Here is a 72,089-nt window from a genome sequence, read left to right as displayed (position 1 = left end):
TGGTCTGTGATGCCCTGCTCCCAGGCTGAGTGGCTCCCTGAGCGAGGCTGGGTCATTCACAGGCCTCGGTTTCCACTCCAGGAACCGTCTTAGCCAGCCTGGGTTGGCCTTTGGAGTCTCCCCTGCTTCCGCCTTCTCTCCCGAAACTTGTGCTCTCTGGCTTGAAGTGCTGGACTTATGACTTTCTAATGTACTATGTGCCATTTACTTATTTTTCTTGTTTGTCTCTCATCTCAGCAAGTTACAAAAGAGCATGCATTTTTGTACATTTTATTCTCTGGTGCCTATGAGAACCTAGAGAGTGCCTAGCAAATAGAAACTCAAATATTTGTGAAAAAGATGAACTGTGCACTCAGAATCAGACAGTACTTTCGATAGATGAAAGCGTACATGTGTAAGGTTTCTAGAACGTTTTCATAAAACCCTTGCTTTCTTCATTTGAAAAATGAGGGGTTTTTGGTCTGGATCTTTTGCAAATTGAGTAACAATTGCAGAAATTTCGTATCTTTGTTCAGCAACAGTCTGATGAGATTACTACTCTTGGGCAGTATGTTATGTTCCAACAGTTGGCAGAACTGACAGTTGGGGCTACTAAATGAAAATTGCTGGTTATAAATCCCAACAACCTCTTCCCCATGCTATAGTATTTTTCAATCCAGTATATCCCAACATGAGTTCTGTCCTCTTCATTTAGTAAAATATGTGTAAGAAAGGAAAGAGAGAAAGTTCCATGAATTTATAGTGATATAAATAGATGAAATTTGTAAACACATATATTTTAAACTACCCCTTTTTTGGTGCCTTTGGAAATTTCACTTTCTGGGATAAGGCCCAATAACATTTGGGATTCCAGAGAAAAATACCTTCTATTGAAATGTGGGAAAGGATACTTGTGAAAGGGAAGGTAGGAAAAAAGACCAGGTAAGTCACCTGCTGAGGTTTGAATGTAACCTCCCCCCCGCCCAGTTCAGATGTTGGAGCTTAAACACCCAGGTAAGGTTATTAAGAGGTGAAGCCTTTCGGGAAGCGATTAATGCTCTTGTAGAAGAGGTTGAAGGGAAGACTCCAATACCTTTTCCCTTCCATCTTTTCTGCCATGCGAGGGTGCGTTTATCTCATCCCTCTCTACTGTGTGAGGACACAACAAGAGGGCACTGCATAATGAACAAGCCCTCACTAGACACTATAGTGACCAACACTTTGATTTTGGACTTCACAACCTCCAGAACTATAAAAAATAAATTTGTGTTCTTCATAAATTATCCAGTCTGAGACATTTTTGTTATTGCAGCATGAAGGGACTACGACCATGTACATCCCAGGCAGGTTGCTTTTAGGAAAAATTGTATATGTGTGTAAGTTGAGTTGAAATGGATTCCTGAAAACTGTTAACAGCAATACACCCATTGGAAAGCTTTAAATGTATACTCCCCAGTTTGAAGATTGCTATTATAATTTTAACTCCATTCTTCTGAAACTTTGGTCCTCTTAATCATTTTGGTAAACATGGATTTAGTGGAGGAGCAAGGCTATTTATTATATAGACTTTAAATAACTGTTAGTTTGCCTAAGATTTTATTTAAACCTGAAATGATGGTAGAGCCTGAGGTTAGAAATGCTTGTGAAGTGTTCCCAGGTGTACAGCCAGTCTCTAACTAGTGAGTTGCTTTTTCTTCCCTCACAGGGTCTTTGAGATTCAAATATTCATTGTGACTGATGGAAAATTACAGCTTGCTCTAAGTGCTCTGTAACCCAGAATATGTGGAAGCTTTAAAAGAATTTTATTGTAAGCTTCTAAATCAAGGGTCCCCTTTCTTTCTGAATTTATTTGGAACTTTCCATGTGTACTTACAAAAAAATCATATTGTACTGTTCTCTGTAGATGTCCTTTTCTTGTAAGGTGATTGTATTAGCTGTTTCTTCACAATAATTTTACCAAAACTTTTTGGCTTAAAACAATAAACATTTATCATTCCACAGTTTTCTGGGGGCCAAAAAAATCAGGAGTGGCTTAGTTGATGGGTTTGGCTTTTTGTTTATTTGTTTGTTTTTGTTTTTAGAAGTGAAGTCTCAGCGTATGGCTCTTAGGTGCGGGAAGCAGTGGGAAGTTCATGGCCAAGGCTCCCAGCGCACCAACCAGAATGACCTCACCTGCTGCTCGTGGTTGCCACTCAGACCTGGACTCCAGGTCTGTGTGACCTGGCGGAGGGTTGGGGCATCGCCCTAGAAACCTTGCCGGCCTTGGGTGTGGTGACCACGGTGGCATTCATGTTTGTGCTCCTGATCCTCATCTTCAAGGTGCAGGACTCGAACCGATGGAAGATGCTCCCCACCCAGTTTCTCTTCCTGTTGGGCGTGCTGGGGGTCTTCGGCCTCACCTTCACCTTCATCATCAAACTGGACAGGGGCACAGGGCCCACGCGCTTCTTCCTCTTCGGTGTCCTCTTTGCCATCTGCTTCTCCTGCCTCTGGCTCACACCATCAACTTGACCAAGCTAGTCTACAGGCAGAAGCCCCTGTTCTGGCTGGTCATCTTGGGCCTGGCGTTGGCCTTCAGCCTGATCCAGAACATCATTGCCATTGAGTATGTCGTCCTCACCATGAACAGGACCAACGTCAACGTCTTTTCCGAGATTTCTGCTCCTCGTCGCAATGAAGACTTTGTCATGCTGCTCATCTACGTCCTCCTCTTGATGGTGTTGACCTTTCTGCTGTCCTTATTCACCTTCTGTGGCTCCTTCTCTGGCTGGAGGAGACACAGGGTCCACATCTGCCTCACCACGCTCCTCTCCATCCTCATCTGGGTGGCATGGATCATCCTGCTCTTGATTCCTGCCCTCGAGTCCAAGTGGGATGACACCATCCTCAGTACAGTCTTGGTGGCCAACGGCTGGGTTTTCCTGGTGTTTTATGTCTTACCTGAGTTTCTGCACCCCAGAAAGCAACGGAACCCCTTGGATTACCCAGTTGAAGATGCCTTTTGTAAACCTCAACTCATGAAGCAGAGCTATGGTGTGGAGAACAGAGCCTACTCGCAAGAGGACATCACTCAAGGTGTTGACAGGACCGGGGACATGTTCTATGCTCCTTATTCCACCCACTTTCAGCTACAGAATCAGGCTCCCAGAAAAGACTTCTCCATCCCCCAGGCTCAGGCTAGCCCCTACAGTGACTACAAGGGACAGAAAGAGGACAGTTAGGTCTGTTCTAAAGAGTGGAACGACCACAACCAGACAGCAGACCCAGCTGGGACTCCAAAGGGAAGTGGACTGAACCCTGGGTATGCTGAGGGGACCGTTCAGGCCATCCCAGGGACAGCCTGCCTCCCTTCCAGCTCCACCCACTGGTCTTCCATGCTGGGACTGATGCCAGCTAATAGCTCCAGTTCTTTGTAGCCTGGTGGCATTTTTCCTTTGTCCCATGCTTCGATATGTCTTGGAAGTGGGAGTCTTGGGTAACTCAGGGTCACGGTTACTCTGTCCTCTCACGTGTGACTGGTCATTTGACTGCATGCTGGCTCATTCAGCTCCACGAGCAGACTCATCTAACCAGAGTGTGTTTTGTGAGGATCGCTTGACCCAGAGGTGACCTGGAAACCTGAGGGCAGACCCAGTGATGGCCTGCCTCTCAGCCCCACCCTCAAGTCCGCACTGGAAGCCACTCTCCTTGCATGCTCCTCCCCAGCCTTCCTGCCTCCAAAGTAGAGGCTGGAGGTCAACCCACACCTCCTCACCTGGGCAGTGTTGCCTCCCATGGGGCCTCTGCAGTAGTTCACAGGCCAGCCCTCTCTTGCACCTCCCCTAAACTTCTGTCAATCCCCAGACCTGATCTTCTCCAACTGTGGATTCTTCCTCTGTAAATAGATTTATACTGTGTTCACCTCCCGAGTTGTATAAATGGGCATTGTCCCCTTGGGTGGCATTTGTTACATGGTAAGTTATTCATCTGTAAATGCAATAAAGATGTGGTGAAACTCTTTTTTTCTAGATAAAAAAAAAAAAAAGAAGCGAAGTCTCATTATTTTACAGCCAGTCTTGAACTCCTGTGTCTCTGTTGCTTGCTTGCAGCCGCAGGAGTGGCCTTTCGTTTTCCGGCCAGAGGAGCAGGAGGGCCCTGTCCCTGGTGCGCGCGGCGATGGCGAGGGTGGGCGCCCCAGCGCTGCGCCCTGGTGGCGGGGTGGTGCTGGCACAGTGCATATTCACCTCGAAGAGGAAGACAGGCTGCAAGACCAAGATCATGGACCGCGCCGCTGTAGGTCCTGCCTTCCTTGCCTGCCCGAGTGCGGAGGGGGCCGGTGGCACAGGGGGTCAGGCCGTGGTTCTGAGACTTAGGCGCACACAGCGCCGGGGACCCGCCGCCCCGCGCCCTACGATCCCGCTCAGGGAGAGGGCTGGTGGCCCGTGGTCTTTGTTAGGTCTCCAATAGGAAGAGGAAGGCGAGTTAGGTGCTTAGGAGATAAACTACTTGGTGCTGCAAAACCCGTTTCTCCAGAGATAACCTGCAGGTCCTGGGCAGGTTGCACCCTTTCTCCCCAACACCCTATCTCACCGTTGCAGCTAATCCGACTCAAATTCCCAGGAGGAGTTGTTCTTACACCGCGGCTGCCGCGAGTTACAATAAGAAAACATAGTATCTTAAGTGTTTTTAAAAATGCCAGTCAAAGCAATGGCAGTTCAGAATAGTTTGTTTTGTATGTGAGTGTCATTCCTTCTTGTTTCCCACTCCCAAGAAGTAGCCTTGTGATCTGTTTGAAATTTTCTTTGGGAATTTATTTCCAAGTTTATTAAAATAGTGTGTCTCAAGAATTCCATTTGAGGGGCATTGTAACTCTTTGTTCCGAAGTTGGGTGTGTTTAGTTTAGATTTGTTGTTTAATTAGATCCGACCTCGGCAAGACAAGTCTGGAGTGCATAACCCTAAGTAAACTCCATGTACTATGCTATACATGGAAACAGCTGGAATCAGATGTTTATGACAGAAGTAAGTTGAGAATATTACTATCTTAGGTTAGACTGTTTTGGAATAGGATCAGACTGCTGAGAGATGATTTCGTGTACATGGTGTAATATTGGGTATATTTTAAAGTGAAAAAAACTATCGTCCACATGTCTCATATTCCTAGATTTTGAATTAAATTATTTTCAGTTATTATTATAACTTATTTTCTCTCTGTATACTCTCAGTAGCAAATATTTCTGTCTCAAAAGTTTCATTTTGTTCATGTTGCAGTCCTGCCTAGAGAACTGCAAGGGCTTTCTTTTGCCCCAAGCCCAAAATTTATAATGAATATGTGAAAAAAATCAATTGCTGTCTTTCTGTATGTACTTAAGCTGTGGGTTGGTCTTTCACAACATCCTAAGGAACAATTTGCTTTATTGAGAAAAGTAATGAAGACCCATCAAGAATGCAACTTGTTTGTACTGTAAAAATCAGCCTACCTTTACCTATATACATGGTACATTATTTTAATTCAGACTGTAATATGTGTGTAGTCGGCTAGTAGTAGCCTTTCAGTAGAATATGAGAGAAATGCTTTATGTTTTTAACTTTTGTAGTTTTAATAGGCTGCTTCTTCATGTGGGAAAAGTCTTTGGGAGACACAAAATGTGGATTCTAATCCTGTTTCTTTCTCTTTGTAACAGCCAGGTTTAGGGACCTGCTCTACCCATTCCCTACTCTCTTTCCTCAGAGAATCTGTATGCATGCATGCATGGCCAGTCGACATAACTATTCTGGTTAAAGCTAATGGAAACTGAGATAACTACCTAACCAAGGTGGGCTAGGAAAACTGACCTCTGTGACTTTCTTAAAATGATGCATTGTCTCCTAGAAGTTTTTAGTTGAGAGACACAGGGAGTTGCTAGTGAGCCTGCAGAGGAAATGTCCAGTAGGGCAGAATCCTAAATATACAGAAGAAGCTAGGGGCTTGGGGAGTAGCTCTAGTGGCAAGTGAAAGGCTCTGAGTTGAAACCCTAAAACTGCCATAAAGGAAAAAAAAGTGGCTCATGCCTATAATCCTAGCTACTCAGGAGGTAGACATTAGGAGGATCTTTGTTGGATGCCAGCCCAGGCAAAAAGCAAGACCCTATCTCAAAAATACCCAACACAAAAAGAGGCTGGCAGAATGGCTGAAGTTGTAAAGCCCCTGCCTGGCAAGCATGGAGCCCTGAGTTCAAACCCTAGCACCACCAAAAAAAAAAAAGTAGGGGGGAAGGAATATTCTAGCCTTCCCATATACTGAGGTAGCCAATCCAAAGATGCTGGAAATGTTTAACAGCAGAGGTAAGAGGAGCCATTTAGCGACTTTAGCTGTTTATTTCCTTCCAAATCGGATTATTCAACCTTTTGCATGTTCCCTGAGTCTAAGTGACAACTACCTTTACCTATTAATGGAGCTAGTTTGGGTAGATTTCTCTTTCTTGTACCCCAAATGTCTTTAGGATTACTAATTTATCATAGTCAAACAATAATTTTGAAAAGTGAAGTAAACTTTTATTTTTAGTCAAGAATACAAGAAGTGGGAGATAAACTTGCAAATCAGCTTCTCCTCAAATACTATTTTTAGAATGGCTTCTTATTTTAGAACAGTATTAGATTTACAGAAATATTGACCAGGTTAAGTATAGAGTTCTCATGTATTCCATACCCAGTTTATCCTATTATTAACATATCTGTCTGGTTCATGTGTTACAGTTAATGAACAAATATCAGTGCATTATTAAATGGTCATGCTTTCTTTAGTCAGAGTTCCTTGGTCTTTACCTAATGCCCTTCTCTGACCTGGAGCCCCTTCAAGATACCACAGTGTGCTTAGTCATCACTCTCCTTATCTCTTCCTCCCTCTCCCTCTTTGGTGCTGGGGATTAAACTTGGGCCTCTTGCATATGGCTCAAACACTGAGCTAACACCTCCAGTCCCCTTATCCTTGACTGACAGTTTTTCACACTTGGCTTACTTATGTGCCTCACAGTTTTGAGTCATTGTGGTCAGATATTTTGTAGACTGTCCCTCCATTGGATTTTATCTGAAGTTTTTCTCAGGATTATGTAGGTTTTAGGGTTTTTTGAGGAAGACAACAGGTGAAGTGTTATTTTAATTACATATCAAGGATACATAGCATCAACTTGTGAGACTTTAACTTTGATCACCTGGCTGAGGTAGTGTTAGTCAGCTTTCTTCACTGTCAAGTTACTTCCCATCCTCTCTTTTCATGCTGCATTCTTTGGAAGGAAGTCATGATGAGAAGACCACATTTAGAGTAGTGAGCTATACTCCACATCCTTGAGGGTGAAGTTTCTATATAAATTTCCTGGAATTTCTCTGCACAGAAAATTTGTCTTCCCTCCCCCCATTTACGTACTTATGTAGTCATTTTATATCATCACAAACTCAGATTTTTTTTTTATTTTGGGTTATAATCGAGGACCACTTTATTTTGTTGCTGATATTGTCCTAGTTTCGGGCATTGAGAGTTCTGTCTATGGGCTCTTATGTCCTTGTCATATCTCCATCAAATCAATAAACTTTTTCCAGCTGCAAATGAAATACTGGCTTCCCAGTAGATAATTTGGCAGGAATGAAAAGGGTTGAAATAGAGGTTTGGTGTTTGTTTTGCTTGTTTTGTGTGTGTGTGTTACTGGAGCTTGAACTCAGGGCTTCACACACTTGCTAAACAGGCTTTCTACCTCTTGAGCCACTCCACCACTCCTTATTGTGCTTGTTTTTGAGACAGGGTCTTGATACTGTAGCCCAGGCTGGCCTTGAATTTAGGATCCTCTTGCCTCAACTTCAGAGTGCTGGGATTACTGAGCTATACTACCATGTCTGCCCCCTCCTCTCCTTTTTTTTCCCCTTGAAACGGGGGTCAGGCCTGTCTCAAACCCCTGTGTTGAAGTGGTCCTCCCACCTTAGCCTCCTGTGGAGCTGAGAAGATAGGCAAGGTGGGACACAGAAAGTGAAACCCAACATAACCATGAAAGGACAGGCAGCACCAAACTACAGGAAAAGAAAAAGCAAGAAAGTAGAGAGTAACCTCAACTTAGGTACACACAACCAAACCTTCAAACAACTAAGACAACTAAATGACAGGAATCACCACATACCTATCAGTACTAAACAATTAGGGCAAAATAGTTTCTGCTGGGTATTGAGGGGGGTGGAGAGGGAGGGGCAGAGTGGGTGGTAAGGGAGGGGGTGGGGGCAGGGGGGAGAAATGAACTAAGCCTTGTATGCACATATGAATAATAAAAGAAAAAGAAAAAAAATAAAGTCTGCATATGAGGGAGAACATGTGATTAACTTCCTTCTTTTACTATCCCACTCTTGTGTGTGACCTGCCCTTAGCATGACCTGTTTTTCATAACATTGCTATATTTGTATTAGGTCTGTATTCCACATATGAGAGAAAACATGTGGAGTTTAGACTTCTGAACCTGGCTACTTCACTTATGATGAACTTTTCCAATTCCATCCATTTACTTGCAAGTGACAAAATTTCATTCTTTTTGTGGCTGAATAAAATTCCATTGCATATAAATACCATATTTCCTGAATCCATTTATCAGTAGAGGGGTATCTTGGCTTTTTTTATAGCTCAGCTATTGTCAATAATGCTGCAAAAAACTTGGGTGTGCAGGAGTCTTTGTTGTAACCTGACTGACATTCCTTTGGGCATATCTCTAGGAGTGGAATTGCTGGATGATATAGCAGATTTATTTTTAATTTTCTTGAGGAGCCTCCATATTGTTTTCCATAGTGTTTGTACTAATTTACATTCCCACCAACAGTGTATGAGGGTTCCTTTTTCCCTGCATCCTCACCAACAATTGTTGGTGGTGGTGTTCTTGATGATAGCCATTCTAACAGGAGTGAGATAGAACTTTAACCTGGTTTTGTTTTGCATTTCCTTTATGGCCAGGGATGGTGAGCATTTCTTCATGTGCTTTTTAGCTATTTGGACATCTTCTTTCAAAAAAGTTCCATTGTGTTCCTTTCCCCATGTCTTCACTGGGTCATTGATTTTTGGGGAGTTTAGATTTTTAGCTTCCTGTATATTCTGGTTATCAATCCCTTGTTAGTTGTATAGCTGGCAAAGATTTTCTTCCATTCTGTGGGAGGCCTTGTCAATTTGAAGACCATTTCTTTTTTATGCAGAAACCGTTTAATTTCATGTAGTCCTGTTTGTCAGCCTTTTCTCATAGTAGCTCAGCCACCTGTATTCTATTAAGGAAGTCATTACCTATGCCTCTTAATGCCAGTGTATTCCTTGTTCTTTTCTGCACTAGTTTCAAAGTTTCAGGTCTTATATTATGGTTGATAATCCACCTTGAGTTGAAATTTAAACAGTGTGACAGACATGGATCTAGTTTCAGTTTTTGGCATGCAAATTTGTAACATATCATTTAATGAGAGTGGAACAAAGCATTACATGATACAGTTCTCCATTTTTTAATGTTGTAGCTTTCTATATGTGTATGTATTTTATAATTAACTGAAAACTATAATGTATAAGTAATCAATTTTTATTTTTGCTTTTTTTATTCCTTATTTTTTATTTCTATTTTTCCATTGTTCAAGGTTATTAAAAAGCTACGTGTATTGTCTAAATGTTTTCAAGTTTAGTATTCTTATCTAAGCCTGTAAATCCTTCAAGTTAATTTTCACGTGGTATGACATTGTGATTATGGCTAATTATTTCACATGTGGATAACTAATATTTCTATCATCATTTGTTGAAAAGACTGTTCCTTCTCCATGGAATTGCTTCGTTACCTCTGTTGAAATTCAATTAATTATTTGTGTGTGATTGAATTTCCCATGCTATATTCTGTTCTGCTTTTCTGTCCTGACCCTATACTATAGTGTCTGATTATTCTAACTTTGTAGCAAGTTTTCAAACCAGAAAGTGTAAGTCTGCTGTCTTTGATTGTCTTTTAAAAATTTGGTTTGATAATCTAGACTCATTTCATTTAAATATAAATTTTAGAACTAGCTTATTCACTTCTAAAAAAAGGCCTACTCATATTTTGATGAAAAATATATTGAATTTTCTAGTAGTTTGAGAGTTCTAGATTGTTGAACGTGGTATATACCTCCATGTATTGTGGTCTCCATTAGTTGTTCTCAGTGAATCATAATCTTCAGTGATCAGGTGTTACAAATCTTTCATTTTCATTATTGTTAAAAGTATTTCCTATTTATAATGTGTCCATTCTTCTGAATTTATTTAATGTAAACACAACATAGACTTTTTATATTTTAAGCAGATATCCTAAATTTTCCTAAGTTACTTTATGAGCTATAAAATCTGCTCTCTAGATTCACTGGGATTTTCTTTGTAAACAACCATGTGATCTGCAAATAGAGAAGGTTTTTACATCTTTTGCTTTCTAATATCTGAATTGCTATGATCACTACACATGGTTTAGCCTGTGTATGATATAATGTTTTATATTTATAGTGTCTCATTAATGAGAATAATAAAACGGGTCATTTCAAAAGAATAATTATTTCATTTGGTACTTAGTGCAAGAAAGTGTGCTTCTAACAGGAGTTCACACAGGAACTGACTCCTCTCTGCAACTATAGTGTCTTATACAATCTGACTATTCTCAAAATTTTCTTTGCTAGAAAATAGAGCATCAAAGTTTGATGCCCTCTCACGAAAAAATGTTAGTGGACCCTATGTCTAAAGCAAGCCAGGCGTGTGTTTCCTTGAATCTTAGTTCTTCAGGAGGCCGAGGAAGAAGGATTATGGTCTGAGTCTGTCTTGGACAAAAGCATGAGACCCTATCTTAAAAACAAAAACTAGAGTGGGAGTCAGGAGAGCAGTGCATTGGGCGGCGGGGGTCAGGCTGCAGGTGCGTCGTGCGGTGGGGATCAGGCGGGAGGTGGTCTGGCTGCAGGCAGCGTGGGTCAGGCTGGAGGTGCATCAGGTGCGGGCATCTGGGGTCAGGTGGTGCCCAGGCTGCGCGCGGCGGGAGTTAGGAGGAAGGTGCCTCAGGATGCCCATGAGAGGGGTCTGGCTGGAGGTGCTTAGGGACGCGCGCTGCAGGGGTCAGGCGGGAGGTGTGTCTGGATGCCCGAGGCGGGGGTCAGGCAGGAGGTGCTTCGGGATGTGCGCGGCGGGGGTCTGGTGAGAAGTGCCTCAGGATGCATGTGGCGTGCTTCACACGGGACATGTAGCTGGCTGTGGGATTCAGGCTGGAGGTACGTTGGGCTGCGGGCGGCAGAGGTCAGGCTTATGGTGCATCGGGCGGCGGGGGTCAGGTGGGAGGTGCGTCAGGATGCTGGTGGCGGGGTGTCAGGCTTGCAGTGCATCGGGTTATGGTTGGCGGGGTCAGGCGAGTGGTCCATTGGGCGGCGGGGGCGGGGGTCAGGCGTGCGGTTGTGTAGGGCGGCGGGGTTCAGGCAGGAGGTGCACAGGGCTGCGGGCATATGGGGTCAGGGGGTGCATCGGGCTGAGCGCGGCGGGGGTCGGGCGGGAGGTGCTTTGGGATGTCTGGGGTGGAGGTCAGGCGGGAGGGAGGTGCATTGGGTTGTGGGCAGCGGGGTCAGGCGAGCAGTGCATCGGGAGGCGGGGGTCAGGCGGGACGTGGGCTGCAGGAGGCATGGGTCAGGCGGGAGGTGCTTCATGATGCAGGCAGTGGGAGTCAGGCGAGCTGTGCATCGGGCAGCAGAGGTCAGGCGTGCGGTGCATCTGGCGGCGTGGGTCAGGCGGGAGGTGCGTCAGGATGCTGGTGGCGGGAGTCAGGCTTGCAGTGCATCGGGTTATGGTTGGCGGGGTCAGGCTTGTGGTGCATAGGGCGGCGGGGTCGGGGTCAGGCATGCAGTGTGTAGGGCCGCGTAGGTCAGGCTGGAGGTGCGTTGGGATGCGGGCAGAGGGGTCAGGCCTGCGGTGTGTGGGGTTTTGGGAGTTAGCGTGCAGTGCATGGAATTGTGGGCAGCAGGGGACAGGCGTGTGGTGTGTCGGGGTTCTGTGGTCAGTGTGCCCTGCGTTGGGTTGCAGGCGGTGGGGGTCAGCAGGCGGTGCGTTGGGCAGTGGGGGTCAGGCGTGCAAAAACAAACAAACAAAAAACCCAAAAACTAAAATAGCAAAAGGACTAGGGCATGGCTCAAGTGGTGGAGTACTTGCCTCACAAGCATGAGACGCTGAGTTCAATTTCCAGAACATCAAAAACATACAAACAAAATGAAATAACCCAAATTCTTAATATGCAGTAGAGGCTGGTGAAATCTCAGAGTCTTGATATCCTTTGTTTGAGTATAGAAGATAGTACCTACTTTGAGCTATTATTTTTAACCAAGAGCATTCACAGATTTTGAAGTTTTGGTTTTCTCAATCTCATTTGGAAAATGCCTTTCCTACCTTGTACTTTGTTGCCCAGTTTGAGCAACAAATCCCTAATCCTTTAAAAACATCTGCTGATGTGTTTGGATTTTAATAAAACAAATCCCAATCCGCTCATGGCTCACTCTCCTGTATGCATTTTGCAATCTAACTTGGGCCTATGACTATTTCTTAATTTATATGAGTCCATTCGTATACCTTTTTTGGATTCGATTTTATCACCTGGCCATGGTTTCTCTCTCAGACTGGTCCCAGGTGACTCTTTCCTATTGCAAATTCCATTTCTGTTCCTGGCTTATTTCCCAAGTGCAAAGATAGTACAGCTTTCTATGTGCTGGAGATGCCCTAGGCTGAAATAGATCAATAGGTTACAATATTCAAAATCTTTTTGAAGTATGTAATGCAAATATCACCTCCTGAATGATTTAAACTTTAACCCTTAATAGGATTGAAATTAATCAATAAAAATCTCTGTGATATTAAGCATTGCATTTTTTTTTTGCATTTTAAGTGGACAGTTTGTTTGAAATTCTACCGTATAGGAAGTCATATTATCAGAAAGAATACATTGGCTGATTCTCCTCAAGCTAATTATTTTACTTTTGTTTATTATTTAATAATGTAGAGGGGTTTTAAATACACAAATAATATGATGTGATTGTTTATTTTAAATGTGAAATATATAATATGATTTTATTATAGGTTTTTTTGTTTATTTATTCATTCATATATTTATACATGATTTGGGCCATATTTCACCCCCTGCCCCCATGTCCCTCACCTCCCGCTCACCCCCTCAGTTCCAGGCAGATCCTGTTCTGCCTTCTTCTCCAATTTTGTTGAAGAGAAAATGTAAGAGAGAGTAAGAAAGACATAGCATTTTTGCTAGCTTGAGATAAAGATAGATACACAGAGAGATTCCTAGCATTGCTTCCATGCACTTGCATATTATAACCCACATAGGTTCATCCCACTGGACCTCTTCACTTCTTCCCAGTCCCCTTCCCATAGTGGTCTCTGCCACTTTAAGATTACTTTATTAGCTCCTCTACAGTGGGCACATCAAACACTTTCAAGTTTTAGGTTTCCTTCCCTTTCCCTATTCTTCCTGTACGTGTTCTCTCCTTAGCCTGTGACCCATGTCCAATAATACTACTGCAATTGTTTTAGGTCTATAATCCACATACGAGGGAGAACATGGATTTTTGGCCTTTTGAGTGTGGCTAACTTCACTTAAGTTGATATTCTCCAGTGCCATCCATTACTTGAGAGTGACAAAATTTCATTCTTCTTTGTAGCTGAGTAAAATTCCATTTCATGTAAATACAACATTTTCTTAATCCATTCATCAGTAGTGGGGCATATTGCCTGTGCCATAACTTAGCTATTGTGAATGGTGATGCAATAAACATGGGTGTGCAGTTGCCTTTGGAATAACCTGAGTTTCATTCCTTTGGATATAACCCCAGGAGTGGGATTGCTGTATCATATAGCAGATCTATGTGTAGTTGTGTTAAGAAGCCTCCATATTGTTTTCCAAAGTGGTTGTACTAGCTTACATTCCCACCAGCAGTGCATATGAGGGTTCCATTTTCCCCACATCCTTGTCAACATTTGTTGGTGGTGGTGTTTTTGGTGATACCTATTCTAACAGGAGTAGGGTGGAATCTTACTAAAAGAGTAAGGTGTGGTTTTGATTTACATTTCCTTTACAGCCAGGGATGGTGAGCATTTTTTCATGTGTTTTTGGACATTTAGATTTGTCCCTTTGAAGAAGTTCTGTTTGGTTCAGTTGCCCATTTCCGTACTGATTCATTGATTTTGGGGGAGATTAGTTTTTTGAGTTCCCTGCATATTCTGGTTATCAGTCCTTTGTCTGATGTTTAGCCAGCAAATTGTTTCTCCCACTCTGTGGGTGGTTTCTTCAGTTTAGAGGCCATTTCTTTTGTTGTGAAGAAGCTTTTTAATTTAATGTAGTCTCATTTGTACATCCTTTCTCTTAGTTGCTGGGATGCTAGAGTTCTGCTAAGGAAGTCCTTGCTTATACCTATTGCTTTCAGAGTATTCCCGGCTTTGTACTGTACTAACTTTAGGGTTTCAGCTCCAATATTAAGGTCCTTAATTCACTTTAAGTGGATACAAATACAAGGTGATAGGCATGGATCTAGTTTCAGTTTTTCACAGGCAGATAATAACTTTTCCCAGCAAAATTTGTTGAAGAGGCTGTCTTTTCTCCATCATATGTTTTTGGTGACTTTGTCAAAAATAAGGTGGACATAGCTGTGTGGATTCATATTGGGTCCTGTATTTTGTTCCACTGGTCCTCATATCTTTTTTGGTGCAAGTACCATGCTGGTTTTATTGCTATGACTCTTTAATATAGTTTGAAGTCGGGTATTATGATACCTTTAACATTGCCCTTTTTCCTGAGCACTGCCTTGGCTATTCACAGTCTCTTGTATTTCCAAATGAACTTTAGGGTAGATTTTTCAATCCCTGTTCTGAATGTCATTGGGATTTTGATGGGAATTGCTTTGAACATGTAGATTGCTTTTGGTAGTATAGCCATTTTTACTATGTTGATTCTATCAATTCATGAACATGGGAGATCTTTTCACCTTCAGTAATCTTCCTCAGTTTCTTTCTTCAGAGTTTTGTAATTCTCCTTGTAGAGGTCATTCACATCCTTTGTTAAGTTTACTCCTGGGAATTTGATTTTTTTGAGGCTATTGTAAATGGAATTGTTTTCATGTATTATTTCTCAATTTGTTCATTGTTGGTGTGTAGAAAGGCTACTGATTTTTGTGAGTATATTTTGTATCCTGCTACATTGCTGAAGCTGTTTATGATGTCTAGGAGTTTTGGAGTAGGGTTTTTTGGATGTTTGAGATATAGGGTCATTTCATCTGCAAATAGGTGTACTTTAACAGTTTCCTTACCTATTTTTATTCCTTTTATTACGTCTTGTCTTATTGCTCTGTCTGGGAATTCCAGGACTATGCTGAATAGGAGTGGTGAAAGTGGGCACCCTTGTCTCATCCCTAATTTTAGTGGAAATGGTTTGAGATTTTCCCCATTAAGTATGATGTTGGTGACAGGTTTATCATATATAGCCTTTGTAATGTTGAAGTACATTCCTTCTGTTCCTAGATTTCTTAAGACTTTTATCATGAAGTGTCATTGAATCTTTTCAAAGGCTTTCTGCATCTATTAAGATGATCAAGTGGTTTTTGTCTTTGCTTCTATTAATGTGCTGTATTACATTTATTGATTTGTGTATGTTGAATCATCTCTGCATCCCTGGGATGAAGCTGACATGGTCATTGTGAATGATCTTTCTGATATGTTGTTGGATTCTGTTTGCCAATATTTTATTGAGGATTTTTGCATTGATGTTTATTAAGGAGATTGGCCTGTAGTTCTTTTTGGATGTAACTTTGTCTGGGTTTGGAATGAGTTTAATACTGTCTTCATAGAATGACTTAATCAGTGCTCCTTCTCTTTCTATTTCATGCAATAGTTTAAGGAGAGTTAGTATTAGTTCTTCATTTTAAAGACTTTTCTTTTGGGGGAGACTATTGGTGCTTCAATTTCATTTCATGTTATAGATCTGTTTAGGTGGTTAATATCCTCTTGGTTCAGTTTTGGTTGGTCAAAGTTATCTAGAAATTTTTCCATTTCTTCCAGATTTTCAAATTTATTGTAATATAGGTTCTCAAAGTAATCTCTGATGAGTCCCTGGATTTCTCTGATGTTTGTTGTTATTTCTCCTTTGTTGTTTCTGATTTTACTGATTTGGGTATTTTCCCTCCTCATTTTAATCAGATTTCCCAAGGGTTTGCCAATCTTGTTTATTTTTTCAAAGAACCAGCTTTTTGTTTCATTGATTCTTTGTACTTTTTGTTGTTGTTTTCTATTTCATTAATTTTGGCCCTTACTTTTATTATTTCTTTGCTGCTTCATTTGGGTTTTGCATGTTCTTATTTTTTGAGGCGTTTGAGATGTAGCATTAGGCCATTTATTTGATATCTTTAAGTCCTTTTAATATATTCAATCATGGATATAAATTGCCTTTGCTGAGTCCCATAGGTTCTAGTAAGTCATGTTTTCATTTTCATCAACTTCCAGGAACCTTTTAATTTACTCTTTTATTTCATCTATGACCCACTGATCATTGGCAATGTGTTATTCAGCTTCCAATTGTTTGCATATGTTCTGCTGTTGTTTTTGTTCTAGAGATCTAGTTTTAATGTATTATGATCACATAGAATGCGGGGAATTGTTTCTATTTTCTTATAGTTGGTGAGACTTGCTTTGTTTCTTAACATATGATCAAATTTGGAGAAAGTTCCATGGACTGCTGAGGAGAATGTATATTGCACACATGTTGGATGAAATATTCTGTACATATTTGTTAGGTCTGTTTGATCTGTGGTTTGATTTAGCTGTAGAATTTCTTTATTGTTTTTTTGTTTGGATGACCTATCTATTGGTGATGGGGGGTATTAAGTCTCCCCATACCTCTGTGTTGGGTTCTATATGTGATTTTTTAAATTGTTTTATTATTCATATGTGCATACAAGGCTTGTGTCATTTCTCCCCCCCTGCCACCACCCCCTCCCTTACCACCCACTCCACCCCCTCCCTCTCCCCCTACCCCCTCAATACTCAGCAGAAACTATTTTGCCCTTATTTCTAATTTTGTTTTAGAGAGAGTATAAGCCATAATAGGAAGGAACAAGGGTTTTTGCTGGTTGAGATAAGGATAGCTATACAGGACACTGACTCACAATAATTTGCTAGGCGTGTGGTTACCTTCTAGGTTAATTCTTTTTGATCTCACCTTTTCTCTAATTCCTGCTCCCCTTTTCCTATTGGCCTCAGTTGCTTTTAAGGTATCTGCTTCAGTTTCTCTGCATTAAGGGCAACAAATGCTAGCTACTTTTTTAGGTGTCTTACCTATCCTCAAACCTCCCTTGTGTGCTCTCGCTTTTATCATGTGCTCAAAGTCCAATCCCATTGTTGTGTTTGCCCTTGAGCTATGTCCACATATGAGGGAGAACATGTTTTTTTTGGTCTTTTCGGCCAGGCTAACCTCACTCAGAATGATGTTCTCCAATTCCATCCATTTACCAGCGAATGATAACATTTCATTCTTCTTCATGGCTGCATAAAATTCCATTGTGTATAGATACCACATTTTCTTAATCCATTCATCAGTGGTGGGACATCTTGGCTGTTTCCATAACTTGGCTATTGTGAATAGTGCCGCAATAAACATGGGTGTGCAGGTGCCTCTGGAGTAACCTGTGTCACAGTCTTTTGGGTATATCCCCAAGAGTGGTATTGCTAGATCAAATGGAAGATCAATTTCTAGCTTTTTAAGTAGCCTCCAAATTTTTTTCCAGAGTGGTTGTACTAGTTTACATTCCCACCAACAGTGTAAAAGGGTTCCTTTTTCCCCACATCCTCACCAACACCTGTTGTTGGTGGTGTTGCTGATGATGGCTATTCTTACAGAGGTGAGGTGGAATCTTAGCGTGGTTTTAATTTGCATTTCCTTTATTGCTAGAGATGGTGAGCATTTTTTCATGTGTTTTCTGGCCATTTGAATTTCTTCTTTTGAGAAAGTTCTGTTTAGTTCACTTGCCCATTTCTTTATTGGATCACTAGTTTTGGGAGAATTTATTTTTTTAAGTTCCCTATATATTCTGGTTATCAGTCCTTTGTTTGATGTGTAGCTGGCAAATATTTTCTCCCACTCTGTGGGTGTTCGCTTCATTTCTTTTGTTGAGCAGAAGCTTTTTAGTTTTATGAAGTCCCATTTATCTATGCTATCTCTTAGTTGCTGTGCTGCTGGGGTTTCGTTGAGAAAGTTCTTACCTATATCTACTAACTCCAGAGTATTTACTACTCTTTCCTGTATCAACTTTAGAGTTTGTGGTCTGATATTAAGATCCTTGATCCATTTTGAATTAATCTTGGTATAGGGTGATATATAAGGATCTTGTTTCAGTTTTTTGCAGACTGCTAACCAGTTTCCCCAGCAGTTTTTGTTGAAGAGGCTGCTATTTCTCCATCGTATATTTTTAGCTCCTTTGTCAAAGATAAGTTGGTTATAGTTGTGTGGCTTCATATCTGGGTCCTCTATTCTGCTCCGCTCGTCTTCATGTCTGTTTTTGTGCCAGTACCATGCTGTTTTTATTGTTATTGCTTTGTAATATAGTTTGAAGTCAGGTATCGTGATACCTCCAGCATTGTTCTTTTGACTGAGTATTGCCTTGGCTATTCGTGGCCTCTTGTGTTTCCATATAAATTTCACAGTAGATTTTTCAATCTCTTTAATGAATGTCATTGGAATTTTGATGGGAATTGCATTAAACATGTAGATTACTTTGGGGAGTATCGACATTTTTACTATGTTGATTCTACCAATCCATGAGCATGGGCGATCTTTCCACTTTCTATAGTCTTCCTCAATCGCTTTCTTCAGAAGTTTATAGTTTTCCTTGTAGAGGTCAATCATATCTTTTGTTAGGTTTACACTTAGGTTTTTGATTTTTTTTTTGAGGCTATTGTAAATGGAATTGTTTTCATATATTCTTTTTCAGTTTGTTCATTATTAGTGTATAGAAATGCTAATGATTTTTCTATGTTGATTTTATATCCTGCTACCTTGCTGTAGCTATTGATGATGTCTAGAAGCTTCTGAGTAGAGTTTTTTGGGTCTTTAAGGTATAGGATCATGTCATCTGCAAATAGGGATATTTTGACAGTTTCCTTACCTATTTGTATTCCTTTGATTCCTTCTTCTTGCCTAATTGCTCTGGCTAGGAATTCCAGTACTATGTTGAATAGGAGTGGAGATAGTGGGCATCCTTGTCTGGTTCCTGATTTTAGAGGGAATGGTATAGTTTTTCTCCATTAAGTATAAGGCTTGCTGTAGGTTTTTCATATATAGCTTTTATAATGTTGAGGAACTTTCCTTCTATTCCTAGTTTTCTTAGAGCTTTTATCATGAAATGATGTTGGATCTTATCAAAGGCTTTTTCTGCATCTATTGAGATGATCAAGTGGTTTTTGTCTTTGCTTCTCTTAATGTGATTTATTACGTTTCTTGATTTTCATATGTTGAACCACCCCTGCATTCCTGCGATGAAGCCTACTTGGTCGGGGTGAATAATCTTTTTGATGTGTTGCTGAATTCGGTTTGCCATTATTTTGTTGAGGATTTTTGCATCAGTGTACATTAAGGAGATTGATTGGCCTATAGTTCTCCTTTTTGGAGGTGTCTTTGCCTGGTTTTGGGATAAGTGTAATACTGGCTTCATAAAATGTGTTTGGCAGTTTTCCTTCCCTTTCTATTTCGTGGAACAGTTTAAGGAGGGTTGGTATCAGTTCTTCTTTAAAGGTCTGGTAGAATTCAGCCGAGAATCCATCAGGTCCTGCACTTTTCTTTTTGGGGAGACTCTTGATTGCTGCTTCAATTTCCTTTTGTGTTACAGGTCTATTCAGTGATTAATTTCCTCTTGGTTCAGTTTTGAATGATCATATGTATCTAGAAATCTGTCCATTTCATTTAGATTTTCAAATTTATTTGAATATAGGTTCTCAAAGTAGTCTCTGATGATTTCCTGGACTTCCATGGTGTTTGTTGTTATCTCCCCTTTTGCATTCCTAATTCTACTAATTTGGGTTTTTTCTCTCCTTATTTTAGTCAGGTTTGCCAGGGGTCTATTGATCTTGTTTATTTTTTCAAAGAACCAACTTTTTGTTTCATTAATTCTTTGTATGGTTTTTTTGGTTTCTATTTTGTTGATTTCAGCTCTTATTTTTATTATTTCTCTCCTTCTATTTGTTTTGGGATTTGCTTGTTCTTGTTTTTCTAGGAGTTTGAGATGTATCATTAGGTCATTGATTTGGGATCTTTCAATCTTTTTAATATATGCACTCATGGCTATAAACTTTCCTCTCAAGACTGCCTTATCTGTGTCCCATAGGTTCCGGTAGGTTGTGTTTTCATTTTCATTGACTTCCAGGAACTTTTTAATTTCCTCTTTTATTTCATCAATGATCCATTGTTCATTAAGTAATGAGTTATTTAGTTTCCAGCTGTTTGCATGTTTTTTGTCTTTACTTTTGTTTTTGAGTTCCACTTTTACTGCATTGTGATCAGATAGTATGCATGGTATTATTTCTATTTTCTTATATTTGCTGAGGCTTGCTTTGTGCCCTAAGATATGATCTATTTTGGAGAAGGTTCCATGGGCTGCTGGGAAGAATGTATATTGTGTAGAGGTTGGATGAAATGTTCTGTAGACATCTACTAGGTCCATTTGATCTATTGCATATTTTAGATCTTGGATTTCTTTATTGAGTTTTTGTTTGGATGACCTATCTATTGATGATAATGGGGTGTTAAAGTCTCCCACAACCACTGTGTTGGCATTTATATATGCTTTTAGGTCTTTCAGGGTATGTTTGATGAAATTGGGTGCGTTGACATTGGGTGCATACAGATTGATGATTATTATTTCCTTTTGGTCTATTTCCCCTTTTATTAGTATGGAATGTCCTTTATCTCATTCGATCAATGTAGGTTTGAAGTCTACTTTGTCAGAGATAAGTATTGCTACTCCTGCCTGTTTTCAGGGGCCATTGGCTTGGTAAATCTTCTTCCAGCCTTTCATCCTAAGCCTATGCTTATTTCTGTCAGTGAGATGAGTCTCCTGTAAGCAACAAATTGTTGGATCTTCTTTTTTAATCCATTTTGTCAAACGGTGTCTTTTGATTGGTGAATTAAGTCCATTAATATTAAGTGTGAGTACTGATAGGTATGTGGTGATTCCTGCCATTTATTTGTCTTAGTTGTTTGAAGGTTTGATTGTGTGTACCTAACTTGTTGTTACTCTCTACTGTCTTGCTTTTTCTTTTCCTGAGATTTGGTGCTGCCTGCCTTTTCATGGTTAAGTTGGGTTTCACTTTCTGTGTTCAGAATCCCTTGAAGAATCTTTTGTAGTGGTGGCTTTGTGGCCACATATTGTTTTAGTTTCTGCTTATCATGGAAGACTTTTATTGCTCCATCTATCTTGAATGATAGCTTTGCTGGGTAGAGTATCCTGGGATTAAGTTATTTTCATTCAGTGCCCGGAAGATCTCACCCCACGCTCTTCTTGCTTTTAATATTTCTGTTGAGAAGTCTGCTGTGATTTTGATGGGTTTACCTTTGTATGTTACTTGTTTTTTCTCTCTTACAACCTTCAATATTCTTTCCTTAGTTTCTGAACTTGTTGTTTTAATGATGATATGTAGTGGAGTAGTTCTATTTTGATCTGGTCTGTTTGGTGTCCTGGAGGCCTCTTGCATCGGTATGGGAATATCTTCCTGTAGATTTGGGAAATTTTCCGTTATTATTTTGTTGAATATATTACGCATTCCCTTCGCTTGCACCTCTTCTCCTTCTTCGATGCCCATGATTCTCAAGTTTGGTCTTTTGAAGAAGAAATTCAAATGGCCAGAAAACACATGAAAAAATGCTCACCATCTCTAGCAATAAAGGAAATGCAAATTAAAACCACGCTAAGATTCCACCTCACCCCTGTTAGAATAGCCATCAGCAACACCACCAACAACAGGTGTTGTTGAGGATGCGGGGTAAAAGGAACCCTCTTACACTGTTGGTGGGAATGTAGACTAGTACAACCACTCTGGAAAAAAATTTGGAGGCTACTTAAAAAGCTGGACATCGATCTACCATTTGATCCAGTAATACCACTCTTGGGGATATACCCAAAAGACTGTTACTCCAGAGGCACTTGCACACCCATGTTTATTGCGGCACTATTCACAATAGCCAAGTTATGGAAACAGCCAAGATGCCCCACCACTGACGAATGGATTATGAAAATGTGGTATCTATACACAATGGAATTTTATGCAGCCATGAAGAAGAACGAAATGTTGTCATTCGCTGGTAAATGGATGGAATTGGAGAACTTCATTCTGAGTGAGGTTAGCCTGGCCCAAAAGACCAAAAAAAACATGTTCTCCCTCATATGTGGACATTAGCTCAAGGGCAAACACAACAAGGGGATTGGACTATGAGCACATGATAAAAGCTTTAGCACACAAGGGAGGGGTGAGGATAGGTAAGACACCTAAAAAACTAGCTAGGATTTGTTGCCCTTAACGCAGAGAAACTAAAGCAGATACCTTAAAGCAACTGAGGCCAATAGGAAAAGGTGAACAGGTACTAGAGAAAAGGTTAGATCAAAAAGAATTAACCTAGAAGGTAACACCCACACACAGGAAATCAATGTGAGTCAATGCCCTGTATAGCTATCCTTATCTCAACCAGCAAAAATCCTTGTTCCTTCCTATTATTGCTTATACTCTCTCTACAACAAAATTAGAAATAAGGGCAAAATAGTTTCTGCTGGGTATTGAGGGGGGGGGAGAGGGAGGGGGTGGAGTGGGTGGTAAGGGAGGGGGTGGGAGCAGGGGGGAGAAATGAACCAAGCCTTGTATGCACATATGAATAATAAAAGAAAAATGAAAAAAAATTTTGGTCTTTTGATGGAGTCAGTGAGTTCTTGCATTTTCTTTTCACAGGTCTTGAGTTGTTTAATTAATAGTTCTTTGGTTTTTCCTTTAATTACCATTTCATCTTCAAGTTCTGAGATTCTGTCTTCTGTTTGTTCTATTCTGCTGGATTGGCCTTCCATTTTGTTTTGCAGTTCTGTTTCGTTCTTTTTTCTGAGGTTTTCCATATCCTGGCAGTTTTCCTCTTTAATGTTGTCTATTTTTGTCCTGAGTTCATTTATCTGTTTATTCATTGTGTTCTCTCTTTCACTTTGGTGTTTATACAGTGCTTCTATGGTTTCCTTTATTTCTTCTTTTTTTTTTCAAATTCTCTATTTTTGTTGGCAGACTTTAGATCTAGAGCAAATGCACCAATGTGGTTGGACTTGGGTCACATGACAAGGGGAGAGCACACACGCGAGATATGGGGATAGGCAAGAAACTCAAAACATGATAGTATTTGATGTCCCCATTGCAGCAAAACTAATACAGAAACCTTAAAGTGACAGAGATCTATATGAGAAGGGGATCAGGAATTAGTGAAAAGGTCAGTTAGACATGAGCCAACTTGGGATGTAACACATTTGTACATGGAAGCAATGCTAGGAATCTCTCTGTATAGCTATCCTTATGTCAACTAGCAAAAACGCTTTGTCCTTCTTGTTATTGCTTATACTTTCTATTCAACAAAATTAGAGATAAGGGCAGAATAGATTCTGCCTGGAAGTAATGGGAGTGGTGGAGGGGAGAGGGAGAGGTTGGGGATAAGGGGGAGAAATGGCCCAAACAATGTATGCACATATGAATAAATGAGTTAAAAAAATGAAATTGATGACCCAGGGTTACTCTCAATTCATGAAGGTAATCATTAACAATTAATGGGAGGACAGCCTCATAAGTCAGTGATGTGTTCAGCTCAGATTTCTCCACACCACTGCACAGAATCAGGATGTAATTTAGCAAGTCAGTGCTGTCCTTTTAGCACTGAAGATTCCTTGATTCTTGGTTGATAGGGGAAATGGCATTATTGTAACATCAGGCCCTTCATATCATCCTGTGCATGTGAAGACAGCAACTTAAATCAGATCAGGTTTAGGATCTTGAATGAAGATGAAGAGAAGTTTTACAGATCTACTGAAACCCCTGTGCTTTTTGAGGATGAGCTACAATTTTTACTAGAAGAGAGTATTCATATAATAGCTTTGACTAGCAATGCTTCTCAAAGGCCAAAAGAGCTGCTGAGGTCTGTTGTGCCTCTTTTTACTTTTATTAAATATTTTATCACCCTAGAAAATACCTTGAGCTGTTACTGCTGAAGAAGGCCTTAATGCAACAGTACAGTGTATGGCAAGGGCTGTCTCAATTTTATCACCTACCATTGAAGTGCAAACTAAACATCATTTCCATAAATGTACCTATTTTTTATGGTGAATTTCACAGCATTGATTAATAATCAGGCTGAGGTCTTTACATTACAGCTGCTTGATGGTGAAGTATCACATTCAAATACCTCCTACATATTAAAAATATAAATCACATCCCACAGGATGAGCAAAGGGAAATTTATTTTCTTTTGATACTATTGCAGTTAGAGAGAATATAAACCTGTGAAAAAGATAATCCATCACTTTATACTATATGTATATGCACATATATGTACACAGCGTATTTATACATGTGTATATTTGTACATATACTTACTATTTTATATATAAACTTTACAGATATCTTAATATTTTATTTTATTTTTTGATTGATGTGTCCAGCATTTAGAATTATTTCTGATTTGTATTTTTCTTGTTATTAAACCATCTGTGTGTCCTAATTGACACCTAGTGAAGTTAAGCATCTATTCTTCCACAGAGATTGGAAGATAGAAGGAAATCTCTGTTATTATTGTCATTTCAAAGACATGGCTCCCAAGTCCTTAAGAGAAATGGTGATACTTGGTACTGAACTCAGAAACTCAATCTAGCCATGTGCTGTACTACTTGTCACACCCCAGTCCTTTTGGATAAAGTCTGTTCTTCAGATAGGGTCTTCTGCTTTTCCTGGACTTTCCTCAGACAGTGATTCTCCTACTTTATCTTGTTGAATACCTGGGATTACAGGTATGAACCACTATGCCATGTCTGTTATTTTCTATTAATGAATGGAAACAATTTTGAAATACAAAACATGCAAAACAAAAGTAAATGAAAACAGTACTTTATTACTACCTGACTTTTAGAAGCACATTTTTAAACAGTTGAGCCCACTAATGATTCACTAACAGTTAAGCTGGACATCTGGATTCAAAATCTGGTTGTAATGTTGGTGGGTGACCTAAGGCAAGTGAGTCCAAATCGGTACAACTTTAATTTATACCACCTGGAAAGCATGTGATAATATTTCTTATTTTGTGTAGATCAGGTAAGCTAATCACACCACAAAATGCACTTACAATAGTTATAGGTCTAAGACATGCCTTTATAACCCGAGAGCTACCAATACCATTCCCTAATTACAATTGTGTATCTTTTTCTTGATCTCAAATGTAAACATTATAGAAACAAATAATAGAAAATTATAAGCAAACTCACTTGAAATTATATTAATACCCTCATTGGTTGCATAGTTGAAAAATAACAGCTACAAGCACAGACTAAAATTCAAATTTCTCCCTATCTCTCTTCCAAGTTCATAATAACTGGATTAAAGACATAGATAGAAAGAATTTGATTCAAAACATTAAATAGTAAGAAAATGTCTTTTACATTCTAAATTTCAATGTGGAAAAAAGAAGATAAATAAAAAGTAACAGTTCTAATGGGCAAAATGCATGTATACACATATGTAACTAGATATAGGGTAGGTATGCAGTATATTTTTTCTAACTCCTCACAAGTATGTTAGATATATAAACCATACTTAATTAATCATGGTAAAAAGTAGGACAGTATTCTTTCTTTTTTGTTGTTCTTTTTGTTAAGTTATATGGTTTCCCTATGAAGCTTAAGCAGACTTTGAACTTGCAGTCCTCTTGCCCTAGCCTCCCCCAAGCTGTGCTTTCAGAGATGAACCACCAAGCTCAGATTAGGGGACATTTTGTAAAGAGACAAAAATATTATATGCTTTTTATTTCCTAGGTGTTAACTAAAATAAATTCAAAAGTTAATTTATGCTATAAGGGTTTGCACCATCTAGGTAACTTGGCAGCCAGGAAGAGTTAAATGTTAATTGTGGAGGCTTGATGATGATGCAAGTAATTCTCATATGTAATAATGTGAGAGACCAAACACATAAATAGACAATTGCCAACCATATGTGATAATAGAACTTTGACTTACAACCTACAGCATCTGTCCAGAAAGCTACCTCATATCTACTAGATGGAAATCCCTTATTTTCAACAAACTGCCAAGAAGCCAGCCTGCTGTAAATCTGACTTGAAAATCAGATTTGAATATCTGGTAATATTCTCAAAGAACATCTCAATGCTTGTTGCTTGAAAATTGAGAAGGCAGATAACTCAATAATGAGTTTGGGGAACAAGAAAAAAATATTTGGAATGCTAGCAAATCAAAGAAATTTAACAAAATTTTGCTTAGAAGTTGCAGGTTCAAAGCTTATACAGAAGGTGGTCTGACAAGCACACACCAAGGTAATTACAAATTCCAGGGTAGTTAGAAATTTTGGAAGGTCCGTTTTTCTGACCCATGGGTTTCTCCTATCTGTAGGTTTTCAGGTGCCCTGGGATCTGTCAACTTACAGAAAAGTTACTGATCAGAAATTCCTATAATCCTTTTCTGAGGAGTAGACAATTTTGGAGTTATTAAGATACAGGGTGCTTTTCCCCAGAGAACAGGGGAAGATAGTAAAAGGCAATTTTTCCCTGTGGGAACAGGTGAAGTACAGAAAAGCAAATTTTCCCCATAGAACAGGTGGAGATAGAATTCTGTAGAGAACACTTTTGACCCATTGGGTGGCTTAAGTCAGATGTGGCGTCAACAGGAAAGCTAGTGGAAGTTGAATAATGTATAATCCACCTATATGACCTCCAAACTTAGTTATTCTTTAAAGTCAACTAAGTGCACATAAAGCTGGAGGACATATTTAGGTTTTTCCTGAGTAAGTATTCAAGTAATTCAAATAATAACCTCTCAAACATTCATCCTCAGGTGGGTGGGACTTGATCAATGATGGACAATTCCTTAGTTATTTTTTTCACTTATAGAGCCCCCAGTGAGTCTCTATCTGCCAGACCAGTTGCTTGTACCTCAGCATTTGACCAGGTGCAGAACCCACAAGAGGTCCCACTGCCCTGCTACTCTCAGGAAGTAGTCTATGATGACATGTAGATCAGCATGACTCTCCTTATCTTGAGTTCCTCTTCTAGTCATTCTTTGGTGTAGCACCTGGTCTTTGTTGTTGGTTTCTATGTGCTTCCTATCTGGTAAAATCAAGCCATACTTTCTTGTCCTTCTTTCCTGTCTTTTATATTTTTTTCTGACTGTTTTACATTTTGGAATTTTGTGTTCTGTTTTTTTTTGGGGGGATGTATTTTTTTACAGTACTGAAATTCATACCCAGGAATTTATGTTTAGTAGGCAGGTGCTCTGCAACTTGAGCCACATTTCCTGCCCTTTCTCCTCTGATGATTTTTAAGATAGGGTATTATTTTGTGCCCAGACTGGCCTGCACCACATTCAACCATTACAAGGATGACAACTGTGTCCAACCATAAACAACATGTCATCAAACATGGATCAAGGAATTATCAGAAATAATTTTTCTTTAGTATAAATGTAATTGAATGAAATAGTAGAAAAATATATCTTGTATGCTTCCAAAAACTACTACTCGTGAAGTTATGTGATTTCCTCTAATTGATTTTAGATATTATGTTTTAATTTTTTGGTTTTTTTGTTGTTGGAGTTTGAACTCAGAACCTCATGCAACCTAGACAAGTACTCTGCCATTTAAGCCAAATCCTAGCCATTTTTGCTTTTGTTTGTTTTTCAGATAGGTTCTTTCACATTTACCGGGGCCAGCCTTCTACTATGATCTTCCTATCTCCACCTCACAAGTAACTGGAATTACAGGCAAACCCTACCATTCTTGGCCCTGCTTAAAAATCTTTTAAAAGAATAATTAATCTGCACTATTTTATCACATTTGTGTGCTTACTATTATAAGATAAATGCCAAGAAAAGTTGCTGTATAATTTCATGAGCAGAGCTTATGTCAGGTACATGTATGTATGACAAATAAACTCGTTTCTGATCTTTAGTTTACTATTTTGAGCTTTCATTATAAATGCTGTGGGAAATATGTATGTGCACGTTTTGTCTATAAATTTGGGGTAACAAAAATTATCAAACACTTCTCATTTTTCATACATGAATAGCACTGGGTTATCAGCTGGAAATAAATGTATGGTTAATATTCATTCTATTCCAAAAAAGTTCATTGTTCTAGACAAAGACCATTAAAACATATACTCAAAACTTTTGCCTCTTCCTCATCCCATAATGTATAAAAATGCTACAGTGAGGAACGCAAAATTAGTAAACTTATGAAATTTTAAATGATATATCACTGAAATTTAGTGTATAAAGTTATGTAACTCACAAATTACTGTTAACTCATTAACTTCTTTAAAATTTTTCTTGCCATTTTCAAAGTTCAAAAGATGTTTATATAATTTTTTCTTCTCTGTGCTGGTATTTTCTAGATTTACATTCTCTCTCCTGTTATTCAAACTCATATTTAAACAAATGTTCTTTGGATATTAAAGAATGTCTTAGTCCACATTCCTCATTCAAATATATTAACACACAATTTAATCTTACTCATGACAATTTTATGCAAGGACTTACCTATTGGAATACTGTATACCACTTTAACTTCAGTATTTTAGTACATCTTTCATAAATGTTAGTCCTATTTTCTTCTGGGAGTGCTATAAATAATTATAAATGTTGATAGTAACATTTCAACAACCTTTTATCTCTACTTCTGCAATCTATCTGTCATCTCAGCTTCATAGCCTTTGATTTTCATAACTTAAAGTTATTTTCCTACTTGCTTTATCTGGAACAGTTTGAGACAAAGTTATACATGACCTTAAGCTTCCTCAGCAATCAATTCCTAAAAGTCAATTTAGAAAGAGGTGGTTACTCAAGGATTTCAAAAGTTTGTAAACTGAGAAATTTCCATGGAGGGACAAAATGGTATGTGAGAACTTGCACAATCAGAGAACTACAAGGAGATGCCCTCCTTCACATTCATGGTTTTAACATGTATAACTACTTGACAAGTAATGAACTAGCCACTTTGATGACTTTTAATTATTAATTATGTTTATGAAATTACACAGGAAGATCACATTGTCCACATAGAAAATGCACTTCCAACTTAACATGTTATTGCTCTCAGTTGATAAGAGTTTTCACTTAATAATTAAAAATAATTTGTGTGGCTTTTTTCTGCTTCCACTCAAGGTCAAGTAACTTCCTTCACAAAATGAGCACAAAAGAAAAACATATGCAAAATAATGGTCTTCAGAATATAGCTACTCATGCAGCAAACTTTAAGAATTCTGCAGAGAGGAAGACCAGATGTGGTGAAGCAGCCTGTAATCACAGCTATGCTGGATGCATGAAGTAGAAGGAACACAGTCCAAGGCCAGCTCTGAGAAGAGAAAATAAGACTCTAAAGCAAAAAAAGGGGAAGGACATGGCTTAGATGGCAGAGCAGCTGTATAGCAAGCATAGGTCCTGAGTTCAAACTCCAGAATTACCAGAATTGTCTTGAGATGAGAAACAAGTAACAAGAGCTTCACGATTGCCAAGCTTACTTCTGTCAGGGCAAAAACTACACCAATGTTGAGCAAATAAAGGAGACTTTTTCAAAGATGATTTTAATAGAAAGGAGAGACCAAATTCAACTTTGCTTTCTAAAAAAAAATAACTTTTCAGTGCTGGGATCTAGTGGAACAGAAGGAGGAACTGGGGAGCAGTTGAGCAATGATAAATTATTTGTAATCTATTGCAGTTATTGGATGTTAATGGGAGCTATTATTTATCTTCGTTATTTTTTTTAAATTTTTATCTCTGCTATTCTTGTCTCTGGGTTTACTAATTGGTGCTTCTGGGTTTCAGGATCTTATTCTCCCACAGAGTGTAAGAGACTTGTTGATGTTAACTTTTCAAAGAGCTGGTACACAGTTCCACAAGAAAACTCACTGCATCCTAGAACTGTCAAGATGACTTGAAGCTGCGTCCATGCAGCCCCGCCCGCAACCGCCGCCCGCACCCCGACCCAGCGCCCCGCGCCCCTGTGCCCCTGCGCCCCGCGGCTCGCGCTGCTGCTGCTGCTGCTGCTGGCCATGCAGGCGGCGCGCGCGTAAGGGCCCGGACAGCCGTGGGACGCGGGGCTCCCGCTCGGGATCCCGCAGCAGGCGAGACAAAATGACTCTCCTAGCCTAAATCATTACTCCAGCACGAGAGCTAAGGTCTAGCATTCTAGTAACTTAAGAAAGCCCATGGTCAGGAGTAAACATTTCAACAGTTAAAAGAAAGGATTGGTGTTCAGTTGGTCTGCTTGAGTTTTGACTCTGGAAGTGTGCGCATCCTGACCTCTGCTCAGAGCTAATCAGTATCAGCACATTCCTTCAGGTTTTAGTCCTAGAAGTAAAAATCTAGTCCATTAGTATATGCTGCCAATGGATCCGTAATTATCTTTCAAAGGTGGTTTCATCTCTGAATTTGTGTTTCTTAATATTTTGAACATAGTACAGCTATTTTATGTTGCTAAATTGCTCCTACCAATATGTCAACAAATGTATTTCAATGCAAGCAAATATTAACTGTTTATGAAATTTTAGTATATTTTATAATTTCAGGCAAGTACTCCTTTTAAAATTGATTTTGACTTAAATAAATGTTTATGTTTCTAAATAAAAAAAAGATGACTTGAAACAGACGGATAGACATTTCAAAAGAGCACAGAAGAGAATTTGCAGTCACAGGTTTCATAAAGGGCTCATAGGAAAGGGAGGTCAGAGCTATGGTTAGAAAGAAATTTATCCAATGTTTACTCAAGCTAAAAAGAGTTTTAAGGCCATCTTCGTCAATGCCTTGAATTTCCTTGTCAAAGACCAGATTTGAAAAACCCATGCATATTCTTGATAATATTGGATTCCTTTTACCCTGTGGCCCTGGAAAGCAGTTATGACTAAGAAATTTCTCACTGCATACTTTATCTTTTGAAATAGCTAACTGCAAGAAGCCCTTCTTCTTCACAACTTAAAGTCCATCAACCCTTCCACTTGACTCCCTTGTTTGATGCCTCCGTAAAACATTTTTTTAAGTGTTTTCCTGCAGAAATGAAAGTTCTCACTATTGCAATAGTCGAAATGAAATTAACTTCTGCATTCTCCAATTCATATTTTATACCATGACTTAACATTGCACTTCATTTTAAAGCTCCACTTTACTCAAGCCAAATAAAAACACAGTCTCTTTTGTTCGTTACCTGACAGATATCTCAGGACTTAAAGGGAAAAATAATTTCTGGCCTTATGTATCAAAATCCTGATCATTTGTAATGAAGCATAGATTTGATTTTGTGTATTTTTAGCTAGTGTCTTGATTTTTGCTGCTAGTTCCTTGTGTTGTTATTTATATACATTTTGTTATACATATATTCCACCACTGGAAATTTCATTCAATGATTTAACAATTTTTTTGACTTTTATATAGAGATACATTCTTTCTAGAGATCTTCTCCTTACTGTAAGAGCTATAAGAAAATTGGGTTTGTTAGTCTCCTTTATTTGTGTGTTTTGAGATCAAAATCACTAAAAATGCCACCCTCCTAAGAGGAGAAAAGTGTTTTTAAATTTGGATTTACTCTTAACTGAGGGATAAAAGGGATAAATTTGGTACTAAAATTAAAATAGCTCTGTGTATTGGACTTTGAGCACATGATAAAAGCGAGAGCACACAAGGGAGGGGTGAGGATAGGTAAGACACCTAAAAAATTAGCTAGCATTTGTTGCCCTTAATGCAGAGAAACTAAAGCAGATACCTTAAAAGCAACTGAGGCCAATAGGAAAAGGGGACCAGGAACTAGAGAAAAGGGTAGATCAGAAAGAATTAACCTAGAAGGCAACACACACGAACAGGAAATTAATGAGAGTCAACTCCCTGTATAGCTATCCTTATCTCAACCAGGAACACTTGTTCCTTCCTATTATTGCCTATACTCTCTCTTCAACAAAATTAGAGATAAGGGCAAAATAGTTTATGCTGGGTATTGAGGGGTTAGGGGGGAGAGGGAGGGGGTGGAGTGGATGGTAAGGGAGGGAGTGGGGGCAGGGGGGAGGAATGACCCAAGCCTTGTATGCACATATGAATAATAAAACAATAAAAAAAAACTCTGTGTGTCTTTGTGTTTGTTGGTCTATAATTCAAAGAAGTTCTGAGCATTATAGTTTCCATACTATTTTGCTATATCCAAATGGTATTACCAAATTAGATTCTAAAGTCTCATTGAAATAGACTTAGGGATTAGTCTTAGGGATATTAATAGCCAAACAGGTTGCTGTCCAGGAACTGTGACTCCCACAAATGACAAATGCAACCCATTGGTTTATAAACTCTGACATCAAGGTCATCCCAGTATGATTCAAAAGTCCTTTCCTCTCTCAGGGAGCTGTCCATTTGTCACTCATGCTCACATACTCCTGGACCTGGTGAACACAGCATCCATCTCTTTCACACAAGCCCTGCACTCTAAATACCATGTTATACTCACAAAAGGGGTGGGTCAGCGATCTCCAGCCTCAAACAAATGCCTGAGGTCATAGCATAGGAGGTAAATATATGCATAGATGCACCTCTACCCCGTCCCTGACTCTGCACAGTGACTGGAGGGAGCACACATCTATAGTCCAAAGGTTGACCTGAAGTTTTGCATTAAGAAAATGGCCCTCTTCAGGTTGAATTGAATGGGAAAATGGCTCTTAGACAGGAGATGCCAGGTGTGTGCAGAACCAGCCTGAAGGACACTCGCTACCACCCTCCCCTGCAGACCCATTCACAGCATCTGTCAGCATGAAGTGCTATGCTACCAGGTCTGAAGGAAATGCCATGAAGTTTGGCATCTAATGTCAAAGAGTAAAGAAAATTATGTTTATTTATGCCAAATGATGTTGTCAATTAGTTACAATAATGTATTATTGAGTCAGTAAATATCATGTGAACAACAGTAATTTTCATAGACTCATTTTTATATCACAAAAACAACAAAAAGAACAAATAAAACAAACTAAGAAAAAAGGAAGTAAAGCTCCTCTTCCATTGGCTCATGCTCTCTGGCAAGAAGGCCAGGGCAGGAAGGATCTTCTGATGGGAAAAATGCCTGTGAACCAAAGAAAGCCACATCTGCACAGAACAGGTGAGAACCGACACCATCCTGGCCTGCGTAGCCACTCCCACCACCCATTACCATGAAGTGCTCTTTATGGTCCTCAGATGTGGCAAGGAGCTGAGTGTCATCACTGATCATCTCCAGCTCTGTGTCCTCAGGTATAGGCCTGGGAGAACTTATTGTTGGTCCTGGCATAGGATTTGGCTCAAATCCTTGGGCCTCTGAGGGAGATGGATCAGGCCCTGCATTGGGTTGAAGCATCAGCAATTGAGCAGTTAAAATGGCGGAGTGCTCCTCAGCCATCTGTTAAATGACTTCCCGTTGTCTGTGTGTGTTCACGTGCACTCCAGTGATGGGCTTCTCCACAGCCCCACGACTGTCTGCAGCGTCTCAGCCATCAGAATGAAAACATTATCAATCAGTACCCAACAACAGCTGTTTTTGACAAGTTTCTGTCTGACGCCTAATGCTTTACAACTGTCAATAAGGCTCCTTCTTTGTCTAGCAGGTCAGAGCTCGCTGTCTTGCTGCTTCCTTGAGGCATCCTATCCTTATAACCCTAGAATTTGTCATGTTTTGGAAATCCATGGGGGGAAGGGTGGGGCCTGGCCGGGTGGGAGAGGATGGGGGTGTGGGGGTGTACGTCCTATTCCTACTTTTGTGTAAAGTGCCACAGGTGTCTTAGTTTGCATATTCAAATATATAGGAAAAACAATCTGTTATGTATTTCTTCACTTAGCTTCTTGTTATATTTATGGAAGTACCAGTTTTTGTACCTTCTTAGCTAAAACAGTTGCCTTTTTATAATGGCAATTAATTTATATAAAACTTTGTATCTACTGTAGTTTACAGTATCGGTTGCTAATTAACTGCCACACCACCCTGTCTTTCTATTAAACAAAATGCTGTATCTGTACATAGAGGTTAACAGATTCATGTGGACATTTGCCAGGCAAGAAGAATTCGTATTGCCCATGATTTATATATGATTTCCACTATCTTCCAATGAAAATAAACGCTGAGTAGGAAAAAAAAAAAAAGCCCTGCAGGAGGAGACAAGATCCTCATATGAACGCCTTGTCCTCATGCTTTCAAAAATCAGAAAAGGCCAAGGTTGCCAGAGAAGCCAGAGCCCTGACTGCAGAGAAGAACACAGCCTAGACTGTGGTCCAAGTGCTGTGGAGTCACAGGCTCCTCATTCCTCCTTGCCCACCTCATAAAATGGAAGGTCCTCAAGGTGGGGCCCTGCACAGACCACTCCTCATGTGCCCAGCATGCAAACCCAGGCTCCTCACCTTCATAGGCTGCTTCACTGGGCTCCAGAAACTCCCACTGAAACAAGAGATGTTGGGCCAGGTGCAGCTCCTCTGAACCAGGCATATGGAGGTTCAAGTACACTACCATCAATTTGAGGCAGGGAAACTGACTAGGTTCATAGAAATCCTCCCAGTACATGTTAAGCCACATGTGAAGGATATAGGTGAGTGCCCTGGAAGCACATAGAAGGGCAACAGAATCAGAAACTGGTCTTCCTTTTCCCACACTGCCAGAGTGAATTTGTTGGACCTGGCATCCTGTGCCCATCCCTGTCTATATAGAGGACAGAACAACCAGACCAAACCTTTGTCTGTGCAGGAAATGGCAGGGAAGGAAAAGAATAGGGAGATGCTGGGAGCCACCATGGGAGAGTGCCAAGGCTAAATGGTCTGAGCACATCTCCCCTGTTCAGGGAATCTCTATATACTGCTCTGTGTGTCTCTGTGATGTCAAATCCACTAAGGCATGTTCACCTGCTTGGCTTCCACAGGGCCCTGGTGTCCCTCATATATTGTGGTTCCAGCTGTGTCATTTCCCTAAGCAATATGTGTTGGCTGTCTGCCAATTACACTATTCAATGGACTTGCCCAGCCTTACTGTGAGCACTCTAGGAAGCTCTCTTCTCTGGTGCTTCTCCAACAGAGAATCCACTAGACTTCCCCTAGAGAATCTCTCCAGAGAATCTGTGAGGATTCTCTGTTGGGCAACAGAGTGGGCAAGCTCACAGGGATAGGCTATGAAGTAGATGATGAATTCTCAAAGGGGACTTCACTGAGGCCTTAGAAACACCTCTCCCTCTCAGGTGCACAGAGAGGAGTCCCACCTACAGTCCTCTTGGATTTCTTTTAGTTCAGGTGAAGATCTAGACTGCAGCCCTCTAATCAGAATCACAAGAGTTTTGGGGCCCAGTGTGTGCCTTGTCCTACCCAAAGCATCCCCTAAATGTACACAGTCTTGGCACAGGTGCCCACCCTCTTTACCCAACAGCAGCTCACTTTTTCAGCTTGTTCTATGGTCTATCAGACTCGTGGGAGTCACACATGCAGACTCACAGAAGCTGTCAACACTACTGAACCTGCGATGAAACATAGCATTACTGAGTAATTTTCCAAAGGAATGGAGCTCAGGACGTCAGGGATCTGCCTGCTTTTTGACTGACATATACTACATTCCTGGAAACTTGCCCACATGTACTAGGTGCCTCATGTTACATTGTGCAAGGAATGAGACCACCTGGCTCATTCCCAGATAACTTGCTTGGCCTGTGTTTCTCAGGACCTGAGAGCTGCCAATCTGCTTAAGACAGGTCAGATAGTACTCCATAGACTGGGGATTTTCTTTTAAAACTGGGAAGACTGATTGCTGAGGCCAAGAGTAAGTGAGGCCCAAGGTAGCATGATTCTCCCAGGGGGACTGGGGAAGCACAGAGCAGCCACAGCCCTGGCTAGCTGCCTACACAACATCAGGCTCAAGACAAGTGCTTCTATGGCTATTCCCTCTAGGCAATGGAAACACCTCACGAGGGTGTTCTATTGGGCACACTAGTGTCTACAATCAAACTGGGAGAAGAGCAGGACACTGCATGGCCAAATCACAGCCAGGAGTGAGGGACTTCACTGGGTAAGGAAACAGTGCTCACCACGTGAAGAGAACATGGAGAACATGCTCTGCAGTAGTGAACTGGCCATAGATGCCAAGGAAGTGGTTGAAAAATGTGATGTCCCCAAGGAGCATGGCAATCCAAAGTTGCTCCAATAAATTCTCCAGGGAGCCAACTGTGTGTATTCCATTGCTCCAGGAATCCTCTTGTATGGACATGGGTGCATTTTCAATCTGGATGGGTATAATGAGGTGATATTCAAATATAAAACAGAAAAGCTATTTGCCTTTAGAGTGTAGAGAAAAATGCCCCAACATATTATATAGACACACACTCACACACACAAATTGGTAGGGATCTCTTGCTTTAAACAAGGTTCAGTATGGTCTGAAGGGCCCTTGATACCTATTCTGGCAATCACTGTGTCACCTTGGTGATCACCTGGCTTCATGGGACTGTGGTGACCCAACATCTGCCGATTTGTACTAGGCATCACTTGGGGAGGTCATGGAGACTGAGCTTGTGCAAGTTGGGAGACACCAAGAGAACACTCTGCTCCCTGAAGATTTTCCAGATCAACGGGTTTGCTGAGGTTGCTCTGGAATGTAGGTGCCTGGTCCCCTGGATCTACAAAGTTATTGGTCCGCAGTGCTATAAGAGGCTTATTCTCTGAAGTTATACTCTACCCACTCTCTGCCCTCACACAAAACCTCCCCAAGGTGTACTGATATGCTGACCACTCCCCCCGCCGGGTGCCCAGTCCATGTGGAAAACCAGACACAGTCACAACCACACTCTATACCATGTCACCCCAAGGCAGATCTGGACAGCCCATTTTCCTACTTTGAGGAGACAGAGCTGGATTTACACCTGGACCCTCATTTAAGCAGGTGTGTGGCTATGGCCAGTGCCCATTGTTGCTTACAAAATTCAGTTTTCATAGTTGCAGGACCAAGATTTCCATTTTCTTGATGGGTGTCAGCTGGATGGGTCTGCTTTCAGCTGCTAGATCTCACTCACACTTCCTGGTGTGTGACTCCCTCTATCTTCAGCCTGCAGTGGTGAATTGAATCCTGCTCCAAATGAATTTCTTTTCTTGGCACCAGCAAGAGAAAACTCCTAGCTTTTAAAGATTTCTGGTCATATATTGATAATATTCCTTTCTTATAGTTGTTTTTGCCATCCCACATGTACAACTGTGGGAGAAAAATCCATCTGCTTCATAGCACTGAAGATTATGAATTGTGTGCATAGAGGTCAGGGAGAAGGTGGGAAATCTTGGGGACCATACCCCTTCCTTTCACAAAAACCTATGATGACTTAAATCTGTGAGCTTTAAAAGCTTTCTCCAGAGTGCCATGGACAATCTAAATTCCTTTTTGCCCCAGATTGCCTCTGTCATCATTCTTCTATTGTCAAACCTCCCCCAAGGTAGCATCTCCTGGCATAATCCCCCAAATGCTCCCCTGTATTTGCTGAGCTCCATCACACCAGTCTCAGGAGCTGCAGCTGTTCCAAGTTAGATCCTTGGATCCTCTTTGCCTGTAGACAAATACATGTTGTTGAACACAGGGGAGCACCTGCCGATTTTCTCCAAGGACAGCCCATTTATATTAAGATATGTTGCAATTATTAAAAACAAAATAAAACAGAACAACAACAAAACTGAAGACAGCGCAATTCCCAAACCTACCTACACTTGGTGGAATTACTTAAAAGCCTAAGAGCTGACAGTCCTCAAATTTCTACCAAGAGACCAGAAATTAAGTTCTTGCAGTTTGTCAACTGGCCCCTGAAACAAAGAGAAAATTGCGTCTAATCCTCAGTTCCAGTTTTGTTTAGAGGCAGGAAACAAAAACAATAAATAATAAAAAGGGTATTACAGGCAGAATCTGAGAAATGATATGACGTCCTGTTCTAAATGATCACAGTTGCTCATTTGTCACAGAGCCTGGGTGGCCTGGTGATGAGTACTATATAAATTATAGGCTCTAAAATGCTTTATTTGATCTTGGATGACATAATTCCTGGTTTGTGTTTTTAATAGATGTCATTTGATTTTTTTTTCTGGATCTGTGTATCAGTTAGTACTTTTTTGTTGTTGCAATTAGCTGAAAACCTCTACCAACCTATCTTATTAACTCCAATTGACTTGGAGTTTTTTTCAAACTAATAAAATAACTGAGTATTTTCAGAATGTCTCTGTAAGTTAATTCTAATATCATAGAATAACTTCTAGTAAGTAGGAAAAAACTATAATATGTTCTGAAAAAGCTTGTGTCCCAAATGGCAAAATTATGCCTTCCATAATCTGGAAACAGAAGATAAGATCCATCCCTGCTCTCAGGATTCTCATTACTAAGAGATGGAAATGATATGATTGCTTAGAATGGAGAATTCATTAAGGAATTTAAGGCTAGGACTTGATAGAATTGGAACAACATACATGAAAAGGACCGTTCATGACAGCAAGTGTCTCTCTTTCTTTCTGATCAGCATACATCTGGAAATATTTAAACTGCTATTCAGTGACACTTGACAATGATCAAGACTTCTGTTCTTCCTTTAAGACATATCTGTTAATTCAGATGTTAAAAAATTGAATCTTGTTTCATCAATGCTCTTTATACAGCTCAAAAGGCAGGGAAGTTTCTCACCAAAAATCTAGAATTTGGTATGGTTATGTTTTCTCCTAGGTGACATTAACTCCTCATTCACCTTCAGTGGCTCTAGTGTCCTCATTATGTTATCTTGTATCATGGCAGTCCTGCAGACAAATTAAGCCCAAGCAAAGACTGTGGCCTCACATTCAGGACTGACAAACCATAGTTTCGAGGGTTGACATTAGATATGAAAAGGTAATTTCTCAATATCTCACCCTCAATTCCTCTTTAATTCTCCTGAAGCTCTTATAAAAATGTATCTTAGCTATTTTCTCCAGTGGGATGTTGTATTGTGGTTACTATCACAACTATTTTGCTATGTGCAATGAAATTAACAGAGATTCTATTTGCTGAAATCACATATAGACAGCAGAGCTCTCTGCCACATTACCAAACGAGTACAGCTGCCCTTCAATAATTCTTTAAACTCTCAAATGTCTGGAAATAATAGCTGGAATATTACTGAGCTGTGACTGAAGCACCATTTGTGCTAAACATGACAGCGCACAAATGATACTCCTCTATAAAAGTTCAAACTACATTAATCTTTTAGGGAGGCTCATTGACTGGGAAGAAGGCTTAGACATAAAATAAAGACACTGAGTTCCCATTCAGGAGAGTTTTTCTGGTCAGGATTTCTAGGAACAAGTGTAAGGCGAAGTCCATAGTTAACCCTTTGTGTTTAGGATATGATCAAGTGAAAAGCAAGTGCAATTCTAAGAGGAGAGGTTGAAATGATGAGGCAAATTTCAATGGGAGGAAAAATGAGCTTCTAGGATTGAAAAATTAAAACCAAATAGGCATTAAATGGTTGCAAAAAATAGATAATATCATTGCTGTTGAGAATCTTAACAAAAAATGTGAGAGTTTCCAAGTTGATGTTCATGGTTCCAGCCCTTACCATATTGCTGTTTGGTAGGATGGCACACTTGTAGGTACTCTTTCTGGTGTCATTTTCACTTATCTTAGGACTTCACAAACAAGAAATAATTGCATGAACATTTCCTTCTTTTCCTGGGTTTCTAGATGTGGCCAGTCAGCAGGGCAGTAGTGCATATCAGAAGGTAAGAACAGGAGGTGATTTAATCAGCATGAACCAGGGTAGATTCAATGTAAGGTGATACTATGTAGCCTTTTAGTACTAGCTTTTAAAAATGTATAAAACAAGAACTTTGCTTTCTTTCTAAAGTAAGCTGGGTGTGGTCGTGCACACCTATAGTCAGCTACTCTGGAGGCAGAGATCCAGAGGATCATCACTCTAAGCCAACCTACCAACCCTCAGAAGTTAGAAAGACTCCATTTCAACAAACAAGATAGGTGTGCTGATGCAGGAGGCAGAGGTAGGAAGAATGCTGTCAAAGGCTGGCACTGGGCAAAAATAACTAAAAATAACTATAGCAAAAAATGGGGTGGAGGTATGGCTCAAGTGGTAGAGTGATGTTCTAGCAAGCATAAGGCCCTGAGTTCAAATCCCAGTAGCACCTCTGCAAAAAGTATAGAAATAATATGTATTCAATGTATAAAACATGCAACAATGAATAAAAAACACAAAGGAAAAGTTATCTGTCACCACAGAGTTCGGAGAACGCTGTCACTAACATGATGACATGTATCTTAGTTTTCTTTTCTATGGACAGACCAAGTATCATTTTATTGATTGCCTTTTTACTCAGCAAGGTAATTTATTTCCTTATGTTAAGAAATAAATAGGGCAAATCTTTCCCCCACAAAAGACCCTATTATTATCAGACCACAAACTCTAAAGTTGATACAGGAAAGAGTAGGAAATACTCTGGAGTTAGTAGGTATAGGTAAGAACTTTCTCAACGAAACCCCAGCAGCACAGCAACTAAGAGATAGCATAGATAAATGGGACTTCATAAAACTAAAAAGCTTCTGTTCATCAAAAGAAATTGTCTCTAAACTGAAGCGAACACACACAGAGTGGGAGAAAATATTTGCCAGCTATGCATCAGACAAAGGACTGATAACCAGAATATATAGGGAACTTAAAAAATTAAATTCTCCCAAAACTAATGAACCAATAAAGAAATGGGCAAGTGAACTAAACAGAACTTTCTCAAAAGAAGAAATTCAAATGGCCAAAAAACACATGAAAAAATGCTCACCATCTCTAGCAATAAAGGAAATGCAAATTAAAACCACACTAAGATTCCACCTCACCCCTGTTAGGATAGCCATCATTAGCAACACCACCAACAACAGGTTTTGGCGAGGATGTGGGGAAAAAGGAACCCTCTTACACTGTTGGTGGGAATGTAAACTAGTACAACCACTCTGGAAAAAAAAATTTGGAGGCTACTTAAAAAGCTAGACATTGATCTACCATTTGATCCAGCAATAGCACTCTTGGGGATATACCCAAAAGACTGTGACACAGGTGACTCCAGAGGCACCTGCATACCCATGTTTTTTGTGGAACTATTCACAATAGCCAAGTTATGGAAACAGCCAAGATGCCCCACCACCGATGACTAGATTAAGAAAATGTGGTATCTATACACAATGGAATTTTATGCAGCCAAGAAGAAGAATGAAATGTATATTCACTGGTAAATGGATGGAATTGGAGAACATCATTCTGAGTGAAGTTAGCCTGGCCCAAAAGACCAAAAAAAAACCATGTTCTCCCTCATATGTGGACATTAGATCAAGGGCAAACACAACAATGGCATTGGACTTTGAGCACATGATAAAAGTGAGAGCACACAAGGGAGGGGTGAGGATAGGTAAGACCCCTAAAAAATTAGCGAGCATTTGTTGCCCTTAACACAGAGAAACTAAAGCAGATACCTTAAAAGCAACTGAGGCCAATAGGAAAAGGGGAGCAGGAACTAGAGAAAAGGTTAGATCAAAAAGAATTAAACTAGAAGATAACACACATGCACAGGAAATTAATGTGAGTCAACTCCCTGTATAGCCATCCTTATCTCAACCAGCAAAAACCCCTTGTTCCTTCCTATTATTGCTTATACTCTCTCTACAACAAAATTAGAAATAAGGGCAAAATAGTTTCTGCTGGGTATTGAGGGGGTGGGGGGAAGAGGGAGGGTGTGGAGTGAGTGGTAAGGGAGGGGGTGGGGGCAGGGAGGGAGAAATGACCCAAGCCTTGTATGCACATATGAATAATAACACAAAAAGACTCTATTATTAATGCTTTATTACAAAACTTTGTTATTTATTATAAATGTAATATAAAATTTAAAAAATATAAAAATTTATACAAGAAAATAAAAGTCACCTGAAATGTTGACAACCCAGTCAACATTTTGGGGAAATGCCTTGATTTATTTTTAGCTTTAGGGAGCTAAGTGGGATCTCCTGGATTCTGTAAGGTGACTGACTCCAAATCACTGCAGAGACAGTGCTGGAATTTCTTGGAGCCCAGATTGAAAGCCAGTGGACAGCAGACTATACAAGGCCTGCTTCAGCAATCTCTATATGGAGTGATAGGAGTCTAAAATAAGCCAGAAAAGGCCTCAGAAGGAAGCTGATGTGTAAATCCAACAGGACGTAGTGACAGAAGGGAGAATGGTGGAAGGAGAAGAATATTCCATAAGATTGTCTGCATTTCTGACTTGAGTCCTGCTGTGGAAAAAAAGAAAGAAACAGAAGATATTTTTACTTCTCTACCCTCCAGTCTCCCATGTTAGCCAACAAGCTTGTGATGTTCCTGGAAGATACTGGTGCTATGATTTAAATGTGGTTTGACTGAATCTCATGCTGAGGTTTTGTCTCCAGTGCAGTAAAAGTGTTAAGAGGTAGTGGAACCTTTAAAGGTAATCAAGTCATTAAGAGAGATTCATGCAGTTTTTGCAGGTGGATTGGTTACCAGGAGAGCAGTTTGTTATAAAGCAAAGCCACCCCAAGCATTTTCATTTCTATACACACACCCACTTGATTTTCACTTTTCTGCCATGTTAAGACACAGACCAAGGCAGTTGCCAGAAGCCAAGCAGATGCTGGATTTCTCAGCTGCTATAACTCAAAGCCAAAACAAAGCTTTATTCTTTCTAAATCATGCAGGCTCAGCTATTTTGTTATAGCAAAACAACCAATGGACTAAGACACCAAGCAGAGTTCTGGCTTTGCAGTTTATTCTCTAGCTGCTTCCTCTCCTAGAATGCTTTTCCCATGGATACCAAGTTAGCCAACTTCTTTCCCTTTTTTTTTAATGGTACTCGGGCTTGAACTCAGGGCCTACGCTTTGAGCCACTGTGCCAGCCCTTTTTTGTGCTGGGTATTTTCGAGATAGGGTCTCGCAAAATATTTGCCAGGCTGGCTTTGAACCATAATCCTCCTGATTTCTGCCACCCGAGTAGCTAGGACTACAGGCATGAGCCACTGTTGGCCAGCTCCTTTCCCTTTTCACCTCTCTGAGATTTCTCTTGCCAGATTATCTAATACTGTAACATATCCTCCTCCACCATGGTGTTGACCTTCCTGACCTTACTTTACTTTGCTGTTTCTTAACATGTGTCATGTAACCTACTATCTAATTTATTTACTTAATGTTTCTTGTTTTTCTGTCTCCACCAGGTAAGATGTAAATTCCTTGAGGGGAGGAAATTTTTATCTGTTTTGCTCTCAAGTACCTGGGAATAGTGTCTGCCACACAAATAACTGTGAAACTAATATGCAATTAATTAAATAATTGAATAGTATTGGAAAGTTTGGAGATGGCTGTATTGAAGGGTGAGATAATGACTGGGGGACATTAGGTAAGAAGAGAAGAATGATTTAAGAGCTGTTGCATAGAATCTGGGAGAAATGAACCAGAGATGTCTGCAAGATCCTGTAGGAAAATGACTCCCTGACTTTTCACCATCGAATTATCCTGTCAATTATTTAAAAATTCTTTTCTCTCAATAACATATCAACATGACTTACTAACTTAGACAGATTTATGCAACTAGGTTAAAAGAGTCTATAATATTGAGGTTCAATATACATTCAAAACTTAGTCAGAGCCAATTGACCTGTTGATTTGGGAAGCAAGACAGAAAATTGTTTATTTGGTAAGTTCTGATTTTCCACGTCAGAGGAATCCTCGCAATATTACTTTTCTATTTCCAGCTACCATCAATATATTTCAGGACTGGATGTTTCCAACTAAGGATTAAGGTACAAATGGTGACTTTTAGATGCCAATCAATGCAGTGATAACAGAGACCAATATTGTAAATAAAGATTTTCTATTACATAAGCATATGGAGAGGATGTTGATTTTGCAGTTTAGCCTCACATATCACAAGAAAGTCATTTCTGTATGCCTTTCAGTCTTGTCTGTGGCACTGAAATGGTGAAGAACATCCCTGTCTAGATTCTTCACTGTCAGCAATGTGTGCTGTGTGACAGTGACAATAAGCTACTTCATGATGAGTAAATATTTTGTAACTGTTCTCTGACTTGCATTTGAAAGAATCTAACCAGTTTTGGTCTGGAAGCCTCCCTCCTTTCCTGCCACCACAACCCCAAATCCTGCATTTGACTGCTCAAAAGCCAATAGATCAAGCTCAAATGTCCACATTCCTCCTCCAATGATGAATCCCATGTACCTGGAGAGCCATTTGGCACAATTCTCAGACTTCACACTTGACTCGCCTTTCTTTTTCCTTTCTCTGTTTTGGACATGGGTGTTTATTATTTATAACTTTTATTTACATTCATCAGAAATATATAAATTCAATATTGGTTAAAGTATTTCTAAACTGACTCCACTTTCTTAGCTGATTCTTCTGAATGACATGCCGATATCATGTCTTTTCACACACTATCAGGCTCTGGGCCATCAAGATCTCCAGTTTGAGAGTATTTGCTTTTCTTTTTCAGACAAATTTTTTTTGAGACAGAGTCTCAAAAAATATATAGCTCAGGCTGGCCTTGAACTCATGATCCTCCTGCTTCATCTTCCCTGAAACAAATATTTTTTATTTTTATTTTATTCATACCTGCATACATTGTTTGGGTCATTTCTCCACCCTTCCCTCTGCCCCCTCTCTTGCTCCCCATTACCCCTCATTACCAGGCAGAGACTATTCTGCCCTTATCTCTAATTTTGTTGTAGAGAGAGTATAAGCAATAACAGGAAGGAACAAGGGTTTTAGCTGGTTGAGATAAGGATAGTTATACAGGGAGTTGACTCACATTAATTTCCTGTGAGTGTGTGTTACCTTCTAGATTAATTCTTCTTGATCTAACCTTTTCTGTAGTTCCTGGTCCCCTTCTCCTATTGGCCTCAGTTGCTTTAAAGTATCTGCTTTAGCAGAAGCCTCCCTGGACCTGTGGTTCATTGTGTATGACTTAGTTGGGGATGAAAGCTATGAGGTGATCCAGCCCTTCTTCCTGTCCCCAGGGGCCCTGTATGTGCTGGTGGTCAATTTGGCCACCTATGAACCACGCTGTTTTCCCACCACTGTGGGCTCCTTCTTGCATCGGGTGGGGGCCCGTGTGCCTCATGCCGTGGTGTGCGTTGTGGGCACTCACGCGGGCGGGGAGCGGGTGCTGGAGGAGAAGTGTCTGGACATTCACCGCCAGATCGCCCTGCAGGAGAAGCGTGATGCACAGGGCCTCAGCTGTCTAGCTCAGGTGGCCGACGAGGCCCTGGCCCAGGACTTTGAACTGCGCTCTGCCAGCCCCCATGCGGCCTACTATGGTGTTTCGGACAAGAACCTGCGGAGGTCCAAGGCCCATTTTCAATACCTGCTCAACCACCGTCTGCAGATCCTCTCCCCGGTGTTGCCTGTTAGCTGCAGGGACCCTCACCAATTACAACGCCTTCGGGACAAGCTGCTCTCGGTAGCTGAGCACCAAGAAATCTTCCTCAACTTGCATGGAGTCCTGCCGAGGTCCTGGCAGGTGCTGGAGGAGCTGCACTTCCAGCCACCTCAGGCCCAGCGCCTTTGGCTGAGCTGGTGGGACTTGGCTCCCCTGGGCCTGCAGGCAGGTCTGACTGAGGACCGACTGCAGTGTGCCCTTTCTTACCTGCATGAGAGCGGCAAGCTGCTCTACTTTGAGGATAGCCCGGCCTTCAAGGAGCGTGTCTTCCACAACCTCACCCGCCTCATCGACATCCTCAATGTCTTTTTCCAGAGGGATGCCTCCTTGCTGCTGCATAAACTGCTCCTGGGGACCAGTGGAGAGAGTGAGGGCGAGGGAGATAGCTCCCCAGGGATGGCGCTGCCCAGCCTGGGCCAGGACCTGCTCCAGGTCACCCAATTCCATCATTATGTGGAAGGCTTTCTGCTGCATGGACTCCTGCCAGCCCATGTCATTCGATTGCTGCTTAAGCCTCATATCCAAGCCCAGCAGGACTTGCAGATGCTGCTGGAGCTGCTGGAGAAGATGGGACTCTGTTACTGCCTCAATAAACCCAAGGGCAAGCCTTTGAATGGGTCCACAGTTTGGTACAAGTTTCCATGCTATGTGCAGAACGAGGTGCCCCATGCAGAGGCCTGGATTAATGGGACCAACCTAGCTGGGCAGTCTTTTGTGGCTGAGCAATTGCAGATGGAGTCTAATTTTCCTTTTACCTTTCCACCTGGGTTGTTTGCACGCTACAGTGTCCAGATCAACAGCCATGTGGTGCATAGGTCGGATGGTAAATTTTAGATCTTTGCATACAGAGGGAAGGTTCCTGTGGTGGTGAGTTACAGACCTGCTAAGGGGGTCCTGAAGCCAGACACCCTGTCCATTTCCAGCCATGCATCGTTACCAAATATATGGACTGCATGGCAAGCCATCACCCCTTTGGTGGAGGAACTGAATGTCCTACATCAGGAATGGCCTGGACTGCACTACACCGTGCACATCCTGTGTTCTAAGTGCCTTAAGAGAGGGTCGCCCAATCCACACGCTTTCCCAGGTAAGCGGAGAGAGGGCTGCCTCTCCTGTGGTGCATTTCAAGTTGCATTTTTGGAGACATTTATTACTCATGCGACAGAGAGTTTACTTAACACTCACAGGCTTCCCAGGAAAGCTTTTCAAGGGTAAATATAGGGATATCTGGGGACAAACCCAAGGCAGTAAGTACCTGAGCAATATGAAATACACATGTGTATGACATGTGAAATACATGAGACTCATGTCATCCTCTCCTCACAGGAAGACTCAGACTTCCAAAGTCAAAACATCTCCCATCTCCCTTTCTTTCTTCTCCATTCAGACACATTTTGTGCAAGGAGATTTCAGGTGGTTAAACAGAAGCTGGGATGTGTGTGACATTGGCCACTTGCTCCATCTTTGCTGTCATGCATATAGACAGATGTGGAATGGAGGCGTCTGAGTTGTGTCGGTGGTCATGTTCTTTTGTTTAAATTCAGAGCGTAGTAACCATCGGTTCACAGTGAGGACTTACTTTTCCTAAGACATTCCAGAGAAGGCGGCTCTGTAATTGGGTGAGTGATGGATGAGTAAAGACAAACATTTCAGACTAATGCATGACTAAATCCTGAGATTGCTGTTTCAGCCAGCACACTCCAGGGCATGACACGAGATGACTGAAGTGTCGGAGGGGAGTTTCCTCTGGTATTTCCTGGCAATTTGAACTTTATAGACATCTTAGGATTTGTTTCTTGGGAAATGTTAAGAGATGGGGCTTTCTGGCAGTGGTTTATCAGAGAGGGAAGGGACAAAAAAAACCTGACAAGAATCTTCTGGGAAGTGTTTTCCAACAGATTTTATTTTTCTTTTGTAAACCATTATAGGCAAAGTGGGAGAATTCCAGGACTAGTTGTCTGGGATTTTTTTTTAAGACTTTATTTTTTTAAGAGCAATTTTAAGTTTTCAGCAAAACTGAATTGAAGGCATTGAGACTTTTCTCATGCCCCTACTCCCATACATACACAACTTTCCTCCCCACTCTGTTGTCCACACCCTGCACCAGAGGGGTGCCTTTCTTCCAATGCACGAACCTGCATCAACACATCTTACCACTCAATACAGTGTCCACTTTACACTAGAGTTCACTCTGTGGTACATTCTGTGGGTTTGGGCAAATGCATAATGACATGTTTCCACCACTGTAGTGTCATCCTGAGTAGTTTCACTGACCTAAAAATTCTCTGTGCTCCACAAATTTTTCCTTCTCTCACCTCTCCCCTCAATCCTGGCAACCACTGATCTTTTTACTTTCTACATAGTTTGCCTTTTCCTTGTCTGGGACTTTTTGAGGCTGGGTTAGTAAGTCTCAAACAGGTCTTTGGCTGGGAAGTGTCTGTTTCCTCATCTTTTGTGCATCAGGCTTGGTTAACAGCATTACAAGTGTCCTAAGCACAAACCCTGTTTTCCACCTGGGTCTGCCACCCCCAGAGTACACTGAAAAGTGATGAAATGGAAGACTGAAAGCCATTGTGATCTTTGTCCTGGCCTGAGTGGCAACAAGAATGCAGCTCCTTATAGTATCAGGAAGGAACTGGAAACCAAAATTTCCAAAGGTAATGGCTTCTTGTTGCCCCAGATCTAGGCTATGTTTAATTTTTCTTTTGAAAAAAAGCCACCATATTCAGTTACCGGTCAACTGAGCCATTCATTCTGTATGATTATCTGGCATCTTGTCACAGTCTCTGGCTTGGTGGACTCTTTGGTTTGTTTTATAAGTGACCATTGTGTTTTCTTCATGGAAGTAAAATACTGTTTTATTGTATTACTAAGTTGTATAGAGTGGTGGTTGGGAGGTGGGAGGTAAGGTTCACGGGGTGGTTTACTGAGGCTTAGTCTAGTGATGGATCACTAGTAAAACTAGTGGTACTGGGGCTGGTGGAGTGGCTCAAGTGGTAGAGCACCTGCCTTGCAAGCATGACTCCCTGAGTTAAAACCCCAGTACCACCAGAAATCTCCCCCGAAAACCACAAAAAATGCTAATGGTGTTAACAAAGGGAAAGACATAGGTTATTGAACAAGTAAAGATCTGCGCAGAGGAATTCCAAGAACTGTGAGAAGTAAACCATGTGGCTGGAGGTTTTTTGTTTTTTTTTTCCCCTAACTTCAGTTCCTTAATTTTGATTTTAAACAGTCATAAGTTCCACATACTAGCTTGTATTGAGGTGTAGAAACAAGCTCATTCTCTTGTTATGTTTTGCCTATGTGCCTTTCAGATGAGACACACCTGGTTGGCCACCCAGGCAATAAAGGAGAGATTATTTTTTCATGGAGAAAAAGAAAAAAATGGTTGAAAATTTGTAAAAACCTTCTGTATTAAATAGGAATAAATTATCAGTTTTTAAAAATAAAAAAAAATGTATCTGCTTTAGTTTCTCTGTGTTGAGGGCATCAAACAAATATTTAAGTGTACAATACATATGGTTAACTACAAACACAAGACTCTATTACAGATCTCCAGAACTTTCTCATCTTGCTTGACTGAAACATTACAGCCACTGTGCAGCAACTTTCCATTTTCTACTTCCCAAGTCCCTGGTAACTACCATTTTGCTTCTATGAGTTTGACTACTTTGAATAGCTCATATAAATGAAATCAAGTGGTACTCATCCTTCAACTTAGTATAACACTTAGTATACTAAGTGTTATACTTAATATAATATATTCTTTTTTTTCAATTAAAATTAATAAAAATATTTTATTGAATTTCAGGAACTTGGTACTTTTTTTAAAAATTTCAAATCTTTGCACATAGATCACCACTCTACTTTGTCTAGAATTGCAGCCGTTTGGACTTCAAGATTGTCGCTTCTCTCCTGTGTCACAGAGAATAGACAATCCCAAGTTCTGACACTTGCTGTCCCTTTTGACCATGACTAAAGCTACTCTGTGACCCCAGCAGAGGAAAACGAGGTGAGAGATTTAAGGAGACCAGCTGTCCACATGCACATATTCTGCATAAATGAAGAGGGCAATCCACACTCTTGGGATGCACTACATACTCAGGGATTTAGGTGAGTTTCCCTTGTGTTCTTGTTTGGTTCAGGGCAGAGCTGAGAGCAAGGTGCTAGTCCCTGAGGGAGCTCAGAAGTTTGGCAAAGACCAAACAGAGACATCTTGAGAGTAAGACACTGAGGAGCCACTATGGAGCTGGGAGTTGTGGTGGAAAGGAAAGACAGCTCTGTGGCAGCCATGAGCAGCAGGTGCTGAGCAGAGCTGCAGTGGCAGAAGCCCAGCACCCTGGTGTATGGGGTCTCCTGGAAACTCAGCTAAACACAAAACTCAAACACAGTGACCTAAACACTGGAGAGAAAACCTGGGCATGGTAGTTTGTTAAGCCATGATTCTTCTTCACAGCCTTAGATTCTATGAGCCAAAGCAGCAGCAAGTTGTGTATAGCAGCGAGTAGGAGAAAGAGGAGCATCTACTTCATTCTGGAATCAAGACTGAGAATACCACCTTCAAAGCATGTAAGAAACAACCTTCCTCCTATCTTTAAAATTCTGAAGTTGGGCATTTTTCTGATCTGTGACCCCAACAGAAACAAACCCTTCCAGACCCACAGTCTGTTTTAAGTTTAGACATAATCAGTCAACAAACTATGGTTACACAGGGAAAGTACCCAAGTCCTTCTGGATGGTCATGTGCTGAGGCTCAGATGTCTCTGGGAAGCACAGCCCACCTGCCCTCCTGGCTGGCAACAGAGCACTATGCAAGCTGAGACCGAGAGATCTGGACCCATGCGCAGGACACACCATATGCCAAAGAATTTTGCAAACTGCAAACCTTCTGAATAAGTGCGCATTCCAAGGCATCTTAAAGTGCATGGAGGATGCAGAGTACTGCACAGAGGGCTCTGAAGGCGGACTTTGCTACTGGCACACACGGGCTCACTCATATTTTTTTATAAATCCAGCTAGTGTGCAGTAACTTCATAATTTTAGTACGTATCATCTGTAGTAACATGTGACAGCTCCATACTGTGGGGTGACACACAATACTTAGAACAGATGTATATTTGGTCTTTATGTAAATAATAAATGTTTCAAAATTGCCTTAATATACCATTCTGAGCCATTTCATTCCACCAGGAAAATACAGGTTTCTTTTCCCTCTCTTTAAAAAAAATTAAATACCAAAATAACTACATTAAAATAAGTAATGTTATGATGATGACATTAAAAAACGCACAATAAGGCTAAAGCCCTCTCTGTCCTACTGCTGCCCAGCCCTAACCTGGAGCACTCTGGAAGGTGAGTGGCGCTGTTCCCAAGGATGGTGGGTTGAAGCAGCCGCCTCCTACCTCTGCTTTCCTTCCCTCGTGATTTCATTTCTGGTAGGATGGTTCTGAGAGACCAGGAAAACCTCCCACTGCAAATCAGAACATGGCCAGAGGCCTCCAGCACATGGCGGCAGGACGCTTGCTTCCAGACCCTCTCGTTACCTGGCAACGTCTCCTCCACAGTGCAGGGGCTCCTGTCAACTGGGAAAACTGCAGCACAAAAGTAGACATCTGGTCAGACGATGCCAGGCCCGGGAAGGACACCTACAGTATCACAGGTACCACGAGAGATCTGGGATCTTGGCTTGAAAAGGTATATGATGAAGACTGACTCTTTTTACCAAAGGAGGAAGTAAGGGTTCTGTTGTTTTAAACATACACGATACTGGGGAGATTTGTTTTACTTAAAGTGGGAAATTATGCCAGGGACAAAGTTAACAAAAAGAAAACACAACAAAAACCAGCAAGAAGAGCAGGTCGTGCAGCTCAGATGCATCCTGGCCTTCCCTTCTGTCCCGCTGCTCCCTGGCCTCATGGGTCCGTGCAGCTGCAGTACCATCTGCCCTATAACTGACCAGGGGAGGTACTGGGGGGATTAAATTCATCAAGCAACTGCTCTACCATGGATACGTGCAGGTGTCCTACAGGAGCACCATCTGGACGTTGACAGGACAGACAAGAGCAAACCATTCCATGGGCTGAAAGCAAACCACAGAAACAAACAAAATGACATTGCCTTTTTCCCTAAAAGAATTCACATGAAAGGTCCTGTGATTCCAAAATTTCCAGAGTAGAAACGGAATGATGTGAAATGTCAAAGACCTTATTATTGTAAAGAAAGTACACCTCAAAATATTCTAATTCCACATGTGAACAACAAAATACTGTCTTGTCTCCTGTGAGGGTGGTGGGTGGCTCCAGCCCTGTCCTTGGAGGACAGCCCAGTCTTGTGAGATCCACCCACACAGGTGCTGACTGTTTGTCCTCACATGAGGCTCTGTCCTCCAGGAAGGACCAAGAGTTCTTGCTCATAGTTAAAAGTGGAGCCCACAAGCAGCAGCCCAGCAAGTGCTCCCCGCTGGGGTCTGTTCAAGTGTGACTTCTGTCTTTAGGTAGGGAGTTTTAAGGCCACCTGGGTTTTCAGTGCTGAGAGGTGAAGTCCTGACCTCAGGGCCCTTTACCCACTGAGAGGAGCATGGCTGAGAGGTGACAGCTCCTTTTGGCACCACTAATGATGTTTTAAGTAAGAAAAGCTCTCCCAGCACTAGTTTTGGGTCTCCTTTTCCCTCACGGTGGCTGGTGACACGTCCACACTTAGGGCAATGACGATGCTCTCACTGTCTTCCACTTTGATCCGCTTGAGCTCTGGCTGCTCTGTCTGGTCACCGTTCTGGCACTTTGTGGGCAGGGACGCTGATGCTGATGCATGGGTGGCCAACATGTGTAGGGACTTGCTGCTGCATTGTTCGCCTGGCTGTGCACTGCAGTGGGGACTGGTGTCACATGAGTCCCATTCTGTGTTACAGTTCTTATTGGAAGCTGGTGCTGACCTACAGGTGCCTGCTGTACTATGGTGACTGTCTGGACAGGGGTGCCCTGTGACACCTGGATGATTCGGCTGGCAGTGCCTAGTGTGGCATGGGCAATTGTGGGACCAGGCTCTGCTTTCACTTTGACTTCCCTGTGGTCTCCATTCTCTTGTGGTTCAGCCTTAGGAGGAGCCAGCACCACGGCCTGAGTAACCACAGCTTGTCCAGCAACTGTGTATGTGTTTGCTGGGGCCAGTCCAGCCACACTAGTGACTGACACCGCTGGTATCTGGTGGACAACATGAACTGTCTGCACGACAGGTGGCTGGGAGGTGGAGGTGGTCACTGGGGTCGCAACAGTGTAGGTGACAGGCTTAATTGCTGGGGGTAGCTGCTGCTGGATGGTGATTAAGACAGGCTGACTAGAGAGAGGTGACCCTGGTGCACTCTGGGCAAAACGTGCCTCCTGGATGACAGCAAGTTTGGACTGTGAGCCTCCAGGCTCAAGTTCCAGGGGGGCTGGTGACCCTTCCCTGGACAGGCTCTTGGGGGGCTGGGCACCACTGGAATGAGCAGACAGCACTCCTGTGTGGTTGGGAGAAGCTGGGTCACTCCTAGAGGACAGTGGCCCCAAAGGGGTTCTGAAGCAGGGCACACCCCGAGGCCGCGGTTTTCTGAATGCCTGCTCCACCAGTTTGCTCTCAGAGGCAGGGTCTATCTTCCAGAAGGAGCCTTTGCCTGCTTCTTCCTGGGAACGCGGCACTTTGATGAACTGATAGTTCAGAGAGACATTGTGGCGGGTTGAATTCTGCCAGCCCTTGTCTGCAGTCCTGTAGCGTGGAGAATTTTTAGTGATGTGTGTATAAATTCCATTTAGGGTGAGTTGTTTATCAGGAGCCATTGTAATTGCTTGGACTAGCAATCGTGCACAGGAATAAGGTGGCTTTGACTCATCCTTTGGACTGTCTCCACCTGAAGCTTCCTTTTCCTGTTCTGGCTGCGAATTGTCAGCCATTAAATTGAGGTTGGATGGCATCACACGCCTCATTTTGTACCCTGAAGACCCTGGTCCCCCGGAGGTGGGGGTGGTGGGGGGGAGGGGAGCCCTGGATAAGCAGGAGTTCGCAGCACTGATGGTTCCCTTGGGGCAGGGGAGGGGACTGATGAGGTGGGCCATGGTATCTGGAATGTTGATGGTCAGGGGCGAGATGCGTGGCTGCACAGGCGTCACTGGTGATTCAGGTGCCTCCTGCTTCTCCCTCTTCTCACTGGACAGGGCAGTGCAGGTGATCTTGATGTTTGTGCTCAGAAACCTGAATGTGCACACTCGCGGCAGCTGCAGCGGCGGCGCCCCACGCCGCGGGAACACGCCGTCCACGAACACGCCGTTCTTGCCGAGGCAGCGCAGGTAGAAGTCGCCGCTCGCGTCCGGGCCGCGGCGCCCTGGCCACCACCCGGGGGCGTGAAGACCTCCAGGTGGCGCCGCGAGATGAAGCTCGAATGGCCCATGCTTACATGCACCGAGCCCTGCGACGAGTTGCTCCCGATGGTCACAGAGCACTTCTTCATGAGGTACTCGAACTCACGGTCCTCGAGCCGCCCCCGGCCCCGCAGCGAGGAGAGCGGCCTCATATAATATATTCTATGTGTATCCATGATGCTATATACGGTGAGTCTCCCACTTTTTATGGTAGAATAATATTCTAGTGTATGTACAGGCCAGAAATAACAATAAAATTACTGGGCTGGGGATAGGGGTTAAATGGTAAGTAACTGCCCCGCAAGTGCAAGGCCCCAAGTTCAAACCCCAGAACCACTAAAAACATGACAATATGATCCATAAATATCACTTCTGGGTACTTCTCCAAAATAATTCAGATCAGTATCTTACCCCATGCTCCCCGCACGCCTCACTCGCAGGCTGCTGGGCTGCGATCTACCGGGGCCTGCGCGCCATGGAGTGGAGCTGCTCCTGGAGCGGCGGTGCGCGGCCGCCTCCTCTTTCCAGCACCCATCTTTCCAGGGCCGCGGGCTTCCTCTCAACCCCACGGCCACCGGGGACTGCGAAGGAGGCATGGACACGGAGGAAAGTTTTGTGTTCCCTGAGTACGTCCCGGAGCTGGAGCCCGCGCCCAGCCCGGAGGAACAGCTGCAGGAGCTGCAGCAGCGGTGGGAGGAAGAGGAGCGACTGAGGCAGCAGCGGCGGGAGGACAGGCTTCAGCAGAAGGTCCAGGCAGGCCGCCTGGCACCCCCGGTGATGGAGCGCCCGGATCCGCCAGTGCCGCCCAGCGGCCTGTTCTGCTCGGGCTGCGGGGCCGAGCTGCACTGCCAGGACCCGCGCGTGCCGGGCCACCTACCCAACGAGAAGTTGTGGTGCGCTGCGCGGGGAGATGGCGGGCCTGCTCAGCCCGTGTGCGGGCGCTGCTGGCTGCTGGTGCACCATCGACGCGCCCTGCGCCTGCCAGTGAGCCACGAGCAGTACCTGGAGCTGGTGAGCACCGCGCTGCGGCGGCCAGGGCCCGCACTGGTGCTCTACATGGTGGACCTGCTCGCCCTGCCGGACACCCTGCTGCCCGACGTGCCCGCGCTGGTGGGCCCCAAGCAGCTCATCGTGCTGGGGAACAAAGAGGACCTGCTGCCCCAGGACGCGCCCGGCTACTTGCAGCGGCTCCGGGAACGACTCTGGAACGACTGTGTCGGTGCCGGGCTCCTGCTGGCTCCTGGCCACCAAGGGCCACAGCTTCCTGAAGGGGACAAGCCACTGGACGGAGAGGAGAATTCGAATCCGTCGGCCAGGTCGCGCACCGTGGTCAGGGACGTGTGGCTGAGCAGCGCCAAGACCGGCTATGGGGTTGAAGAATTGATCTCTGCACTTCAGCGCTCCTGGCGCTACCGCGGCGATGTCTTTCTGGTCGGCGCCACCAACGCCGGCAAGTCCACTCTCTTTAACACACTTCTGGAGTCTGATTAGTGCACCGCCAAGGGCACCGAGGCCATCGACAGGGCCACCATCTCCCCTTGGCCAGGTACTACATTAAACCTTCTGAAGTTTCCTATTTGCAACCCAACCCCTTACAGAATGTTTGAAAGACAAAAAAGACTTTAAAAAGATGCAACTGAAGCTGAAGAAGATCTTAGTGAGCAAGAACAAAATCAAGTTCATCGCTTGAAAAAGCATGGTTATGTAGTAGGAAGAGTTGGAAAAACATTCTTTTATTCAAAAGAACAGAAGAATGAAGCTGCCTTTGACTTTGATGCGGATTCACTTGCCTTTGACATGGGAAGTGAACCTGTTGTCGCGCACAAATCCACCAAGTGAGTAGAATTGGCGCTACAAGATGGGAGAGATGCCCACTGGTTTTATGACACTCCTGGAATTATGAAAGAATATTGTCTTTTAAGTCTTCTAACAGAGAAAGAACTAGATATTGTTTCGCCAAGACATTCCATTGTTCCAAGAACTTTTGTGCCTAAACCAGGAATGGTTCTATTTTTAGGTGCTGTAGACCGCTTAGATTTCCTGCAGGGAAATCAGTCAGCTTGGTTTACAGTTGTGGCTGCCAACTTCCTCCCTGTGCACATCACTTCCTTGGACAAGGCAGATGCTGTGTATCAGAAGCATGCAGGTCATTCATTACTCCAGGTTCCCATGGGTGGAGAAGAACGAATAGCAGAATTTCCTCCTCTTGTTGCTGAAGACATTACACTGAAAGAAGGACATGGGGGCTCTGAAGCAGTAGCTGACATCAAGTTTTCCTTTGCAGATTGGGTTGCAGTAACACCTTATTTTAAGGACAGACTTCATCTCTGAGTCTATACCCCTCAAGGAACAGTTCTGACGGTCCGACCCCCGCTGTTGCCATATATCATTAATATCAAAGGACAGCACATCAAGAGAAGTATGGCCTATAAAACCAAGAAACTTCCTTCCCTCGTGTACAATCTACACAAGAAAAGCCGATAAATGTTTGAGATGGACCTGATTCACAGTGGATGTTATCCATGTTGAACATGGCAATATATGTTGAAATTGAAGTTGTATTAAATGTAGCCATCTGTTAACTACAATGAGCATAGCAAAAAAAAAATTAAAAAAAATAAAATCAGTATCTTAAGGAGGTATTTGGACTCCCATGTTCATTGCAGCATTATTCACTATAGTTAAGATAAAGATATAACCAGTATGTCTATGAATTGAACACATGAATTGAAACATCTTTCCTTCCCTTCCCTTTCCTTCCTTTCTTTTCCCTTTTCCCTTTCCCTTCCCTTTGCCCTTCCCCCTTTCTTTTCCCCTTCCCCTTCCCTTTCCTGACAGCTTTTTGCTATGTAGCCTAGATTGGCCTCAAATTCATGATACTCCTGGCTCAGTTTCCTGAGTGCTGGGATTACATGCTTGTGCCATCGTGCTAGTGACATCTTTTCTTACTGACATTTCCAGTCAATAAGGTCTTCTTCAGCAGTAAGGTTTTCCTTAAGAGCTTTGTTTTCCCCTCTCAACTCCCATTCTTCTCTCTCCCCACCCTCCAAATTTCCATATCGTAGTAGAAGTCAGAAGCATAGAAATTATCCAAATTCTCACCATTATCCTCCTGACCATATCCAATCCAATCAGAAAACCTACCTATAAATGTCAGTTCAGTTTTATATCTTCTTACATCTCCAATTTGACCACCTTCATCCCCCTAATCATCTCTTTAGCCTTCAGTTCCTTTAATCCACTTTCTATAGGGGAAAAAAGATCAACTTTCTTAAAACAAATTGGATAGGATCTAGCTGTGTTTAAGCCCTTTAGTAGTTTTTTTTTCATGAAGAATATAGGTCTTAAAGACAAGGACCTGTCTTGTTCACCATTGTATTTTCAGAACTTTGGTCAGTGCCTGATATATAGCACATGTCTAATAAATACTTTTATAGAATTAAGAAAATTTGAAGATTTATGTTTTTTTTAAAGTGAGTTCATCATCTTTTTAGGAATCACAACAGTAAGTGTAAGGATGAACTTTAGAGATTATCCTGTTCAACCTTCTTTTATATTTAATTCTACAGTACACTCCTGACCAAACTTTTGGAGTTATTTTGATGAGAGAGAGTCCTTGTCTCAGGCTCTTCTCTGATCATTTCCCAGCTTCTGCTGCTTTGCTCTTGACAGCATCTCCTCAACTAGGTTCTTTCCTCATTGTTTCTACAGACCACATTCTATATTCATCCCTGTGTGTTCAAATTATTGGGAGACTATTGTAGCTCAGTTTCTTCTTGGTTCATTTTCTTATAGTGTTTGTTACTGGGATAAATTTTCTCAGATATTTGTTTGCTTGCTATTTTTATTTTTTCCTTTTTTGGGGGTAATGCTGGGATTTGAACTCAGGAACATGTGCTTCCTAGACAACTGCTCCAGTTTGCTATTCTATTTTAGAATTTACTTGCTTGATAAATCTAAATTTCTTTGCTTAAGGTGAAGACTTGCCCTGTCTACAAGTTGAATTTAGGTGATCCAAGTTGGGGATTAAGAATCCAGGCAAAGCTGCTGCTGAACCTATAGAGGAAACTGGCCATGAAGCATCAAAGTAGGGGTTAAATGGACTGAATGAGGAGTCAACACTCAGGGACTCTCTAAGGCTTTACGGGTCAAATGAAAAGGAGGTTTCTGCTGGTAAATGGTGGGCCATGGGAAGATGGTGTAAATAAAAATTCTTCATGAACTGACCCAGTGCCTCCCTGCAGGATGGGGTGCTTGTGGGGCTTCATTCATCTTAGTAAAAAACCTGCCCTGATCTGAGTCTAGGCATGGGAAGCCATTTACATGAGGGTTCCAAGTAATGTATAAGAAAGGCACTTAGATATCTTCAGCAGCATTGCAACTCCTCTTTACTTCTCTGCCGCTTTCTGGATTATCAAGGCAGGTCCAACCCTAAACCTGAGGGAAATCTGAGAGTCAGGAGAAAACTGACCAGAATCTGGCTTGCGCTGTCCATCCCAGGCCTAGAGATCCCCAAAGGCTTGACACTGAGCTGTGACTGCTCTGACTTCCCCTAGGATGGAGGTGAAAGAGACTCAGATTTGCTGCTGAAAGTTCAGTAATACGGTCCTGGGGTTTGGCCCTAATGAAAAAATTTTATATCTGAGAAGGGTTCTCCATCTGCATGTTTGAGGTGACTCTGGAATGGATTAGGACACCATATCTCAACATGTCAGAAAATATTACAGAGAATTCAGATGTTTATATCTGCTGCTTAACCTCAGTATGACAGCCTCAAACTAGCAGGACAGAGACAAAGTGTAACTGACCATAACCAGAAAATGTTAACCTGCCTGGTTTCGTTCTTAAGCACAAGAAGAGAAAAGTGGAAGCAAACACCACCAAGGATACCTTTGCATTTGACCTGTCTCAAAAGAAGCAAGCCCTGTCTTTGGGCCATTATTTGGACAAAGAATACATTAAGAAAAAATATAATTAGAGGGAATAAATACAAGCCCAGTTCTGTTATCAGCCTATCTAGACAACACAGATCATATCAGTTTGAACAAACTAAAAGCTTTTGATCTGTGTGAATTGAAGGTTCAGAGAAGAGTCATAGCCATGTGGGAGGCTTTTGTTTTTAATACAGAAGAAATCTCAAAATATTGTATTTATACCTGCCTTCCACTGCTTAAAACATCTTCTGGTCTCAGGGCAGGAAATGGGATTTGGCTAGTGGTGGAGAAATGAGCTCTTCAGCTAGGGCCGGCACAGTTGTCCTGTGGATGGAGATTGCAGGGCCTTTGTCTTTCTCTGTGGCCAAAGGCAGTACTGTATAATACCACTGTCACATACCTGTCACATAGGAATCACAGCTACTCATTCCTTGGATGGCTTCTGAGAAGTGATTATAGATCTCACTGATCACTATCTGTCTTCAAGAGACCCCAAGAAACCCCTTTTTTCCCCATCACTAAAAAAAGTTCTCCTTAAGTGTTTGTGTGCATTAACATATAATATGGAATCTGGCAGATTTAACAGTTTAATACCTATTCTGTGGAAGCAGCTCCCCAATTTCTAGATTTGCTGAAGTATGAATTGGAGTCAAAGACCTTATGAAAGTGTAATTTTGACATGAGTATCTGAGCGGTGAAAGACAGATCTCAATAAATACTTTTCTTATATATGAAGGAATTGGTCTTGTTTTCACAAAATAAATCTCTTGGAGCAATATGGATGTTATTACTTGGAGACAAGGTCCATTGTCATTTATAGAATGTTCTTACGATGTGAAGACATTTTGGTTTAAAGAGTTATCGACTCTAAGTCTTTGACTACACTTTGTACTTATGTCCCTGGCAGCCATTTTGAGACTCATTTTTTTGAAATTGATGATAATCCTTTAAATATAGGGAAACAAATCCTCCTCTTTCTCTCTCTCTTAATAAGAATCTAAATCATTCTTTGTAATCAAATGATTTTCTGCTGTTATAAGTCTGCAACTGGGCTCTGAATTATATAAATACAGCAATACACAATTCCTGGGTGGCATATTGAAATTCTAAGTTGTCTCTTGAAATACTTCAAAAATGGTCTTCTGTTTTAAGATTGGGCTAAAATTTTCTAAACAATATGCTCTTATCTATAGTGTTTCACAGAAATGCAACTTAAAATGCCAACATCTCAGCACTTTAGGTAGATCTGTCCATTGGCGGGACAAAACAATCACTTTCTTTAATCTTTAAAACCACCTGTTCAAGGACATTAATTGCCATATCACTTACACTCCCTGAAACAGTGTCATTCAACAAAGACACACATTTTAATTTGTTCATTGCGTCTGGTCCTATTACACTCTATATCCAGCCATTGTCTTCAGTGAAAGTCTCACCAACTGTGGGTGACTGGCATTATTGTGCAAATTGTAATGTCTCCAAACTGTACATTTTGAGAGTAATTGCTTTTTGATATTAGTTTGGAATATAAGTCTTTTTTAGTTGAAATCATCAGATTTTCAATGAGAGCAAAAAGAACTCAGTGCTGACTTGATTTTTTTAATGGATGGATGCCTTTATTTTTGAAGTCAGGTAGTGATATGGAGGGCTTTGTATCTTTAGTTGACTGGACTTCATAATCCACTGACAATTTCCAAGAAAATAACTGGTGTTGTGTCTGAGATCTGAATCAGTATAATTTTCCATGTCTTTTTATTTCATTAAGATTTTAAGAATTTTTCAAAAAGATCAAAGAAGTTATTTCTCATGAAATTATTATCTTTAGACCCTTTCCCATTAAAATATCTAAGGCATGGAAACCTGTATCTACTTGAACTATAAGAAAATCAGCCTGACAGAACCCAATAACTGATAAATGGAACACTGCATTTTTTTCATGCATTCATTTGTTATACATTTGTAGAGTGACTACTCTTGTCCAGGCAGTGTGCTAGACTCCATGAACTAAATATAAGTAAAATATTTCTGTGCTGTGTACTCTCAAAACCTACAATAGGAGAAAATTTATAAAGATGTGATTATATTACAGTAGTAGTAAGGCAAGAAAATGTTGCCCAAGTAGTCTGCAAACCCAAAATATCTAATGATTAATCCTCCTTGGAAGATCAAAGACTGCCTTAGTAACAACCTCATTCAATAAGAATTCAAACTGTTCTTTCTACCTTGACCCTAAAGTTGGAAAAGGACTTACCACTGAAAGTCCCATGAACTGGGAGGTAGGGATTTTACGACCTTCTTGGCTTGCCATAGCCAAAGGAAGCTGAGGTGCTGCAGAATGCAGGAGTATTGATCTCCTCCTCTACAGCCTTGGCCATGTGATTCTGTCCTCTGTGTTCAACATTTCTCAACTTCTCACCTCCTTTACTGACTTATTCATATTCATTTTGGGCTTCATTGTCTTCTTCAGACACTTAATCTAAATTACTGTCTCAAGGGGGGAAGAGGGAATATAATGGAGGGGGTGAACTTGTTCAATGTATACTGTCAGCATGTGTGGGGTTATCACAATGAAATCCTCTGTATTATTAATGTATGATAAATCAAAAATAAAAAGTGAGGGACAGATAAGAAATTACCATCTCAAAATGTTAATCAGACCCTTTAACTTTCCTGCATTGCCTTTGTCACACTTTATAACCATAGAGTTATTTATCCATTTGCCCACTGGGAAGAACTGTGTCTGTTTGTTACTGTGACATTTTATGAACCCTGCAGACTACATGGTGTGTACTAGGTGTTCAATAAATACTCACGGAGTGAAGCACTTGTGATTTATACAGCAGCACAGTCTGACATATGAAGTACCTCAAGGAAGAAGAACTTACCTCTCTGAATATGCAAACACCATCCCTCCTCTTCTTCTTTCTCTTCCTTCTCCTTCTTTTCTCTTTTCTCCCTAGGACCTCATCCTTCCTAAGTAAGCACTCTATCATTTGAGTTATATCCCTAGACCTGCTTCTTAAATATTTTTTTACTTTCTTACTTTTGCCAAGTGTTTATTTGCTCTTTGCCATAGACAAATAAATTCTGAGTTAATTCTGAACCTAATTCCAGGGATGGTGACTTGGCAGCCTTCTGTTCTTCACCTAACAGCCTCCTGCCTTGGCTTGTGTTACATCACCAATAGTGTTTACTATCAGTCACTTAAGTTCCTTTTGTGATTGTATATTTTTCTGATCTTAAAAAAAATTTGCTGAAAGTATTTCATTTTATTTTAAAAATAATTTTTCAATTCATTTTTTTAAAAATATGTCTTATTTTTAATTGATACATAGTAATTGTATATGTTTGGGGCACATTGTGATGTTTCAATACTTGAATACAATGTGCAATGATCAAATGAAGGTAATTGGCAGATCTATTGCCTCAGACATACATCATTTCTTTATGTTGAGACCATTCAAGTTCTCTCTGCTAGATGTTTTGAAATATTCAATTAATTGTTGAGTATCATTATCATACTATGTACAGATCATTAAAATTTATTCCTCTGTTCCAATTACACCCCTGCACCCATTTCCTTTTTTTTTCTTTTTTGGTAGTACTGTGGTTGAACTCACATCTTGCACTTGCTGGATAAGCAATGTACCCCTTGAGCCATGTCTCCAAATGCTTTTTAGTTGTTTTTCATATGGAGTCTCACACATTTTGCCTGGACTGCCTTTGGATCACAATCCTCTTGTCTATGCCCCCTCATAGCTGGAATTATAGGTGTGCACCACAATTCCTGGCTTGTATTTTGAAATAGGGTCTTACTAACTTTTTTTTGTTTTGCCCAGATTGGCCTTGAACTATGATCCTCCTATCTCTACCTGCCAAGTAGCTGAGATTATAGATATGCCACTGTGCCTAGGTTTCCCTGTACCTATTAACTGTTCCACTCCATCCCTCCCTCCATTATGCCCTCTAGCCTTTGGTAACTGCTACTCTATTCTCTACTTCTTTGAGAAGTGTGAGTTGGAACATGTGACATTTGCCTTTGTTTGCCTGGCCCACTTCACTTAACATAATAGTCTCCAGTTCTAGTCATGAAAAGGTATTTATTTATTTTTTATTTTTCTGCTGGGTGGGTATACATTATGGCATTTACAAAGGTTCTTACAATGTATCAAATATATCATATTTGAATTCACCCCTCCACTGATCTCTTTCATCCCCCCTCCCCTGATTCCTGGAACAGTTTCAACAGGTATCATTTTTGCATTTACATATATATGTACAGAGTATTTGCACTGTATTCATTCTCCTACCCCTTTCCTGCCACCTCCCCCCACCACCGGTGTCAACCTCCCACCTTGCAGAACCTGTTCTGCCCTCCTGTTCCCCGATTTTGTAGAAGAAAAAATATAAAAAAGGAAAAGAGAAACATGGTGGTTTTGCTAGCTTGAGATAAAGATAAGTACACAGGGAGATTCCTTGTGTTGTTTCCATGCATATATGTATTGCAACACTAATTGATTCATCTCTTCCAGTCCTCTCCAGTCCTCCCTAGTCTACTTCCCATGGTGGCCCCTGGCCAGTTTAAGATTTCTATATTCATTTTTATACAGTGAGTATATCAACCACATTCAAGATTTTGGTTTCCTTCCCTTGGCCTATCCCTCCTGTGTGTGGCCTCCCCTTACTGTGACCTGTGTCCCATAATATTCTTGCATTTGTTTGGGGTCTATAATCTGCAAATGAAGGAGAACATTTGGCTTTCGGCCTCCTGAGCCTGGCTAACTTCACTTAAGATGATGTTCTTCAGTTCCATCCACTTACCTGCAGAAAGGTGTTTTATATTTTTTGAGATAGAGTATCACTATGTAGCGATGGCTGGTTTCAAACTCATGATCCTCCTGTCTCAGTCTCACACCTAACATGTAAGGCTATTTTAAACTGAAAGTGTGCTCATTCTATTAGATTAATGGTGCAATAATCCTTGCACTCATTTTCACTACAAGTAGTGATTGTCGCTAACATTTTGTAGCAACTTGTTATTTATAGGGTTGCCTGTGATCAGCAGTGGTTTCCCCAGGGAATAATTTTAGGGAAAGGGAATCAGATTGATGAAGTTGAGGGGCTTAAATGAAAACATCATTGACAGGGAGATAAGGTCACCAGGAAAAGATAGTCCTTGCTAAAAGATCAAATTAAAATAAGTCAATCAGGATCTTAGCAAATAGGATCCAAGGAGAAAGTCAATGGTACAATAATTTGACTATGTTTCCTAAATCAGAACTCTCTTTTTTGGCGGCACTGGGGTTTGAACTCAGGGCTTCACACTTTCTAGGCAAGCACTCTTACTGCTTGAGGCATTCTGCCAGCATAAATCAAATCTCTTATGCAATATTCTTTTGCAGTTATGGAAGGGTGACTTAAAACAGCAGAACTCATGCTTTATGGACAACACGGAATACTTTTCTGGTTATCACGTGTCATTTCTGCTGTCACTACTCACAGTCAGCCTTCCTGGTCATAAAGCTTAGTCTCTGAGGTCTCTGGAAAGAATGGGCCTCTCTCCTCAGTATGGACTGGTCTCTGTGTTCTGGGTATGGACTAGCTCCTTCCTCTGGGTATGAACTGGCCTCCTCCCCCTCTTGGTGGTGAATAAGTCCCTCCCTCTGCCATGATCCTTATCAGTTGGTACTCTCCCTGCTACAATATTTGTTACACATTATTGCAAGCTCAATAGCTAATGTCTGTCTTGCCTTCTGTGCTTTCTGTTGGAGAAAGGATGATGTTGTTTTTGTTCATTGCTATACATAGTCCCAAGGCCTGGATAGAGTTTAATGAAAGGATGGCATTCAGTACAGGAACTGAATGACTGAACAGAGCCCTCCAAGCCCAGAAACATTGACACTGATTATGGTACCATGAAAGAGTTCTCCCATCCAGTGATGAAGAGCAGAAACTGGCAAGCTGACTAGACTCAGGGTCCAGTGGGTCCCAGGCACATCCCTTGCTCAGTACCTCAGTGAATTGGGCATCTATTTAACCCTAGCATGGGTTTCTACTATCATCTCTGTTTCCTGTCCCAACTCTAGTACCTGATGGGAATCTAGCATTCAACCCTGTCCCTGTTATCTCAGAACTTTCCCCAAATGTATAATTTATTCTAAATCTACTTAGATGTTGCATGACTATTGCACTGTATGCATTCCCCTGATTCTTCCATTTAGCTATCTGAGCTTGGAAAATGCTTTACTGCTCCAAATTCAGTTTTCTTCTCTTGAAAATGGGGGTTTTGGCATCCACTTCATAAGTTTGCTGTCAGGATTACATAGATTCATGAATTTAAAGTACTTTGCACAATAATTGAGGCATAAAAAATTTCCCATAGGTATTATTAGAATGACACCCTTAGCTGAGGTTTCTCAAGGATCTAATCTGAGAGATGCTGAAGTCTTTGTGCCCAGAGAGGGTGAGCCTGATGCTTTCTAAGTCTCAACTTGAACTAGTTGTGACAGAAACTGCTAATTGTCTCCCAAGGTCCATTCCCTCCTTCTTCCTTAGTTAAAAGAAAGGAGAATTCCCCACAATTGGTAAACACATGGAATGTTAGGACCACAGTTCCCAACCATTGGCCAGTGGGATGTGAACAGAAGTAAAAATGTGCTGTGTCCTTTTTCTACTTTCTCCTTTTGCAGGCATGGTAGCAGTTAGCTAGCTTTGGAAATGAGGACAGGGAAAGCAAATTTTGGAAACAGTGGGACATGAACGTAGGAAAAAATGTGTATGTGTGGATAATATCAGAGAAGTGAGCTGCCAACCCCCAGGTCAGTCTATTATGTCATGTTGTTAAAGGAGAGAAAGAGGGAGAGAAAGAAAAGTTTTATCTATATTGTTGGTGTTTAGGAGTCTCTATGTTAAGCAGCTTAGCCTGTAATATAACCAACATACAAGCCTAATGATGAAATGTGAGAATGAGTAGGTCAAATTACAGGAGAGAGAAGAGGAAGCACACAGGAGAGCAAAAAAGCACCGGATACACTGTATGTCTTTTCTTTTGTCTTCATGTTAGCAAAAGCAGATAGATGCACAGAATAGTGATTCCCAAATAATTCTTCCAAATGTTTGCAGGGCTTGGCAAAGAGTCTAGTGTAGGAGATACTTGCGTGTACAGTAAAATGGAACAGAAGTTAAAATAATCATCCATGTTTTCATTGAGTAGTCCAGGTACAGATTTAACCTAGACACAAGGCTACTATATTCTAGAACTCTAGAATAGTTGGTATGTAGCAGAGAGGTCAGGTTCTTTGTTGCTAGTATTGAGTACAGTGAACGAGGAAAGTGATAGTTAAAAACTCCAATCCAGATTCCATAATCACAGAGAAGATAAGGATTTTAAGTGAATACATCAGTGCTTGAATGTAAAATCCTTTGTTAACTTTTCTGGGATCTTATAGAAAAAATAAATGGGATTTTTGTTGTCTCATCATAGATAACCTAAAAACGAAGCTGAGATTAGATTTTTGTTTTCTGCATCTGTCTAGTAGATTTCTAGGCTTCTAAGTCCAATGTGAAGAAAATAAGTTTAAGAGGGCATTGCTCATACTGCATTTTAGTGGGACTCTGGTACTTTATTGGGGTGAGTGTGCACCTAGCATAAAGCGCTCGCAATCGTCCTCTAGATTTGCTATGCTATTTCTTACTTTAGGATGCATTCACCACTGAATTTATGGCTGGCTTTGAATAAATTGGCTTAACTTTTAATGACAGAGTTGAGAAGAAATGTGCTCCCTCATTCACCTCTTTGGGCTACTCTGCCCCTCCATACATCCTAAGCTCTGGTCACAATCACTTACCTTTTCAAAAATAAACTTGTGCCTAAATGGGGACAGACAGAAGAAGTATGGTGGTTTGTCTTATAGATTAGTTTTTTCTTTTTTCCCTTTGTGTTCTCTCTCTCTCTCCCTCCCTCCCTTCCTCCCTCCCTCTTTTTCTCTCTCTCTGTCTCCTCTCCCGCAAACCACCCCCAACTACTCTCATGGCTTCAGTAACCATCTCTTATGATGAGTTTTGCAGCTTCTACCATTCTTTTCACCTTTACTTCTCAATTCTCACTTTATTCATATCTCAGACATCTCAAGCACAACATATTTTAAATCAATTTTATTCCCTTTTCTGCTCCTCCACCTTCTAACCCCATCCTATTCCCCTTCCTGAGATTCCTTTTTCATATAAAGACTTCCCAACTCATCTATAGATACTCTTAAGTAAAACCCTCCCTCTCTTCCTCATTTCCAATGGGTTTCTGAGTCCAGTCAGTTCTACATGGTATCCTACATGGACTGGTTAACTAATCCTGATTATTTCTAGCAAACACTAAAACTTATCATATCATTTCTACATAAATCAGTGGAAGTTCCTGGAGTATCTTAAGTGTGGAAAATAACCATGATACACTTTCAGAACTATATGGGTTTTTATGATGTACATATGAAACACAGGGAAGAAAAGAAAAGGAGTTAGGTTCTTCAAGGAAGATGGCTTGGATGCTCTTCTACTGGGCAACTCAGGCTGCCACCTAGCTAAAGTGTTCTCTGCAAAGGGCATTGTGAGTGAGACGTTGGTGGTGGTTCTTAGTGCTGGAGAGAGAAATATGTCAGGGTAAATAGAGAGGGGGAAATTGACCTGAATGTGCCAGTTATAATTTAGCAGAAACACACTCTGAAGTAATTCACCTCCAAAGTTAATGTAGTGTTAACTGAGGGAAACATTTTTTTGCATGTTCTTGTGTGTAAGGCATCTGAGAAGGAGGAGGAAAGAGAGTCCTTGACAGAGACCCTGCAGAAAAGCTCAGAGGGAGGACAGGTCTGGCCTAGAGGTTGATCTTAACAGAAAAAGAATGTCTCTAGTCTGGTTAAGTTAATATAATCTTATGTAGGTTGGTAAGAAATAAATGTTAGTGACAGAATTGATGTTCTGGAAGCTGTTAGAATCTTATCCAGAGATGACAGGGAGCTTTTGTGATGGAACATGCAAGTGACTGTAACTGACAGACAGAACAGCATTTGGATACAAAAGACAGCTTTACAGAGACCAGCTACCTAGAGTCCCTAAGAATAGACTTAGCCCAGAGTGCTCGTGATTTCCCTCTACAGTTGTCAAGGTGACTAATTCTGATTCCTGTAATGAATTTAATATAAAATTTCTTGTCTGGTTAAAAATAATGGTTAACTTTTAATTATGGGCAAAATTCTATTTCCCATTTAGGTTATCAAAGTACATCAACTTTACACAAACCTCAGGGATGCTGGGTTGCTCAGTAACAACTACCAAATTATTTGGCATCTGGACCCATCTAGGACAACTTATTTCCTAGGCTAAGGTGCTAAGCAGGTTCCTGTTGAGAACATCATCATAAAAGAAATTGCAACTGAAAACATAATACATAGAGTAGCCTTTCTCTTTCATTCAAGTTATGGGTTATTTAGGCATTTTTCTTTGCCTGCCAGTACAAAATTATATTCTAAAGCCTTATCTTAACACAGAACTTTTTTTTTTCATTTTTCTTTTATTATTCATATGTGCATACAAGGCTTGGTTCATTTCTCCCCCCTGCCCCCACCCCCTCCCTTACCACCCACTCCACCCCCTCTCTTTCCCCCCCTCAATACCCAGCAGAAACTATTTTGCCCTTATTTCTAATTTTGTTGTAGAGAGAGTATAAGCAATAATAGGAAGGAACAAGGGTTTTTGCTGGTTGAGATAAGGATAGCTATACAGGGCATTGACTCTTGATTTCCTGTGCGTGGGTGTTACCTTCTAGGTTAATTCTTTTTGATCTAACCTTTTCTCTAGTACCTGTTCCCCTTTTCCTATTGGCCTCAGTTGCTTTTAAGGTATCTGCTTTAGTTTCTCTGCGTTAAGGGCAACAAATGCTAGCTAGTTTTTTAGGTGTCTTACCTATCCTCACCCCTTCCTTGTGTGCTCTCGCTTTTATCATGTGCTCATAGTCCAATCCCCTTGTTGTGTTTGCCCTTGATCTAATGTCCACATATGAGGGAGAACATACGATTTTTGGTCTTTTCAGCCAGGCTAACCTCACTCAGAATGATGTTCTCCAATTCCATCCATTTACCAACTAATGATAACATTTCGTTCTTCTTCATGGCTGCATAAAATTCCATTGTGTATAGATACCGCATTTTCTTTATCCATTCATCAGTGGTGGGGCATCTTGGCTGTTTTAACACAGAACTTTTTGTAGACATGATCTCATTTGATTATCATGGGAACTGCTATAGTTTGGATCTAGATGCCCCCATAGGTCCGTGTGTTAAACTCTTGGTCCCCATCTTGGTGCTATTGGGAGGGGGCAGAATATGTAAGTGTTGGGGAATAGTGGGGGGTCTTCTGGTCATGGAGCCATGCTCTCAAAAGGGATTGTAGGACCCTAGTCTCTTCTGTGTCTCTCTTTTGCATTCTGACCATAAGGAGAGCAGCTTTGCTCCCCGATATGATCCTCACCATGATATGCTGTCTCACCACAGGTCCAAAAGCAACAAGGAAACCAATCATGGACTGAAATCTATAAAACTGTGAGACAAAATAAACCTTTTCTCTTTATAAGTTGATTATCTCAAGTATTTGTTATAGCAATGGAAAAATGACTAACACAAGAACCTAGCAGTGAGTGTTATTGTCAAAATCACTTCTACTTCCTAGAAGCTGGGCTCTTTAGGTATGGTGGAAAAGGATGGAGGCTGGAGCAGAAAGTCTATGTCCAGGCAATGGAGAAGAGTGAAGTGAAATAGCTACTGAAACTGCGTGAATGACCCAAACCCAACCTCTAAGTTATGTTTAAAAATGTCTGCAGGGGATTTTGAACAGTTCTAAAAAATCCAAGGAGGCCAGAGGAATAGACAGCATCAGCAATGAAGGGAGCCAGCTTTTTTTTTCTGGCCAAGAGATTCTTTATTGCCAGGTGGGAGAGGGAGAAAGCAGAGAGAGCCAAGAGAGAGAGGGAGAGAGGGGCAGGGGCTTAAATACCCCTCAGTGAGACTCAGCATGATCTGATTGGTTAGGATCTTATGGTTCATGCTGATTGGAGGTTGGGGCAGAAGGAGGATTCAAGCTAGACTTGAGGCTGGACTGTGACCCTGGGAGGCAGGGCCATGACCCTGGGAAATGGAAGCTTAAGGGTGCAGTAAGAACTGAAACCCATCGGCGCCATTATTGCCAACATTTCTTCCTTTTTTGTTTGTTAAGGAAGGGGGGCATTGTGTTCGCTCTGGCTTCTTCGAGCTGGCAAGGGGCAGCATAGGGGAAGGGAGGGTTAGTTGGCAAACAGTGTTGGGGTGCTGAGCCTCATGATGGCATACACCCAGGCTCCAAAAATGAAGATTTCCTCTTCTCTGAAGTTGATGAAGGTCCCTTGCAGCCACAGGTCATAAAAAGTCTCGAGCCAATCCTCCGACCTCCACATGGTGGGTATCAGCCAACTATCCTGTCATTTTGGAGAGGTTGGTATCCCTGGAGGTACAACTGGTTAAATTTTTGATTAGCAATAGCAGACATGTAGTATGATACAAGGGAGGAAATTTAAGACTAGAACAGCAAGAACATAGGCGTTAGGATGGGCATTGACCAGGAGAACCACTGTGAAATGTTGTTCTCTAGACAATTCCAAGAGTCCTCCCACTTCCTTCTCCATTTTCTAATTGTTTCTTGAGAGATGTCGCCATTGGAGAACCCACTGAGCTTGACAGTAGTGGGTGTCATGGGAATGACCAGATGAGGGCTGGTCCATCGAAGTCCCAATGGAGAGGGTAGAATATCCTTTTTGGAGAACAAGATGCCCTGGTTTAACAGAAATTGTTATAGGGTGGAGCAGGATCTGGTTTGCATGCTCTCTGAGAAGTTCCCTGAGAAGGCAGGTAGTCAGCCAGAGGAGCAGAGTCTGTTGGAGGCAAGTTTTTCTAAGAGAAATGGGTGGCCATACATTATCTGAGACCCAAATAGGAATATTAAGAGGAGCATAAAAAGGTGTCTGTTCAGGGACTACATACCTAGGGATCTAAGTTCTGCAAAATCCTATAACTGCCAGGAAAGCTGTAAGCTGTCTTATGGTATGGGGGTTGGGAAATGAAAGATTGGGTTGAAAGAATGGTGTGAGGACTTTGTATGTCTGCTTTGACAGATAAGGGACCTTTTGTCCTCATAGGTAGATGAGATACATGAAATTTTGTGATCTTCAGTGAGTTTGGCAGATTCTTACATTAATGTTACTTTCAATATGTCACATGACCTTTGAAAATATTTATTAGTTCCCCATATGTACTTTTTTTTTAAAACCAATTTTATGATTTTTATTGATGGGCGACAACTTTATACTGTTAAGCATCGCATCACTGAACTGCACAATCATAACCGCAGACTGAGAGAGAGGAGTGGGCAGCTTTTGCAGAGTCACTCTCCGGCTGATCTCCACCTCCTGCCTGGTTTTGATGGTGTAACCCTGCACAGACTCTCGGGCCACCAGACACTCCAGCGCATCCTGAACCGTGCGAATCTTGTCAGATTGGATGTCCAGCTGCAGCGTGAAAAATGGCTGCAAAGTGGCAGATTCTTTTGAGCTTTGTTGGTAAACCACAGACCTGATAGGTCCACCAAAAATGCCAGTGATCGGCGTCTGGACCAAGTCCGCCTGGCGGGTGACAGAGGTCTTGTTCCTGGGACCCACCTGCTCCCACTCATCCTCACTTCCTTCGCCTTGTTCTTCCTGCTTATCGTCGTTTACCGAGTAGCTTCTGGGCCTGTTGGAAATTGAAAGTTTTTCGTTGTCTGGGGAGAGGAGCTTCTTTAGGTTCAGCATCTCCTCGTGAAGTCCGTTGAGGATGAAACCTAGGTACTCCTCAGCATCTTCCTGTCGGCCCTTTTCAGACAGGCTGGACATGATAACCGTCAGCAGTCCATAGATGTACGTGGGCTCAAAGGCAGCCCCGGGCCGGATATCCCTCACAACTTTATCCCCGAGAGCTTACCGGGG

The 72,089-nt window shown here is 41.5% G+C and overlaps 2 protein-coding genes and 3 pseudogenes across 2 annotated transcripts; 3 read left to right on the top strand and 2 right to left on the bottom strand.

The window, feature by feature from the left end:
• Positions 1–3,848, top strand: part of LOC109701740 (retinoic acid-induced protein 3 pseudogene) — a 7,246-nt pseudogene extending 3,398 nt beyond the window's left edge.
• Positions 3,849–36,318: 32,470 nt separating this feature from the next.
• LOC109701749 (malignant fibrous histiocytoma-amplified sequence 1 homolog) lies at positions 36,319–47,787 on the top strand. The gene is made up of 2 exons (XM_020187243.2): positions 36,319–36,410; positions 45,192–47,787. Exons 1-2 carry the CDS (start codon positions 36,319–36,321, stop codon positions 46,558–46,560), a joined length of 1,461 nt encoding a protein of 486 aa, XP_020042832.2. The 3' UTR covers positions 46,561–47,787.
• Positions 47,788–50,723: 2,936 nt separating this feature from the next.
• Positions 50,724–54,232, bottom strand: LOC109701748 (forkhead box protein K2-like). The gene is made up of 2 exons (XM_074052647.1): positions 54,097–54,232; positions 50,724–54,055 (listed from the first exon to the last, which is right to left on the bottom strand). Exons 1-2 carry the CDS (start codon positions 54,206–54,208, stop codon positions 52,425–52,427), a joined length of 1,743 nt encoding a protein of 580 aa, XP_073908748.1. The 5' UTR covers positions 54,209–54,232; the 3' UTR covers positions 50,724–52,424.
• Positions 54,233–54,533: 301 nt separating this feature from the next.
• On the top strand, positions 54,534–56,655 carry LOC109701747 (nitric oxide-associated protein 1 pseudogene; annotated as a pseudogene).
• Positions 56,656–70,878: 14,223 nt separating this feature from the next.
• Positions 70,879–72,089, bottom strand: part of LOC109701746 (ubiquitin carboxyl-terminal hydrolase 10 pseudogene) — an 8,608-nt pseudogene continuing 7,397 nt past the window's right edge.

This window comes from Castor canadensis, chromosome 13 (genome assembly GCF_047511655.1).
Source record: "Castor canadensis chromosome 13, mCasCan1.hap1v2, whole genome shotgun sequence".
Lineage (NCBI taxonomy): Eukaryota > Metazoa > Chordata > Mammalia > Rodentia > Castoridae > Castor > Castor canadensis.
The sequence above is the reverse complement of the archived record's forward strand: the minus strand, read 5'-3'. Positions and strand labels throughout refer to the sequence as shown.

Bases quoted from the DNA above. Each gene is read 5' to 3' on its own strand.
- LOC109701749 (XM_020187243.2), top strand. From the start codon at position 36,319: ATGGAGAACATGCTCTGCAGTAGTGAACTGGCCATAGATGCCAAGGAA. The intron at 36,411-45,191 runs GTTGCTCCAATA...TATTGGCCTCAG, and splicing joins AAGGAGCATGGCAATCCAAA to TTGCTTTAAAGTATCTGCTT.
- LOC109701748 (XM_074052647.1), bottom strand. From the start codon at position 54,208: ATGAAGAAGTGCTCTGTGACCATCGGGAGCAACTCGTCGCAGGGCTCG. The intron at 54,056-54,096 runs CGGGTGGTGGCC...ACGCGAGCGGCG, and splicing joins CCTGGAGGTCTTCACGCCCC to ACTTCTACCTGCGCTGCCTC.